The sequence below is a fragment of the Scomber scombrus genome, chromosome 18, assembly GCF_963691925.1.
Source record: "Scomber scombrus chromosome 18, fScoSco1.1, whole genome shotgun sequence".
Lineage (NCBI taxonomy): Eukaryota > Metazoa > Chordata > Actinopteri > Scombriformes > Scombridae > Scomber > Scomber scombrus.
Window position 1 is genome coordinate 4906732 of NC_084987.1, and position 60948 is coordinate 4967679.

Genomic DNA, 60948 nt, shown 5'->3' on the forward strand with positions numbered 1-60948 from the left:
TTCAGGAGAGATTATTAAGAGTCCTAAAATAATACGAGGTCAGTAAAATACATTTATTTGGAGGTATTCAGTTATGCAAAGTTGGTAGTGATACATTACTTGTTAGTAACCTTACTTTGTTATTCATTTATCAGCAAGATTACTGAGCATTTTGCTTGATCGTGATATTTAGCACTATTTCTCCACGAGTAATTCCCAGAAACATGTAAATATGAACTTTATGAATATGATTAACATCAGACTGAGGTTTTTTCAATTGAAGAAATCTGAAGAAGATCTTCGGCTCGAAACGTCACTACTGCAAAAAAAAAAAAAAAAAAAAGCTCCTACATTTTAGCTGCAAAGTCCCCATCCCGGCACTTCGGGCAGCTGGGCTCCAGGGCCACCCACTGCTTAATGCAGACCCTGCAACCAACTAGGCTCCGGCAGCATGAGCAGGCCACAGGGTGCCTCATTGGTTCTGCAAGATTCATGAAAATTGTATATCAGAACTACTATTTGTTCATTGCATTTTCATGTCAATATTCACTTAAATCTTGTTATTGCATAATAGAACTTATTACATAGTCCATATAGAAAATACCAAATTGCAGACATGGCTCAAAACGTTGTCAAATTCACCTATTAACATAATCCCTACAGTCATATGAGGACTTACATTACCTTTAATTATCAGTGCCTGTTTTATTGAGATCCGTGGGGTACACACGTGAGCTGCTCAGTGAACACCACAACAGACACTGATAATTTAAAGGTATTTAACCTACTCATATGACTATAGAGATTGTTTCTAAAGGATAATTAGTCAAAATGTTGAACTATCCCTTTTATGTTTTATCTTACACACAGATTCTATCTATCTATCTCTATCTCTATCTATATCTATGTAAAAGGGGATTAATGTAAGTGCAGCCATTAAAAGCTACTGAGTACCTAAGTAAAAAAAGAAAGATTGATGTGAGAAATTATGAAATCAGTAGAAGAGAAAAGACATACTGCACATGCACTAATTGTCCTCTAACAGATGATAAATGGCTTCAGGAAAAACTTTTCTGACCCCAGAATCAAACATGAGCCTGTGTTTAGTGACACCTGGTGGACAGAAGTGGTAACACACCCATTATTTACTCTGCGGACCCTCAACTTTTAACTTTTCTTCTGCTTTTTGTTTTTTCTCTTTTTCTTTTACTGCTGTCTACCTCACACAAAGATCTTGTGTGTGTGGATCTGGTTCTTGTCGCCTGTCTCTTAATAAATCACTGCATGTTTGAAGGTCCCGTTCCCATGGTGACCTGTCAACAGAGTGATTCAAGGACTGCACAAGAGAGGAAACAAGAAACTTCTCAATAGGTTGAACTTCAAAAAGAGACGAGAGACGTTCAATAGAGAGACGGAGAGGTCCAGCCTGGATGAATACTGATGACATGTGAGTCATATTCACTTTATATATACTCACTGAACTTTTACAGGTCAAACATGATCCTGTCTGTGCCATCCACCTCTGCTGATGTCTCACTGATTCATAAGAAGTGATGTTTAAATTATTATCTAATGTTTCAGTGAATACTTATAGTGTCCTGATGATAGTTTAAAGTAAATCTATTATTTCTACTTTATTCCTCTTTATACTTCTACTTCACTACATCACAGAAGGAAAATATTCTACTTTTTACTATCTTACATGTACTTAAAAGCTATTTTTCAGATGATTTGTTGACAATATTTACATTTTTAACCTAAATCACAATGCATTTTAACCAGTTACAACTTTAAAATGCTGATTACACATTAATGAGATTGTCATGTTAATACTGTGCAACAGTTAAATTCAGGTTTCATTTTAATTGTCATTATACAATAAAGGATAGCACAATGACATGCAGTTGCAGCCCCGTCCACACTACACACATAAGTAATGTACAAAATATTATAATATTTTAAAATTACAATAGAATTAAATAACCAAGTTGGGAATGCATTAGAAAAATTCTACAAGTACCATTAAAGAAGAAATTAAAAATATAAACTATATTATCTATACCAGGGGTGGTGAACCATGTGCCATGGAGAGTTTTGCTTCCAACCAAACACTTCAACAGGTGATTTCACTGATTAACACACCTCTGTGGCTGAAGCTGTGTTAATCAGTGAAATCACCTGTTGAAGTGTTTGATTGGAAGGAAAACCTGCATACACATGGCTCTCCATGGCACATGATTCGCCACCCCTGATCTATACAATGAATATAAAGTTACATATATATATGCAAAAAGTATATATACAGTATATAATCAAGTTTTTACTTCTTCCATCATTGTCTAAAAAACTGCTCAAAGTTCAGACATTTGGTAGAAAATACATAAATATGGGTCGATATTTGATTTAATTTTAAGTACTGCATGTTTTTATTGAATTTGACTTTTTGGAGAAATAAAAAAACAGCAATGAAACAGCACTACAGTCAAAAGCTTGTCCACTAATGGACCTTTTTTTTTTATCTGATTAGTTTAATGATTCATCTTTATGTTTGAGAGCTGAGAGTACTGACCTTTTAAATATTCTGGGAACACGATATAATAAGAGAGCGAGACATGCGTAACTGCAGTCATGCATTATTGAAACATGATTCATGATTGAATGATGATTTTAAGGCATTAATTAACTATGAATTCATGTTTGGCACAGTTAAAAAATGATTAAATCACTGTGCATTTGTGATTATAGATAGTAAAGGAAAGTACCTTAGAACATTTATACAAGTACTGTATTTAAAACAAGTTTGAGGTAGTTGTACTTTACTGTAGTATTTCCTTTAATGCTACTTTCCACTCCGCTTCATTTCAGAGGGAAATATTGTACTTTCTACTCCACTTCATTTATTTGACTGCTTTAGTTACTTTTCAGATGAAGATTTGACACAATGGATAATATAACAAGCTTTTAAAATACAACACATTGTTAAAGATGAAACCAAAAAGCAGTGTGTAGTCGGCTCACATTTCAGATGTCTATGAGTTGTTAACAGCTCCACCAAGTAGTGATTTTTCCCTGGAAACTTCTCACATGCTTTCATTTCAATAAATGTTCAAATGATCCAATATTTCAGCAGAAATCAAAGATTAGAGAAAAAATCCAAAAACTGAAAACACATTTGTGAATCAGAACTTAGTTTTTTCTTCTTTCCTCTCCCATTAATCATCTCACCACCCCTCACATTTATCTGCTGACCCTTTGGAGGGGCCCCACCCCTAGGTTGGGAACCACTGGACTAAACTAGCTAACTGTATATAAAGTAGTGTAAACTAGCTCCACCTCCAGCAGCTCCAACAGTAACATGCTGCTCTAACACTGATGCTTCACTATTAATAATCTAATGATGTCATATATAATAAAATATCAGTCAGAGGGACCAAACCACTACTTTACTGTAATACTGCATACTACATCACTCATAATACTGCAGTACTTTTACTGTAATACTGCATACTACATCACTCATAATACTGCAGTACTTTTACTGTAATACTGCATACTACATCACTCATAATACTGCAGTACTTTTACTGTAATACTGCATACTACATCACTCATAATACTGCAGTACTTTTACTGTAATACTGCATACTACATCACTCATAATACTGCAGTACTTTTACTGTAATACTGCATACTACATCACTCATAATACTGCAGTACTTTTACTGTAATACTACATACTACATCGCTCATAATACTGCAGTACTTTTACTGTAATACTGCATACTACATCACTCATAATACTGCAGTACTTTTACTGTAATACTGCATACTACATCACTCATAATAAACTGAAGTAAAGGGTCTAAATACTTCTACCACCACTAGATTTGTTATTTATAAAAACAAACCTGGGGGATCCTCCGGTGGTGCTCAGCTCTTTTGTGAACCAACAGAGGGCGCTGTAACCAAACTTAATGAGCTCAACTGTAGCACAGCTCTGAGAGACTACAGGAAGTCTTAAACTCACTGTGATCTGTGCAGATGAGACAAACCAGCTGATTTATTATTCTGGCAGCTTAAAGATAAAGAAACGCTCAGCTGAGGAGCTAATACTGCAGATATGACCTTCCTGATAGAGCTGCTGTCCACATAAGCAGGGATTATACTCACCTCATGTTGAGCATGAAACATGTCATCCCCTTCAAGCCTCAGAGCTCTCTGCGCTGTCGCATTAATTGACAGGCAGTTGAGGAAAGTAAAGTCCATTTACTCAAATAAAGAACTCACTCTGAGCATCAACTTAAAGGCTATTCAGAGGTTGATATTGTTTTTACATTTATCAGACAATTATAGTCACTAGTTATGTTAAAGATTAAGATTTTACATACAAAACATGAATATATAGTAACATAGATACATAGAATAGTTATAATTAGCACCACTGCTCCTTAAAAATTAACTCATTACTAGTAATAATATAATGCATGAAGTATAGTGACATAGCGAATGTGACTTAAGTGACATTTTGAGTGCAGGACTTTTGTGATTTATCATTTTTTATATTGCAGTTGTGAAACTTCTACTCAAGGAAGACTTCCACCGTTGCTTCCTGAGATCTGTAACAATTTTGACGATCATTTAAGTAAATTATGGACAAAAATATCATTCAACAGTATGCAAAATAGTTCAAATTAGCATCTCAATCAGTTATAACAGTGAATTTATACTTAGACCGTCATGCCTCAGGAATAATAGTTGATTATATAACACCCACAAGAGCCTTTTGAACTGAAATATGAGTATTTTTTACTTGTGATACTTAAAAAAACATTCAGCTTATCATATTTTTAGTGACATTTTCAATGCAGGACTTTAACTTGTATTGCTTCATGCCAATTGTACTTAAGTAAAAGTAGCATTGAATACTTCTTCCACCTTGTTTAAAGTGTTAAACTTGTCAGATAAAAACTTTTGTGCCTCAAATGCATCATTTTCTCCAGATCTCCAAATGTTTGATAATAATATAAACCTGTAAAAGCAAGTATGAATGACAATGAATATTTGTATATTAGTGTTTTTTCATTGTGGTATTTCTACTTTTAATTAAGTGTATGAATACTTCTGTCACAGCTGCCTATAAATCAAACTGAAAGGCTATCCTGACAGGCTTTCCTCCCAGTCAAAGCGAGTCTTTCCCCGTACACCTTCGTCTCCAGACGGGATTTCCTGTCTTGTCTGAGGGAGGGGCTGGGATCTCAGGAACCAGCCCTCTGCCCCCTCCTCCTCCTCCCCGTCCCCTCAGCTCCCAGTAAATGTCCCAGTCACAAGGCTGGAAGGAAGCACACAGACAGCAGTGAACACCCTCGTCATGTTTAAACTGGTCACCATTGCTTTGTTTCCTGCTTTCATTGTTCAAGATGAGCAGGAAGGATGAGCCATCGCTAAACTATCGAGACTATTCTTCCCTTTTGTCACTCTTGGTGGTATCTGGGGGGTTTAAGCAGGACTAATCACTTAACGACACTGTGAATCAGGCCGCCTACACCTCTTTAACTATTTTACAGTGTGTGTCCAGTCACAGGTTAACACACATAACTGGTTTAGTAACTACATCCGATCGACTGTACAATAAAACATCCAGGCTCCATGTAGTCTAGACTTTACTTGTTTGGGGTTCGTGGAAAGATTGTGGAGAGGCTCAACTAATGTGAAAAAATAGAAATGACATGTTTGAATATCACATGTCATTTCACATTGAGTCAGCTGTAACACCTGAGCATCACATATCGAGAGTGTGTGAACACTTCTCGTAAATCGTATAGAAGTTGAAACAGTTCAGCTAAAAATGGTCAAATAAAGTGTAATGTGGCTAAAAAGTAAAAGGTAAATGGTTTTAAACAGCCAAAAGTGATGGATGAAATAAATGTGGTACATCTTGTGACAGCTGTGGTCCATCTGACACAATAAAAGTTAGAAACTGCTTTATTCATTTTTAACTTTCAGCTTTATAAAGTCAGTAATAGTCTTGTTTGCCGAATTGAAACTGACCTTTACATTCAGCTATAATTATTTATTAGTGTCAAACTGACACTTTGAACTGGAGGATTATGGAAAAACAAACCAACACCCTCCGGTAAATTCTTCTTCCAGCAAAGGAACGTCAGTATTTTATCTGTTGTTTGCACCATGAGCGAGAGCAACTTGACACCAGTGATCGACCTCATATCTCCTGTAAACACAGAGCTGAGTGCTGCTTCCTTCCTCCCTCGTCTTGGATGAGAGATTTCACACGCGGGCCATCATGAAGAAGAAAAAGCAGCGGCCTCCAAAACGCAAGAAAAACCATAAAAAGGTGTGTAAAGAAGGAGTCAGTCTTATGTAGAGGATACATATTTTAAATACTGGATCATTCAACCTTTTTGTCGTCCTCCCGGGTCAAATTGACCCCGTCTGCTTTGACTGTTCCTTCTTTCCCCCTTTCTTCCTTCCTTCTGTCTTTCCTTCCTCCCTCCCTCCTTGTCTTTCTTTCCTTCCTCTCTTTCCTCCCTTCCTTTCTTCCTTCCTCCTTTCCTTCCCTAACTCCTTCCTTCCTTCATTCCTTCTTTCCTTCCTCCATCCCCCTTTCTTCCTTCCTTCTGTCCTTCCTTCCTCCCTCCCTCCTTCTTTCCCTCCCTCCCTTCTTGTCTTTCTTTCCTTCCTCTCTCTTTCCTTTCTTCCTTCCCCCTTTCCTTCCCTCCCTCCTACCTTCCTTCCTTCCTCCCTCCCTCCTTTCCTTCCTTCTTCCTCCTTCCCTTCTTCCTCCCTTCCTCCCTCGTTTCTTCCCTTCCTTCCTCCTTCCTCCCTTCCTTCCTTCACTCGAGGACAACAGGAGGGTTAAACCTAAAAAAAATGTTGAAAAGTAAAAATGTATCCAACAAATTAACTGACATTGAAGGTTTTTGTAGTTTTTGAGGCTTCTTCTACTGACTTGTATTAATCATTTTTGAAGGTTTCCATGGATAAAACCTCTCAGACCTTTAGATCCAACATACCAGAGTTCGAGAGCTTCCTGGTCGAGATGATCAGGTGGTTTTCTGATCATCAGGAGCAGGTGGATCAGAATTTCAGCCGCAGTGACGCAAACAGAAATGGATCTGTCAACTTGAAGGATTTCGAGCTTGGTAAGAAGCTGTGGGAAATCACAATTGACCTCAATCCAGCTCCTTTCTGAATGTCAGATACGCGTGAAAGAGAGATTAAAAAGAGGGATATATGAGTCAGTGTTAAGCAAATGCCAACAGTGTGGTTGTGCTGAGGATTTTTAATGGAGAGTGCCGTGAATCAGACTTTTGATAATGCGAGCAGTGGGGCTCATTTCCTGGAGAGCTTTCATCCCCCCCTCGAAGATAAGAGCAAGCGGGACAATGTTCCTTTTGTCCGTCAAACTTCAGACGCACAGAGTAAACTATACTTGGATTGGCTCAGACCTGCAGGATAAAAGCTGTGAGGTGTAGACTGTGATTCAGAGGGAATTACCTCACCGAAAAAAAACAACAGTAGGTGGTATGAAACTAACTTTTTTTTTAGTTTAACCACCAAATTACACTGAAGTCCTCACTCGTAAATATCCACAAAGAAAAGAATCACATCAAAGGCAGTAAATCAAACCCATTTTCAGTTAGATACAATTTGTATCATGCATATGAGGATGGAAACCACATCACAAGCTTTAGACTTCTATTAGACGCATATACACATCTACTGCTATTTTTCTTCAGTATAGTTAAACGGGGACATAGTATGCACATTTCCAGATGTATATTTATAAAGTGGGAGGCTATTTGGATTTATTTACATGATTTACAGTTGAAAAAACTCCAAGAAAATGTTAAGAAGTCCTGTTTCAAAGACTTGGTAACCAAACATAAAGGGTTTCAGACTGCTTTTTTTTCAGTTTAACCACCAAACTACACTTACTGTAAGTCATCACACATAAATATGCAAAAGGTTGTAAATCAAACCCATCTTCAGTTAGATCACATTACATTACATTAGATTACATTTTTATTATGCATATGGGGATGGAAACCACATGACTAAATTTATAAACTGTGAGGCTGTTTGGATGCATTAACATGATTTACAGTTGAAAAAACTCCAAGAAAATGTTAATAAATCCTGTTTTTAAGACTAACTAACCAAATGAAAAAGGAATAAAGGAATCTAAACAAATGTGGGTTCCAAACAGAGTCCCATAATGATCTACAGAGCCCGTCCTCCCAAAAAACAACAACACAGTAGGTCGTAATGTCAGTCGCGAATAACGACCTATAGATGCATTTCAGTGACAGGCGCCATCTAGTGGCCATAGTGTCGTAATTACAACCCGCAGAAGTGGCGCAATTCAGACGGCGGCTGGTTAGATCCTAACTTGCAAAAAGTTAAATTAGTGGACTTTACTAGAGGAGGCTGCGGTTGTGTTTCCTGTTTCCAACTGCAACAGGGACGGCTTTTTAAATACCTTAACTACAATTGTCGTTGTGTTTACTGTTGCCATGACAATAAGAGTATCCTAAATAGTAACTATAAACCCACACCACATTACAAATGATCTTGTAACCCAAACCATGATCTTTCTTTATCACTGATTTTTTTTAGCCTAAATCTAACCAGACTTTAATCACAGCGTTCTCACATCATGAAACATCATTATTTTTAACAGTCGGCCTTCATTGACCCCCGTGTCTCTGGTTTTGTAGGTCTGATGGACTTGGGCGTCCCCTGTCAGCAGTTTCAGCTCCACATGCTGACTCAGCTGCTGAAGACCGCCGATAACATGATCAGTTACCAAAACTTGAGCGGACAAGTACAGAGATCAAAGTAAGACAAACTATTTTCTGTGTTTTGAGTGTCTATATCTTTTCTTTTTATATAACTATGGCTGTTTTATTGTTGTCATTAAAGACTGAAAGATGCTGCCGAGCTCGAGACACAAATATCAGAGGAAGACTTTATGAAAAGACGAGGAGCAGCTGTGACTGAGGACATTTCCTGTCTGGAACAAAGTGTTCACCGTCACCTGAGACTGTTAAACTCTGAAAAGGACAGGTACATTTATACATGAACACAAACAAAAGACAGAGATCAGCTGGGAAACCACTGAGGAGACGACTCCTCTCAAAAACAGTGGTGGAAAGTGGAAAGTATATTTAAGACGTGTAATTAAGTGCAATTTTTAGGTACTTTGAGATACTATTTTCATGCTTTTTTACTTCAACTCCACTAAATTTCACAGGAAAATATTGGACTTTTTACTTACACTCTATTTATCTGACAGCAGCAGTTTATAGTTACGTCTCAGATTAAGACTTTATGCTAACGCTTTAGATTATAAACAGGCAAATTACAGTTGAATTATTCTACAATTTACAGTGTTATTAGTTCCAGTACAGTACAAACCCATATATACATTTAGGCACAAGGCAACAAGATGTGGGGTTAAGGACTAAAAGGAACAATGTAGTTAATAAGAATTCATATAAGGCATTTTTAAGTAACTAACCTCACTATAGGCAATGCAAGTTTATTTGTATAGCTCATTTTAGCAACAAGGCAATTCAAAGTGCTTTACATAAAACATAACATGCATCCTTGAGTGCTTTGAAAGGCGCCTTTAAATAAAATGCATTATTATTATTATTATTATTATTATTATTATTATCAACATAAGATATAAAAGCAACACATGGCAATTTAAATACGATTAAAAGTGTTAAACTATATACCTAAAATACCAGGTACTTTTTCTAATTCAATACAACATGAGCAAGTAAAATATAAATATTCCCTCTAAATGCCAGATTGGGAATAAATAGGCTGTAAATTGTGGATCATAATCTAAAGAGTTAACAATTTTACATTTAAGAAGACATGATAAACTTATATATGACTCATGACACCTTAGAAAAAACCGTGTTCGGTCAAGTTTTCAGATGTCTGTGAGTTGTTATGAGTTCCACCAAAGAGACATTTCACCTTTAAACGTCTCAGTAACTGTTTGACATCCAGAGAAGGTAAAATGAGTCAAAATTTCACAAAAAACCCATTAAGATTAGAGACAAATCCAAAAAACTTAACTTTTCCCCCCTTTAATCATCTCATGACCCATCACTTTTATCTTGTGACCCTTTTAGAGGGGCTCGACCCTTAGGTTGGGAACCACTGTACTAAACCGTATATATAATTAGCTCCGCCAGTGATATTTCACTTAATTGTAAGCAGATACAAGTGTTTATTTATATATTTGTCAACACTATATAACTCCTACTGCAGGCTGCCATGAGAGGAGGCTGCCGTATAAACTTAATGACAAATACTGTACGTTAATAAACACTTAAAATTGCCTGTTTAGGATTTTAAACAGTTAATTAAATGTTTGCATACTGCCTATAAATGTTAAATTGTGGGATTTAAAGTATCAACATAATATCATAAAGTAATATTTCTGCAAAATGAGACTTTTAGTTAGTAATACTTGTGTACTTTTACTTTTAACCCTCCTGTTGTCCTCCAGTCAAGGAAGGAAGGATGGAAGGGATGAGGAAGGGAGGAAGGAAGGAAGGAAGGAAGGAAGGAAGGAAGGAAGGAAGGAAGGAAGGAAAGGAGTAAGGAGGGAGGGAGGGAAGGAGGAAATGAGTAAGGAGGGAGGGAGGGAGGAAGGAAGGAAGGAAGGAAGGAAGGAAGGAAGGAAGGAAAGGAGTAAGGAGGGAGGGAGGGAGGAAGGAAGGAAGGAAAGGAGGGAGGGAGGAAGGAAGGAAAGGAAGGGAAGGAGTAAGAAGGGAGGGTGGAAGGAAGGAAGGAAGGCAGAAAGGAATGAAGAAAGGAAGGAAGGAGGGAGGGAAGGAGGGAGGGAGGGAAGGAAGGAAGGAGGGAAGGAAGGAAGGAAGGAAGGAAGGAAAGGAGTAAGGAGGGAGGGAGGGAAGGAGGAAAGGAGTAAGGAGGGAGGGAGGGAGGGAGAAAGGAAGGAAGGAAGGAAGGGAGTAAGGAGGGAGGGAGGAAGGAAGGAAAAATAAAGAAAGAGGGAGGAAGGAAGGAAGGAAAGAAGGAACAGTCAAAACAGACGGGGTCAATTTGACCCGGGAGGACGACATGAGGGTTAAAGCAGTTCGAACGCAGTACCTCAGTGTTTTCTTCCACCAACTGCTCGACACAGACAACAACAACAGAACTCGTAGAATAAATAGAAAGAGCTGCACTTTGTTCCACCGTTACGTCAAATGAAGCCACATAATCACTAAATACGTCCCAGAAGCAGTTTCAACAGTCTCTGTGGCTCAACTGGAACAAACCGAGCTGCTCTTGACAAACTTTTCGGGGCAGCGTTGACAGACATAAACTGCTGCGACCGAACCTCGGTGTCTGAGGTTAACCAGGCCAGGAGTTATTTCGGACCCCTCGGCTATCAGCAGTAAATCACCCTCCACTCACCTCCCGGGAGTCGGACACTTAACGTTACAAATACTACTTCAGACCACATGTAGACCGAGCAGCTTCGTAAACAAAGACGACCTCACGTTGACCTTTTTAGATAGAAGTCGTTACCTTTTGTGACCTGGTTGGCATCACGTTTAGTTAGTACTGCCACACAAGATGATGATACTGAGTTTGCTGGAGTTTACTTTATTTAACTTTTTTAAGATTTAAATGGGTGACAATGATTTTATACAGTGGCCCCGAAGTGCAAATCACAGTGTTTCAGAAAACAAATGCGACAGTAGGATCAAATATAAGAAGTTTTGAAGATAAGAAAAATGTATTGAGCTTATCTTGTTGGGAAAGTTTCACAGATACACTATAACTCCAAAGAGCATTGTTGAAGCCTTTTTTTCTACGGTGGCCCCGAGGTGCCAAACACATTTAAACAAATCAGAAAACAACAAAACTGAAGAAAAAAAAACTAAAGAAAAAATGAATTAAGTAAAACTCAGAGTCTGATTGTGTGACTGTGAGCTAGAATTAGACTTAAATAAAACTTTATTGATCCCTTTGGGCAGGTTCCTTCAGGGAAATTGTGGATCCAGCAGCATTACAATACAATTGTCAAGGTAGAAAAGCAGCACACAAGAAAAATGAAATAAGAAGTAAAGGAAACATAAAAATAAGAAGTAAAAGAAACATATACATATATATATATATATACTGAGTGTGTAAAATAAATATTAAGTGTGTAGATTTAAATATTAAGTATTAAGTGTATTGCACTTGGACATAAACTGGGAGGCTAGCACAAATTTGAGTTTTACATTCTTCTATGATTAAAGTATTTCATGTTTTATAAGATGAATGTACGGTGGCCTAGAGGTGTAAAACAAAACATTTCGGAAAAGCTAGAAAACTGAAAACGCATCAAGTTTTTGGTTTTGTTGTGTTTGTCTGAAATTTTGCGCTAGCCTAGCAACAAACAACTACAAACAACCTATAATCTAACACTGTCTAGGCAGAAGCTAGAAGGCAGTATTGTGAATACATATTACAGTTTCATATTTACATATTCATTTTCAGGAGAAAAAATTTAATTCAGGCTGATATGGTAGGAAAAAAATACAAAAAATTGTTTCCTTTGTCGAAATACTGTGTTCAAGAAAAACTATTGATTTTCTAAAGTAATAACAATAATAATAATTCTAATAATACATTTAATTTACATGCCTTTTATGTAACCAAAGGACACTTTAAATACAGCAAAATAATAATAATGAAAAGATACTTTTTTTAAATTAAGTTTTGTTTTGCACTTTAAGGTCTTCTTGTAAAACATGTACAGTTGTAACTTCACTGCAGTGTACAGCTGTAATAATATGAGATGATTTATCAAACCTGTCAGGTTGAGTTCATTTGTAAAACCTTTAATTACAGCCACACTTTAAATAACTTCTCAGGTCTCTATTCTGATTCTTAAAACCCCAAAAACAGAAACACATGAACTGTTTGATGTAAAATCTGATTTTAACTTCAGGTTCATTCGTCTGAGCGTCAGACAGATTCCCTTCGACTTTGCTGCGGCTCATCCAGGGAACTTTGAGGTGGTTTTGTTGAGCAGCAGCAAAGTTTACAGTCTGATCCGGTTGATCCAGGATCGGGTCGGGATCCAGAGCTCCAGACTGGAGGTTTTCCGGAGCAGGACGCCCAAGGAGGAGGTGCGTCTGCCCCCAGCGAGATCACTGGAGGAGTCTGGCTTCAAAGGAGGAGCGGAGGAAACTCCTGCAGGGGCCGCCGTGTTCTACGACTACAGGCTGCCGTTTACTGACTGTCCCGTCCTCAACTGTGACCACTACTTCAGGGCCAAGCCAGACTCTGCTGGTCCTCAGATCACATGACTGACAGCAGCTCATCAATGATTTCTACTGTCACACTGAAGCATCACAATAATGAGACAAATATCTGAATAATCAATTTGTAACTTCTGTCACCTGTTGCAGGTTTTTGAGGACACTGATGTTGTATTTATACATTTATATATGGGACGTCTTCTAATATCTGCTGTGTATTCTGGTTAAATTGGGTCTTGTGGCATCATTTTGGTTCATTTGGATCATTTGAAATCCTTAAAAAACAACAACAAAAAATCATCTTTTGTGCAGAATAGATGGATACAGATGTTGTTTTATTGATATATTGTAAAGAACCTGGACGCAGACATAACCTTTGATAATGTGGTGACTGGCTGCTGTATGATTTCTGAATTTTTCATTTTGTAGTTCTTTTTTTTACTTTGTGTGCTGATGTTGATGTAAAGCACTTTGTATTTGTATGTGTGGTGCTGCATAAATAAAGTTTTACTTTCTTAGTAGATCTAGGGTGTCAAACATGCGGCCTGTGGCCCATCAAGGGGTCTTTATTAAGCACACTGGATAACTTTGCAAAGTATAATGCCAGATTAAATTATTAAACTGTGAGGAGTTGACTTAATGCAAAATGCTGCTTCAGATGTTTGTTTTTTTCCACCCTGACCATGAATCTGAGAAAAAAAGTGAATACATATTGTGATATTTAAAACATTCATTTGTGCAGAATAGATAGATACAGATGTTGTTTTACTTTTATATTGTAAAGAACCTGGACGCTGCTGTATGATTTCTGTGTTTGTATGTATTCTTGTATGTATTTTTATTTTTGTAGTTCTCTTTTACTTTGTGTGCTGATGTTGATGTAAAGCATTTTGTATTATCTGTGTGGTGCTGCATAAATAGAGTTTTACTTTCTTACTAAATCTAGGGTGTCAAACATGTGGCCTGTGGGCCAGAACCGGTCCAACAAGGGGTCTTATCCAACACACTGGATAACTTTGCTTACTTTTATAAGTATAATGCCAGGTTAAACTGTGAGGAGCTGACTTCATGAAATCCTGCTTCAGATGTTTGTTTTTTTCCACCCTGACCATGAATACAACTGAATACATATTGTGGTCATATTTATTTATACTAACCCTAACCCAAAAATTCATATATTAGACATAAGGGACATAAGGATGTTTATTGTCATTGTAATTTCACAATGAAATTCAGTTTGGCAAGCAAAAAGGAACATGACTAAAAGAAATAAAAATCAACATAACACAAAAACTGGAAACATATCAAACATAAATCCTCAACTTCTCTGTAAAACTAATCTGTAAAAGACAAAATATTGTTGAAATTGCATTCATTTTTCTTAAGTCATCTCAGGCTGTTTATCTGTTTTGTAAATAGATGGTTTATTATTGTAAAGTTACGATATATTATTCATTATTTGTAGGTAATTACACAATAGTTTTATTATTCCGGCCGACTTGAGATCATATTAGGTTGCGTATATGTGGCCCTTAAATGAGTATAGATGTTGATTTTGAATTATGTTCTCGTGCCCTCAAATAGGAAATAAAAATAAAAAAGTTGTCAGTTGATGCACAGTGGCAGGATGAGCATTTGTTCAGCTGCAGCAGAGCACATGAACATACATAGAAACATACTGTATGTCTTAAATGAGGAAGCTACAACCTCAAAAATCACTTCACAACATTGTTAGCGAGTCGTGTTTTCCTGGTTCAGGTGTGACTGATCGTCTCCGTACAGTAACTCTTAGTTTGGGGACAGCGTGTGGGCGGCTGTTTCGCTTTGGTTTTAACCACTCCGACTATTTAGGGTTTCAAATGAGTGTTTGTGTTTGTGCAACTGTCACCGACTCTCAGCCGTCTGCAGACTTGAGTGTTGTGACTGAAATAAAAAAAGACAATGAGAAAGATAAACAGCTTTAAAACAAAATCATGCTCATATTTCATTGCTTTTAAACCTCAACAACTTGTTTAGATCCGTACTATTACATTAAATGCATAAATCTAGATGTTTAGTGCATCATTTCAAACGTTTCCCTGTAATTAAACATGAAATAATTTTCTTTTTTGGAAACTTAATGAGCTAGACGACTGCTTAAAATACACTTCTGTGTGTCTGAACTATTTTAAACTGTGTAACTAGACTAGTTCTAATAATACGCTGCAGTTAAAGGACACTAAAAGGTTAAGAAAACAACAAGTGCAGCTCAACAGAAATGTTGTTTATGTCTTCTGTGTGGATGAAGAGCTTTGAAAACCTCAAAATAGTTCATTGAGAGCAGTAGATTCATTTTCTGGCATCTCATTTTTGCAGTTTTACTTATAAATGTAAATCTGGGATTACACTTTTACTACTTGTTGTAACTGTAAACTGTCTCATTAAAGGACAAGTTCACAGTTTTTCTAAGTGTGTCTTTAAACAGCAGTCAGGTGTCTTTATGAACACACGCTGTAATCATTCCTCCTGTTTATTACTCAGTATTAAAAGATCCCAAAAGAGTAGATGTGAAGCTTAAATGAGGCTTCAGCAGCAGAATTAGTCATATAAAGTGGATATCTGACACATTTACAGTCTTTTTAGCATCAAATTCCCTTTTTGTGTTTCCTCTGTTGAGCTGTGGTGGAAGTATAGTAACAAAAAAAGGGACTTTGGCACTAAAAAGACTGTAATGCTGAACGATATCTACTTGATTTGACTCATTTGGATGATTAAAGCTTCATATTAGCTTCAGATTAACTTTTAAATACTCGCACAGAAGAAGGACTGTGGGTTTAGTCCTCCATCAGTTACATTATAAGTGCATAATGACGAGAACTTCTAATGGTCAGCATGAACAGGAGGAATAATTACAGCAAGAAAAAAAAACAGGTTTCAGTGTTAATTTGGGCTCCTGACTGTTGATTTAAGACGGCAAAACATCTGTAAGTAGGGAACATTTAGCGTGATTAGATGTGTGTTTGTGTGCTGAGTGAGTTCATATGTTAGCAAGCAGCTCAGCATGAAAGCCTGCAGTGTAAAGCTGAAGAACAAATCAGCAAAGTTTGGATGTGTGTCAGAAAGCTGCAGGGGTGAGGCTCACACTCAGCACCTTGTGGCATGTTTACACTTTAATTACACACTCAGGCTCGTGCTCACGGGGCGAATAAATCAAGTAAAAAGCGTGCAGCATGTTCTCAAGCTGCCTTTCTTTTTTTTTTTTTTTAAATACCAACACATAAAACAGTGTTTTAAATTCACTGCCTGAGGAGCAGAGCTGCGTTCGTGTTGGGAGTCGGTGGAAAATGCTCGGCTGGTGGAAACCACAGAGTAGCTATAAACAGCGGCTGGTGGCAGCAGACACACCCTGCAGCTTCCCAGCCGCTGCTCCACCCAGCCAGACGTTCGGATTCCAGCTGCAAATCCACTCTGAAGACACCAAAACATGCACACACACACACACACACACACACACACACACACACACACACACACTTACCTTATTATTAATACCCTTCACATACTGTTCAAATTTGACCCATTTTTACATTTAAGAGCTGTAAAAACACCATATTCACATTTCTTTTAGCCACATTTTTCCTAATGTGATCCACAGCATACGAAAATGGAAATAAAATGCATCATTTAAAAAAAAAAATTGTGCAGCTGATACACATTTTTATATACACGGTCGCCCATAAAGTTGGAATAATTTAGTTTTCAGACACATTCCTCTTTTTATTTTCTATTTATACACATCAGTAATCACCTTTGACCAGGTGCAATGAGACTGATCAATACAATTTTTATTTACACTTTATCTATTAAGAATAAATCACATTGTCACAATCATTTCATGGAAAGAGGTAAAAAATATTAGATTCCAACTTTATGGGCGACCGTGTATGTAAATGTTTACTAAACTGTTTGTTCAAAAAAATTCAAAAATCAGCATTAAAACATGTTGCTGTGTTCGTCATATTCTATAAAATGTTCTACTAAACCTTAAAGTAGTGATTCTGAATGTCTTTTTTTTCTCTTCACAAGATTAACCTTCGTGTTGTCCTCCCGGGTCAAATTGACCCCGTCTGTTTTGACTGTTCCTTCTTTCCTCCCTCCCTCCTTCTTTCCTTCCCTCTTTACTTCCTTTCCTTCCTCCCTTCCTTCCTCCCTCCCTCCTTTTCTTCCTTCCTCCCTCCTTTCCTTCCTTCCATCTTTCCTTGCTTCCTTCCTTCCTTCCATCCTTCCTTCTTTCCTCCCTTCCTTCCTCCCTCCCTCCTATTCTTCCTTCCTTCCTTCCATCCTTCCTTCTTACCTTTCCTCCCTTTCTTCCTTTCTTCCTTCCATCCTTCCAACTTTCCTTTATTCCTTCCAACTTTCCTTTCTTCCTTCCTTTCCTTCCTTCCTTCCATCATTCCTTCCTTCCTTTCTTCCATCTTTCTTTCCTTCCTTGACTCGAGTTGATGTAGAAACTAATTAAGAGTCAGAATATAAAAAGTATGTTGAGTATTCTTTAAACATTTTGATGCATGGAAACAGAATAAACAGGAAACAACCAGGGAGAAGTTTTTCAAAGTCAAAATAATAATATTTATTTTCATAGATTCAAAAATACTTGCGCAATATAAATATAACAAAACATGTGAAATACTTTGTGTGAGTCGATATACGTGAACTGTAACACTGTTTACATGGCGGAGGAAAATACACAAAAGAAAAGAGAAGGAGAGACTTGAGATGAGAGCTGCAGCAGGATGAAGATGATGATGATGAAGATGATGAAGATCTACAGTGTTAAATAAACATTAAACTAAACATCTTTTTATTGATTTTGTGGCCCAAACGTTTTGGCGGGAAAACAGCTTCAGTTGAATACGGACTATTTACACACATGTTGGTTTTATGTTGAAGATGAAGAGTTTGGCTCCACTGAACGGTCTCGAAAAATATGTGAACTTTTTACATTTTAACTCCAAAAACTGTAACAGAGCTGCAACGAACAAGTATTTTCAGAATCTATTAAATTATTAATTATTTCCCACATTAATTTCTTAGTTGTTTGATCCATAAATGTCATAATTTTAACATTTAAGAAGCTGAAATCAGAGAATTTGGCCTTTTTTTCCTTAAAAACTTAAAATGATCAATCGAACCTTAAAATAGTTGATTATTCATTTAATAGTTGGTGAAGAATCATTTCATTGCTGCTTTAAACTAAAATAACTGTTGTTTTAGTTGTGTAATATATAAATATTAACTTTGGCGTTACTTCGAAGAGCTTCTTAGAGGCTTAAAAGGAGAATATAATCCTTCATTTAATCAGATTACAGATTTTTTTATACAACTTTCTCCAGTTTACTATAATATTAATAATGGTCACTTGGTTTGCTGTCGTATTTTAGAGGCTGAAACTTACAATCAATTTCACTTATTCATCAATTAACCTGCCATTTATTTCCTAGTTATAATTTCCCAGAATCAAAGGTCAAAGAAAATAATTTAATCATTAGATTTCTTACGATTTTTCTGCATTTTTAATGTTTTATTTTCATATTTTTGGCATTTCGAGTTTTTTTTAATGTTTTATTTTAAGAGTGTATAATCCTTCAACTTGTTTATGTTATATTTTACCTGTTACTTTAGTGTTACTGTTGTACTTCAAGGCTGTAACTGAGTATTATTTTAATTTTCAATATTGAATACAAAGATATTTATTTGGAGTAAAATCCCACTTTTCTCTCAATATGCTGTATATTTACAGAAATATGTTGTGTTTATAAGTTTTTCTAACATTTAAAGTAAGATTGTATTCAGGTTTTGAGAAAAAAATTCCCTGAATGATCCATTATATCTTATTTATCTTGGATTTTAGGGCTGTTTCTAACGTTTCTTTTCATTATCAATTAATCTGCCAGTTATTTCCTTAATTCATTTTACTTATAATGTGAATATAATTGTGAAAAATGCTCGTTATAATTTCCCCAGAGTCATAGAAGACGTCTTGTTTTGTCCAAAAACCCCAAATATATTCAGTTTACTGTCATGGACGACAAAGAAAAGCATCAAATTATCACATTGGGGAACATTTTCGGCATTTTTGCTTTAAAAAAGCGACTAAAAGTGAATAATCTATCAAAATAAAGACTGTTTAATGTCCTGTCCATCTATTAATCTCTTCATAGTTGCAGCTCTGTTAAGTTTCATGTGATTAAAAAGGTGGAAAACACACAATGTGATGATGATGATGATGATGATGATGATGAAGGCCACAATAAAAACAACACAACTTAAATCATATTGTGTCTTAAATCCAGCCTCTAATTTCCCCCCTTTTGAGTTATAATGAGATACATCAGGTGGATTTTCCTTATTTTGGGAATGTTCCTTTAAATAAATGTAAAAGTGGACAGAATATTAACAAACACATTAAACTGACGGGGGGAAAAGAAAGATGGAGGACGCTGCAGTGCAGAATAAAATAGTGTTTTCACAGTGATTAAAAAACAGCCATAAAAGCCATAATTTGAATGTGACTCTGAGATTTATCCCAGACGTGTCGCAGCTCGGCCCGGCGGCTCTCTTCAGACGGAGAGAGAAGGAAAAAAAAAAAAAACTCCCAAAGACGTCCAAATAGATGTTGAGCAGCGGCTGCAAAAACTGTCGCAGACACCAGACGGTTATTTTCCTCACCGCCACCACACCCGACGTTTATGAGCGTGAAGAAGAAGAAGAAGGAGAAGAAGAAGAAGAAGAAGAAGAAGAAGAAGAAGAAGAAGAAGAAGAAGAAGAAGAAGAAGAAGAAGAAGAAGAAGAAGAAGAAGAAGAAGGGAAAAAAGCTCAAGTCTGTGGCAGCAGATCGAGCTCGACCACCTGTCTGCTAGAAATAAGAAAAACGCTCCGCAGTCTGTCTCTCTTTTTGTTTTTTTCTTCTTTTTTTCCTTTTTTGGTTTTGAGATGACACACAAAAAAAAAAAAGAGTCCCGGATGATTGTCTCGACGCTCTTTTTACGCTGAACTTTTACCTCCACAGTGAGTCTTGGAGAGAAGAAGAAGAAGAAGAAGAAGAAGAAGAAGAAGAAGAAGAAGAAGAAGAAGAAGAAGAAGAAGAAGAAGAAGAAGAAGAAGAAGAAGAAGAAGAAGAAGAAGAAGAAGAAGAAGGAAGTCTGTGTGTTGTTGTTTTTCTCCATCCTGTGAGAAATACTGACTTTGGATAAAACAGCAAGAAAAGAAAAGGATGAACGTCACTGTACAAGCCAAACGTCTCCTCCAGCGTTTTCCCAATTGCACTTTTTATATATTTTTTATTTTTTGTTATTGTCCATCCAGCGGCTCCGTCCTCCCTTTCAGCATTTAGTGGTAACCGAGCTGCTCGCTTTCGGGTCGATTTTGGCCACCAGCAGTTTGAGCGAGTCTCCTGACGTCCGGATCAGTTCTCTCCCGCTGCGTGAAAACACAGATAGAAAAGATGTTAGTATGCGGTGATGATTAGACGGGATCAGGCTAATACCTGGACACATTTCTTAATGAATAAACGTTATTCATAGAGCTTTTTTTTTATAGAAGAGGCGAAGCTCAAAGTGCTTTACAGAGGAAAAATAAAAATACAATTAATCCATACGTTTTCCATAAATTTGGAGCATATTAAAGGTGCAGTGTGTAGGATTCAGTGGCATCTAGTGGTTAAATTGAACATCTAAATACCCTTCCCCTCATCCTCCTTCTTCTTCAAAGGATTTGGGGGAACATGCAGTCGCTTTGAAACTTGCAAAAACGCGAAAGGCTTAGGTTGGTTTGTCCATTTTGGGCCACTGTAGAAACATGGCAGCCTCTACAGAAGGGGACCCGCTCCCTAAGTAGATATAAAAGGCTCATTCGAAGGTAACTAAAACACGACTTTTCTTAGTTTCAGGTGATTAAACACTAATTAAAACATACTTATGAATATAATATCCCATTTCTGCTAAGTCTGTTTCCACTAGATGCCACTAAATTCTACACACTGCACCTTTAAAGAAAGCTGCACTACCTATTTTCTTGTGTGTATTTAAAAACGCAGTCCCCAAAAACCATTTAGAGCTTTAAAAACAAGTAAAAGAAGCTTAAAATCTATTTGAAAAGCTACTGGGAGCCAATGAAGTGCAGATAAAACCTGAATAAATATGCTCACAGTGACAGTAAAACGTCACTGCAGTTGTCAAATCTTTTAGTATTTTGGCCGTATTTATACTCACATGATGTACTCCATGCCGACCAGGCTGATGCCGTTAACCGCCAGGATGCGATCGCCCATTTTCAGCTTCTGACACTGAGCGGCGGGCGAGTTGGGCACCACCGACTTCACGTAAATCCCGCTCATTCTCAACGGCGTCATCTAAAGAATAAGAGAAAAAAAAGGAGAACAAGTTCAGAGTCTTGTGATGAGTTTTTATTGTTTATGTTGTCACAGGATTATGTTTAAAGAATGTTATAGGTTTAAACCATAGACTGTATATAAAATGGACATAACATCCGTGACGTCACCCATTGGTTTGTGGACTGCTGCTTAGAAGCGAATAGTATCGGATCTGAGCAGCGCCATCTTGAAAATTTCAGGTGCATGCTGGGTAAAATAAAAACACGGATTCTACTTATATGGGCATCAGGAAGAGCATGAGGCGCCCTCCTGAACCTGTGAACCAATCAACCTGTCAATCACGATGGAGCCACGCCCTAATGCATACCCTGCTTTATCGTCAAATATAAAATCAGGGAGGCCAAAATGTCCCAAATGAACATCATACTGCATTGAAGAAGGCTTTAAACTAGCGATTGAGACCATAAACACATTTTGAAAACGTTTACTGAGGTTAGAAATCAAGTGAGAAGTTGGTGAATTCTCCATTGACTTGTATAGAGACGGAAGTCCTTTTGACACCAAAACGGTCGCCCCCTGGTGGCCTTTTGATAGAATGCAGTTTTAAGTTACTTCCGTGTTGGCATCATTTCAGAGGACCGGAACTCCCCGCCTGGTTTAAACTCATCAGATGATGTGATGATTGTTCAGTGGATGAGAGCTTCATTTGTGTAGCTTCTTAAAACTAATAAAAAACAATGCTAAGAGACTCCTGTAATCTCCATGTTGTACAATATATTAATTCTTATAACAACCTAACAAGTGTATTTATGTGCTTTGTTTGAGCTTCAGAAGGATTTAAGGCAGTTTTCTACAACATCTGAGAATTTGAGAATCTGCAAGTAGCTTTAAAAATGCTTAAAAACGATGAATCGTCCTTTTACAATCATGTAGAAGTTTTATAATTCCACGAATACGATAAAAAATCCACAAATATCTGAGTATATTGTGCGGTACAATGATTGTTTTAACTGTAAACTGTCTCATTAAGCTGTTGTAGTCGACTTCTTGATATAAAAATAGATATAAATGTCTCCTCTCCTCTGTTAACCTGCTTAGTTTCATTCACTTCCTGGATACCTGTGTGATCATTATCATGTTATTTGATCCAAGAAAGACTCAATAATTGAGCCAAGATGTTTGATTTTACTGTTTGACAAACTTCGGACTACATTAAATACATTTAAAAAGTCTGTCTGAAGGTTTTTATTAGTTTCTAACTCTGTGAAAACACATGTAAGCTACTCTGTATAATCTCCTTTTGATAATTAATGTAATAATTAAAGTAATATGTTTTCACTTCCATTCACTGAGCTTCCTCTGAACTTGGAGCTCGCCTCTTACTTTGTAAACCTCTCTTCTAAAAATATCCCAGTTTGGATTTAACGTACGATCGGACTGAAAGAACCTCTCGTCTGTCGGTAAGAACGTTTTGTGTGATTAGATGCGGAGTTGTGTGCGGAGTTGAAATCCCCGCAGTTTACAACAGTCTGATCTGATTACTCTTTAACATCTGAGAGATCCGAGCAGCTACACAAGAGTTTTTTTTTTTTTTTTGTGCTACTTGTCCGGATTAAATGGTGCGAGTGAAACGCTTAAAACAATCCAGATAAGATTCAGTCTTTCAAATTCTTTTTTCAACGCTACGAGAAACAAAAACTGTAGTTTGTCTCTTTTCTTTGATTAAGTCCGAGTTTTAATCCTCCTGTTGTCCTCGAGTCAAGGAAGGAAGGCAGGAAGAAGGAAGGAAGGAAAGGAGGAAAGAAGAAGGAAGGAAAGGAAGGACAGAAGGAAGGAAGGGAGGAAGAAGGAAGGAAAGGAGTAAGGAAGGAAAGAAGGAAGGGGGAGGAAAGAAAGAGAGAAGGAGGGAGGAAAGGAGGAAAGGAAGGGAAGAAGGAAAGGAAGGAAGGACGGAGGAAAGAAGGAAGGAAGGAAAGAAGGAAGGAAGAAAGGGGGATGGAGGAAGGGAGGAAAGAGAGAGGAAGGAAAGAAAGAGAGAAGGAGGGAGGGAGGAAGGACAGACAGAAAGAAGGAAGGAAGGAAGGAAGGAAGGAAGGAAGGAAGGAAGGAAGGAAGGAAGGAAGGAAGGAAGGAAGGAAGGAAGGAAGGAAGGAACAGTCAAAACAGACAGGGTCAATATGACCCGGGAGGACGACACAAAGGTTAAAGGAGAGAAGAAGAAGAGATGAAGGAGTGGATGCATGATGTAGAAAAGACGTCATCGTACCATCCCGTCTACGAGCGCCAGGCCGAGTCCGTGAGGCCCTCTGTGCAGCTCCACCGTGAACACTTCCTCTATGTCTTCTCCTTCTTCTTCTCCTCCTCCTCTTCTCCTTTCTTCCATGTTGGGTGTGTTTCTCTCAGCACATCCACTGGCTTCACAAACACACAAAGAAACACAAGATCAGTTAAAAATGGTTTTAAACATACTGAAGTGTAAAAAGAAAAACAGCCTAGAGACTAAATGAGTGTTTATTTATAGTCCAAATGACTTAAAATGAACTAAAAACGACCAGAACTGTGTTGATATTGTATTGATAGACTATTAAATCGACCTGTTAATGCTTTAAAATAAGGTGTTATTCTATAAATGAAGCATCCACTAAGATACTTCTACAGTTTCCTTTCATCTTCTCTGTCTCTTCTTCTTTTTTAAAGCTGTTAGAGTTTCCTACATGCAACCAATGATCTTTCCGCTTTGACTCTTTCACCCAATCAGAGTCTGGATGCTGTTCTTTAAATATGAATCTTTCACCACTTCCTCCTCGGCCGTCTCCACCAGAAAGATTCAACTGAGTTTTTGCATCATCCACCTGCAGGATTAGTAACATCTAGACTCTTAGATTCCTTCCTCCTGCCTTCATATCAGTGTAGGTTTACAGATGTGTAACATTAACAGTCTGTGGGACCAGATGTTGGTACCACTCAAGGAGGCAAAGGAAACATAATTCAGATTATTTTGATATTGAAAGCAGCTCTAAATGATTGAAAATAGTGACGAAACTTCCCAAAACATTTGTCTTAACTTCATTTTCTAAGGTTAGGTATAATTTTTTAAAGGATCCAGTTATCAGCTGTTGAAGTTAACCTCCCCCTTAGAAAAAATGCATTTTAGACGCTGGTGCATATCTTGGTTTAGGCTCATCTTCGGGATATTTGTCAATATTAAATAATATGTGTGTTTGGTATCATTTTAAAGGGAACACTCTAAGCTTTCATTCAGGCCCTTTATGACAAGTAAAGCGGTCACTGGAGCTCTTCAAACTTTTAATCACACACATTTTCCCACAATTTTCACCTAAATAATTTACTTTCTAATAGTCCTTTGACATCAAGGTGCTATAGAAATAAAGTTTATTATATAAATACTATTATTATTATTTAGCTCAAAGCACCTCTGTGCCTTAATTCAGCCTCATAGAGATGCTTACAAGGCTGCAGACTAAAAAAACTGCACCAGTGATGGAAGAACAATTATGCAAGCATATTCTTTCACTAAATATAAAGCTTTAGAGAACATCAGATGTGTTTAAACCCTTAAATGATCTGCTGAGCTGCCTGAAATCAGACCTGGGACCTGAGCACAGAGAGGCAGGTTAACTATCTGCGGTGCATCGGGGGACTTCCTGTCTTCCTCTCCTCATGTGAGTCGAGCTGTCACAACAACAAACGCAGCAACAGTAGCATTCGCAAAAAAGAAAAACCTGTTCCCACCCCTGCAGCTCCTGCTCTGCTGCCCTTCTGCCCCCTCCCCGCCCCCCAAATGCCCCCCCCCCCCTCCATCAGCTCCCTCCGCCTTTCCCAACATGCAAGCCCTGTCTGCCCCCCACGCAGGACCTGCCCCGAACAATGCCGCCCCCCGATTAAGATTCCACGCACCAACCCAACTGTAAATTCCCATGACGGATCGGCCACTGCTCTTTTCTCTCCTGACATCACCACCTCTCTGTAATTCTTGGGGCCAGATTAAAGGATTACCAAACTTTCAAAATAACATTACCAACGTTAGCCAAAAAGCACCGAGGTAGATACGCTGGAGGTACGACGACTCGGCAAAAAAAAAAAAAAAACCCTGCATTTCCTTAATTAATCCATCACATAAACATCTTCACCTACAGATCAATTTAGTTAAAAAGGTACAATATTAAAATGTTTTACACTAATTAGGCTGCAACTAATGATTATTTTCAATATTAATGAATTCATAGATTATTTTCTCAATTAATTAATTTGTATTTTGGTTTAAAAAATGTCAGAAAATGGTGAAAAATGTCAAATCACTGTTTCTCAAAGCTTAATATGACTTCTTTAAATGTCTTATTTTGTCCACAACCCAAATATATTCAGTTTGCTGTGATAGAAGAAGAAGAAAGCAGAACATTTACATATTTAAGAAGCTGAAAACAGCTAATTTAGACATTTTCTGCTTTAAAAAATGACCCAAAAATGACTAATTTATTATCAAAATCATTGCAGATTGATTAAACGGTTGGCAATTAAGAGAATAATCGACCAATTGTTGCAGATTTAGACACAACAACTGTAAAATTGGAAACCAAATCACTATAAATTGGACTTTGAGACTAATGAGAAATGTTCAAATGTTCTTGATAATCCAGAAGCTGTAGGACTTCTGGAGAATCTTTAATATAAACCAAATGCTGGAATAAAGTCATTAAAGGGCTGCAACTAACAATTATTCTCACTATATATTAATGTGTTGCTTATTTTGTGCTTAGTCTATGAACTGTTTACTCTATTAAACATCAGAAATTAGTGGAAAATTGCCAAGATGACGTCATCCGATGTCTGAAAAACTGCAAATTGTCACATTTAAGAAGCTGTGACTATTTAATATTTGGCATTTTTTGCTTTAAAAATGACTTTAATCAATTAATTGACTTTACTAATACTTACACGCCCTGTCAATGTACTAATCTAATTGGTGTTAAAGTGTTAAATATATATCCAATAAGGTCAGATATATACATACAGATGTAGTGCCAGATGGCTTCGGTTCAATCTAATCCCGAAAAACCCCTTTAAGCAAATTACCTTTGATAAAAGGCACCGATAGAGAACACAATGCAACAAGTGGCCAATGAGAGTAAAGACATCTGATTAAGATCAACAAAATCCTGCAGCTTAAACTCGTCTCTCACAGAGTCACAGCGGGGGGATCTGTTAGCGGGCGCATTAGCACAGGTCGGACCTCCTTAAGAACAAACACGATCACATGTTGATGAAAAGTGCTTTTGAAGGTCTGGTTGAGATCTGAGAGCTTTGGGTTAAGAGAGAGAGAGAGAGAGAGAGAGAGAGAGAGAGAGAGAGAGAGAGAGAGATAGAGCTTCTCCTCTCAAGCTGACACTGACTATCCTTAATGCTTTGACTTGTTCTTGAGTTCATTTTTGCATCCGATGTTGGTTGGAGTTCACTACTTGTGCATATTAAATAATGTAACAACCAGCTGAGGTTTGAGAGTTTTACTCAAAGACGCCATCAGACTGAGATTATTGTGGTTTTGCAATCATGAGGCGGTTTAACTGTCTGCTGAGGTATCAGGAGTTCCCCATTTGGTTATTTGCCAACTAGAGACATCCTCTTTTCTGTAATGAAGGTTCAACACAGCACTGAGAGGGTAAAAAAACTGCTGGGGTCTAGTAGGAATCAGGACTAAAGTTACCATCAAAGGAAAACAATGCTAAAATTCTACCGTTGCAGCTTCTTAAATATGAATATATCTAGGGTCTTATATGATACTATATTGAGCATTATTGTGTTGTGGACTGTTTAAATCAAAATATTGTCACCTGGAGTCCAAAAAGGTTAAAAATATTGTCCACCTTTTGTTGCATTAAAGCAGAAATTCATCATTACTTTTGCACGACATTTGATGCAACTAAGTAAAAAAAAGCATGGAATATGTTGCTTAAGAGATTAGTCATTTAAAGGCCAGTTTAAGAAGTAAAGTGCAAAGTACAAGGCTATGTTTGCATGTCCATTAATTACCAGTTTAACCGACGTCATTTGAGATATTTTTCTAGAAACAGGAAGTGATGATTCAGAAGATGGCACGAACCCTCCGACATTACTCATTTGTTCATCTGCTCTGTCATGATGATAAGATGAAGAGTTTGTTTACATCCTGATATTGGGCTGCCAAGTCAGACAAGAGCCTGGAGAGTTCGGCCTTTATTTTGAACCAGGACACTGTGATGAACGTAAAGACGCTTTCTATGAGGAGGTGAAGGAGCTCTATTGATCTGGAGAATAGAAACGATTTTTAAGTTGCATTATTGGCTTATTTTTCACCATTTTCTGACTTTTAAAAACCAAACTACTAATTCAGTTAATTGAGTAAATAACTGACAGATGAATCAGTAATGACAATCATTTATATTTGCATTACTGGTATTACTAACGTCATGGTATAACTACATTTTTAATGATAATCCACCACTCGTAATCACACTAGGGGTCAGCAATTAGACTCAACTATGGGCCTGATTTTTAAATCATTGTTCGATGGTGAGTGGTGGTGGTGTGGTCACTGTATTACTCAGTAGTATTAGTCACTGGCTCCTTATCCATTACAATCCAATTCAAAATTTTACCAATAACTTTCAGATCCATACATGGTCTGGCTCTATTTACATCTCTGAACTTCTCACACTCTATTACGCACCAAGATCCCTCAGATCTAAAAAAAAAAAAGAAAAATCAAGTTGTTGTTACAGGTTTCAAGGTCCAGATTTAAGACCAAAGGAAACCAAACTCTTACTGTTGTTGCCCCAACGCTGTGGAACAAACTCCCACTCAGTGTCAGACAGGCATTTTTTATAATATAATATAATATTATATAACTGCTGCTCCTTGTTGTTTTATTTATTGTTTAATGTTTCATCTATTTATGCTTGATTATGTTATTCTGTTAATATTGCTTTGCGTGAAGCACCTTGTAACTTCGGTTTTGAAAGATGCTATAGAAATAAAGTGTATTATTATTATTTATAATAATAATAATAATGCATTATATTTAAAGGCGCCTTTCAAAGCACTCAAGGACACCTTACAAGGCACATAAAACACGACAACAGTACATCAAACAATATAAATCAGGTAACATTTAGTGCAAAGATAAAGAAATAAATATGAATGTGACTATAAAGTGCATCAGTGCAACAAATAAAGAAGAACGTGATTGCATAGTTAGTGTGAGACAGAGTATGCCACTCTGAATAGGTGCGTTTTCAGGCGGGATTTAAAGGTGGAAACAGAGTCCGAAGTGCAAATGTCTGGTGGGAGAGAGTTCCAAAGGCAGGGGGCAGATCGGCCAATATTTTGTGTTTTTTATTGCTATTAATTACTTTAATAATATAATTAATAGACTAAACTGTGTCTTTAAGGAATTGTATCCAACAGCTAATATCTGTTTCCTCATTAGTAAGTGAGGAACAACAGAATTAAAGCAACTTATATTACTACAAAATTGGTAAAAAATGACTATTAATGTAAACAATGAAAGTGAGAAGTTCAGCTTTCTTCAGGGACCTAATGTTAGAGGCCCAGATTTGGCCCACGAGCCGCTATTTACCTCCCACAGCTGCAACCGAACACTGTGTCACACTTGTGTTCATAAAACACACTTTTTAATGTTTTCATCGTCTTTTTGAAAAACTGGAACAAATTATGTGTAATAGCTGCAGGGGTTAGGGTCAGATCATTTACACACATGAAAGTTTGGATAATTCAAGTTTCAGTTTGACTTTCACACCCGACACAGATGACCTCATGACGGAGGCCTCTAAAAACAATATGGGTGTAAGAGGAAACACTCTTTCCTCTGCACGGCGAACCCTCCCCGAGCTGCCTTCCACTTCAAATTCCTGACCTCCAGAAGTCAGTTAAAAGATGAAGGGGTGACGGCGAAGGAAGGCGTGCTCCACCTCTTTTATGTAGGGGGGGCGAAGGAGGAGGAGGGGGAAGAGGGGGGGCTTTATGCAGACCTGGAACTGCCAGGGACAAAAAATGCAGCAGGTCCGCGGGGTCAAGTCGCTAAATACTTTCCTTAATAGATTCAGTCAGGAACGAGTGGCGATGACCTCATTCCACATTTTAGTAACAGGGGCGACGAGGTTTAAGTCCGAGGTTGTGTGTCATTTGAATCAAACCCTGCTGTTTCTAAGTGAAGCCATGAACGGACCTTTTCTAAACGCTGTCGGTTTATCATGGTGTGTTGTTGGCAGCGTGGTTTAAATCTTTTGTTTTTAATGGTTTCTTTGTGACGGCGGACTCTTTACTCTCAATTATCATCTTCTAACTGTCAGGTTTCACTTAATGTCTTTCAGCTGTTAGTGTGGCTTTAAAAATAAAATGACCACATTAAAGAGTAAGAGGCCATGCTTAAGTGTTTTAAATAGTTTGCAAGTTATAGCTATTATATATTATTGATGAGTTTAGATTTTCTTCTTCTCAAAGCCCAAATGACACTTTCAGAACATTAAAATAAAACCAAATATATTCACTTTACAAAGATATAAAACTGAGAAAAGCTGCAAATTCTCACAATTGAGAAACTGGATTCAACAAATGTTTTTTTTTTGCCATTTTGGATCAAAACAGAAATACGTCAACAACTATTGTTTTTGGACATTTTCGGTCTCAATCTGACTGACTTTTTTTTTAGAGGCCATATTTAAACTGTGTTTTAAATAATATGCAAGTTACAGCTATTATATATTATTGATGAATTTTGATTTTCAGTTGTAGAAAAAAGTGACTTTAGATTTCAGACACTAACTAACTGTCATAATTTAGTATCGTCATCATCAGCTGTGACGATTTGTTTCATTGTGTTTTGATTTTTTTGTCTCTATATATATTGGAGATATTTACTCACTCTGCATTCAGACACTTAAATAACATGGTTGAGGGTAAATTTAGAGCACTATGTAGTAAATAGGGAGTGATTACAGACATAGTCTTTGTCTCATTCTGTATGATATCGGTTTGAAGCTGACGGATTGTGTCTTCAACGTGTGGTGAATCGTAGCGCTATGATGCGAATTAATTAACCTTCGTGTCGTCCTCCCGGGTCAAATTGACCCCGTCTGTTTTGACTGTTCCTTCTTTCCTCCCTTCCTTCCTTCCGTCTGTCCTTCCTTCCATCTGTCCTTCCTTCATTCCTTCCCTTCTTTCCTTCCTCCCTTCCTTCCATCCTTCCTCCCTTCCTTCTTTCCTTTCCTCCCTTCCTTCCTTCTTTCCTTCCTTCCTTCTTTCCTTCCTTTCCTTCCTTCCTTCCTTCCTTCCTTCCTTCCTTCCTTCCTTCCTTCCTTCCTTCCTTCCATCATTCCATCATTCCTTCCATCTTTCCTTCCTTCCTTGACTCGAGGACAACAGGAGGGTTAAAGTAGAAACTTCAATCTGCAACTTCTGATATTCTGAAAAATGCAGCAAAAGTCTCACAAACTTCTTCTTCATTTCACCTTTTGGTTTGTTTGTTTTTTTGTGCTACTATATTTTTTTTTAAAACTACACTTACAGTGAGTTTAGTCTGCATCAATTTGTCGTATTCTGATTGGTTGGTTTGTAGTCGAGGGTCGGAGCAGCAGTCACACTGTCACAATTCATCCTCAAGCTTCAAATTGGTCATCACAGTGAGATATAAGAGAACTGGTTTTGCTTGACAACCAAATATTTCAACCTTAGTTACAGACAACCCCCAACTGACTAACTCTTTAAGCATCAGTTCAGTCACAGTATCAGCAGGAAATAGTCTGTAGGAATCTCAATGAGCCAATTTCATCCAATACAGTCACATTTCATCATGTAGAATGATGACAGTAAAAAAAAACCTTTGACCTGATGGATGGAAACAGCTCATATTCTAAAAATAAAAAAGAGGATGTGATTCGTCGACTTCCGGTCAGTCTGCTGCTGGATGATTCACCTGAGAGGCTTTTCGAGTATTTCCCCCCTACCCCGCCCAAAACCCAAAACACCTTATCACACAAGATTCATGAATTTATATTGACTGTCTCTCCTGAAGATGTCCCTTTATTTTGTTTTAGTTCATTTGAGATAAAAAATGTGGTCTATTGCTAGGTTGCATTTTTACTTATTTAATACAATTTCATATGTCATATTTCCTACGATGATTATTTCTTTCTTGTATAATAATGTGATTTATATATTATATGTTAATGAATTTTTGTGATGTATTTTTATGTTTATGTATATATTTTTCTTACTCTTCTAATTTGGCGTGCTTTGTCCTCCATATAGCGAGGATCAGTATTAATCATGCATAGTGATTAATGCATTACTAATATACTTTAATAAGACACTGATGCACTACTGAACTTCTTCTAAAATGTTGTATTTTACTTGATTTCATGTATTGTACTTATTCTATTTTTTAAGCTACTTTTACTATTTTAAAATTATTGCTATTTTTATTTTCCATCTTATATTTCATTCATGTTTCTTTTTCTTTCCTCTTTCTTTTTTTAACATTGTTTTAATGTGAAGCACTTGTATGTATGTAGTGTTTCTTGTGTTAATGGTATCTTTTATCTGACTGGGGGTTTTTAGGATACCTTTCTTTTGCTGGCGGGCGCCCTCCTGCAGATCGGCCTCCAGCTCAGCCAGCTCCATACCTTGGGGAGTGTTGGGCGGCGTGAGCAGGCAGGACGGGTCCAGCGCCAGGCTTTTATGGTAACCCTGGTCCGCCTGTCCCGGTAGGTTGTTCTGCAGCTCCAGGCTCTTCAGCTTCTGGGTCAGCACCGCCTCGCAACTGCTCAGGTCACCGTGAGACCCTCGGGCCTGAGTGGGCTCCGCAGGGGAGGTGCAGTCCAGGTCTGCCTTGGGGAAGGGGCAGGTAACAGGGTCGGAGACCACCTGATGGGCCGGATCCTGGAAGACTCTGACGGAAGGCGAGGTCGTAGACTGGCTGTCTGTGGTCGTCCCATTGAGAGCCTGAGATGGAGGAATATAAAGTCGATCAATAACAGATGGAGACACATGAAAGTGTCTCATTTCCTGCCTGCTTCTCGTTATGGAGCTGTGGAGCTCCGGGGTCAGAGAGCTTGTTACCTGTTCCTCCACATCAGGTTCGGCTTGGGTTTCACTGCAGGGGAGGCGACGTATGAACTCCTGCAGATGACCGAGCTGTTCGAACAGAGCCGGCTCCACGATGGGTTTACCCAGCTCCAGGTGAAACGTGCTGCTGGGCAATATGAGCGGTGGGTGGTTATCGAAACTCTCCAGGATGTCGGCTGCAGGAAGAAAGGAAGAAAGAAAGAAAGGTCTGACATCATATTTCATCAATTACCCAACCTTCACTGCAGCTTCCTAATAAAAATTAAATCCTCTAACTTTAAGTAAAGCTGCTGGGTTAACACGGAATTAACGGCCGTAAATAAAGTGCAAGACTTGAGCTGCAGTCGCTGCTGTTAACTCAGCCGGATGGATAGAAGAGGAGGAAAAAGGTAAGAGGGAGAGAGAGGGAGGGGGCGGTGGTGGCGGCGGCTGCTGCTCTCCTGCTGAGAAAAGGTGGATTTGAAAGGCAAACTGAGGACTGAAGCTGATTGGTGGAGACAGACTGACAGGGCAGGATTACTGAAGAGGAACATTCAGGCCTCTACTTAAAAAAGCCTGTGAGTCTACTTCAGTTTATAGTGTTCTTTAGTATATACCAAAGGTTGAAAATATTGTTTTATTGACATATTTTCACTTAGATTTAAAAAACAACAACTCATTTTAACTGATTTTCACTCATGTTTCTATGTATCTTAAGGTTATTTTGATTGTAATAAACATGAAGAAACATTGTGCTTTCTTCTGAGCTCAGGTTATTATACTTAAATTCTCTTTTGTGTATTTAGTGTGGTTCCTTTCAGGTTTGAACATGCAGGCCACACAATAGATTGTTCTTATTGCTGCAGCAGGAGGAGTCTGGTTACCATAGTTTACATTAAACAAGAGACGAGGACAGCAGGGAGGGGGGAGAGGGAAGAGAAAATTGGGCTTTGAGGATCATTTCATTGTCTAAAGGTTCATAAAGAGATTTTGCATGTTGATTTTAAACATATCTGATTATCACCTGTCTTTTATGATACTCAATATAAATATTGATTAATTGACATTTGTTGTGTATTCAGTCCTGAACTTGTTACACCTATAAGTTCTCATCATTTATTTTCTATATAAAGTATAAAAGTATTCGAATGAGTGCAGATTCTTAGTCAGGATGGTCAAGGACAGTATCATTTCTTATTCATTAATAATTGTTTACTCTATAAAATCCCCAAAACTCCCCGTCATAAATTCCCAAAGCTCATTGTGACATCCCTTAAATTGCTTGTTTTGTACAATAAAACAACAATGATGTAAGGCTGCGAATCATCTCATATGAGAAGCTGCAACCAGAGTATTTTTGGCATTTTTTATTTGAAAATTGACAAAACATTTGCAGAATATTAAGAAAATGACTGATTATTTTTCTGTTGATGGACTAATCCATTCTGTGTCTCACCCGTCCTGACAGCGTCCTCCGCGTCATCCGATGACGGGCTCCATCCGGCTGGACAGACCTTCCCGGAGCCGTACTCCCTCAGCATGTGGTGCAGCTGTGCAGGGTTCAGCGCTGCGAACTCGGCCCTCAGAGACATCCAGGACGCCTGAGCGGACGAAAAGAAAAACACAAAACATTGAGAAACATGATTCTTAAAACCCCTTCTATAACATTAAATATAGGATTGTAAAAAGAAACTCCATTGATGGTTTAAGTTTGAAACCATAAAATCTCTTTGTAGTCACCATGAGAATGACAGGGTGGGAGAAACAAGAATCCTTCCCATCATGCTTTGTTTCCATATAAGGAAACGCAGTCTTTTGCTACTCTCTCATTAGCATGCATAGCATTCAAACCAATTATATGATGTAGTAAATACTCTCACCAGATGTGGTAACAAAGCCTCTTGGGAAAGTATTTCTCGGGCCTTAATGTGCGACTACAGTAGCACTTTAAGTTGTTTTGTTATCACTGCGGTGCTGGATTTCATTAGAGCGTCGCTAATTAACTCGTCATTCATGTTTCTGTGCAGCGTGAGAAGTTTAAACCTTTCTATTATCTCTTCTCTCAGGTTGCAGTTAGGTTCCTTATCAAGACAAAAGACAATATTTGATCTTTTAATGACTGTGAATGAAGTCGCTCACGGATAAGGAAACAGGTGAGTCACTCGCCAGCAGGCATTCATGTGATTATTACAAGTCAAACATTATAAACATTACATAGTTCATTCAGTCGGTTTTTCCATTTGAATTGGTGGAAGTGAGAGTTTGCCCAGGCATGTCGGGGCCCCACAATAGACAAACGTTTGGGGGGTTGATGTTGTCGTGTTCCTGCCCTCATTCTCTTATAACGCAGACGCCGCACTGAGCTCAGCAGAAGTTCAAGTTTAAATGCTGCTTATAAAACAGCAGAAACTTTTTCTTTTTTAAATGTCATGTTGTTATGTCTGAGATTTAGTGTTTGGCAATTACATAACTTAAAATAACCTTCTCAGATGTTGTATCCTCTATAAAACTGCTTCTGCTGCTGCTGGCAAAAACAAAAACAACCCCACAGCCCTCTGGTTGTAATTTATAGCTGTGCCAACGAGTGCCACTTCACTTCTTTAAAAAAAAAAAAAAAAAAAAAAACTCCACTCCAGATGGAAAACTTAAAAAATTCTGTTGAGGGTGTGTGCTCGGTTGCGGCAGCCACAAAAAGTGACCTCATGCCAGGGGAGGGAGGAGGAGAAAGAGGAGGAGGAGGGGGAGGGATGTACACAAAACCACCAGTATCCTAGCAACCATCCAATCCCCACGAAACAGATGAGACACAGTCTTCCACTGCTGGTGCTGCAGATGAATCACATCTAACTGGGAGTCATGCAGTGGAAGCAGGTGTCGACCTCACAGGGTTAAACTCACAGTTCCCCCCCCTGAATGTATGAGGGGGCTGATGCCTCCTGACTTATCAGCTTTATATTAGTAATGTGGTTTTTTAATAATACCATGCTGATGTGCCCACATGTGCGTGGAAATAGTTCTTGGTTGTTGTAACGACTCAGAGACAGTGTGGAGAGTAAAATGGCGACTGGGATACTCTCTAAAAGTTCAGCTAAAGCTAATACGAGGCTTCAGGAGTCTTAAGTTAGTCGCTGCATCTTCCGAAGTTTTCTGTTTCTTGTGATACAAAGTCCTTTTCTTACCTTTAATGGAGTCTGTCTTATTATGTATGTATATAAGTGGCGTAGTGATCAATTTCCTAATTCAAGCTTGCATCCTATGTTGTATTTTTGACCTCTGATTGGATATTTATAAATCATATTTATCAATCAAGTGACATTATGTCCTTAATTGTATTGCTCATCTATTGTATTTTACCATTTTTATATTTTTATATTATTTCTAAACCTCATTCTATTGTCTGACAGGTGACGCACATTATTTGTGTTAACCCTCCTGTCGTCCTCCCGGGTCAAATTGACCCCATCTCTTTTGACTGTTGCTTCTTTCCTTCCTTCCTTCCTCCCTCTTTCTTTAATTTTTTCCTTCGTTCTTCCCCTCCTTGCCTCTTTCTTTGCTCCCTCGTCCTTCCATACTTCTTTCCTCACTTCCTTCCTCCTTTCCTTCCTCCCTTCCTTCGTTCCTTACTTCTTTCCTCTTTTCCTCCTTACCTCCCTCCTTACTCTTTTCTTTTCCTTCCTTCCTTCCTTCCTTCCTTCCTTCCTTCCTTCCTTCCTTCCTTCCTTCCTTCCTTCCTTCGTTCCTCCTGTCCCTCCTTCCTCATTTCCTTCCTCCCTTCCTTCTCTCCTTACTTCCTTCCTCTTTTCCTCCCTCCCTCCCTCCTTACTCCTTTCCTTCCTCATTCCTTCCTTCCTTCCTTCCTTCCTTCCTTCCTTCCTTCCTCCTGTCCTTCCTTGACCTGAGGACAACAGGAGGGTTAACCCTAACCCTAACCCGGATGCTCATCAATTAGTCAGATTCATTTCCACTTTCCAGTCCTCTCGTTGGATGATTGAGGCAGCTCTTGTTTATATATATTAAAGTGTGGTAATGATGAAGGTCCGAGAGCGTTGAAACGTTGTTATTTATTTAAAAAAAACATAAGTGAGCGAGACAGAGAGCAGAGGCTATTTGCATTTTTGTGTTTAGTACAAAGCTGAAATCAATAAAGTGGTTCCTCTCCAAGCTGTGGAGGTTTTCTAGTCATTACCACCATTAATGGAAACTTCAAAGTGATGGAGGAGCATTTTGTTTTTTAAATACTCATATTTCATAACGTCATGCTCCAACTCTGTGTTTCTCGTTGTTGACCCTTCTTTGATTTAACACCACAGAATATGGTTTAAATTGGCTGCTTTCAAAAAAAAGGAACAAGGCATTAGCAGATGTGTTTAATAGCTTTCCTTTTCCCCTCGGAGATCCTGGATGGACTGTGTTGTGGCTAATAGTTGTCAAAATAGAAGTAAATAAAACTGTTTGTGAGGTTTTAAAAGACTTAAATGAACCCAAATTTCTCTTAGAGGAGGGACTGCGAGGAAAAGCCGTCATGCCATCACCAGCTGAATTCTAAATATTTCCTACCTAATAACTAAATAAATAAATAAAGTAGAAAAAATACATCCAAATCCCTCATCTCATATGTGAACAGCCAAATATAAGTAATCTTAAACCTACAATAACTGATTTTCTGTCCATTTATAGGCAGTCGAAACTTATTATGAAGATAAAATTGATGCTTCTCACGTTACAACCTTTTATTTAATCCATTAGTATTATGACAAATATTCATTTTAGCCAATTTAAGTCATTTAAAGTAAATTCAGTAATTCAGTGCCAATCAACCTGAGTCAGTTGTAGCACTTAACATCAAAGTATAAATGATCATGTTGCAGATGTTTCCTAGAAAATATTTTCTTTAAACTGCCTCTCTTGTTTTTAAGCTGGTTGGTTTTCAGCTCGGAAAGATCCCAAACCGAACCGAGTTATGTCCGACGTCAACATGCTGTTTTTAATAAATAACATTTTAGAAGCACTGAAACCCAACAAGTAATAAATCCCTCACTGCATTAGATGAGCTAATGTGAAAGGCTTGTTTTTAGGGTTTCACTGTATATGAGATACACTAGAGGAAGTACACAGTGAACAGTAGCACGTTATTACTTCACCACATCATCTTATTAACCAGGCACCATTAAAAGCAGCGAATCAGGAAGATGTTTGTATGATCTTGACCTTTTGTTCCTCACCTGTCACACCTGAGTACTTTCCCCTATGTGCTGGATCGGTTTCTCTTTAACCCTCCTGTTGTCCTCTAGTCAAGGAAGGAAGGGAGGAAGAAAGAAGGAAGGGAGGAAAGAAAGAAGGGAGGAAGGAAGGAAGGGAGGAAAGGAAAGAAGGGAGGGAGGCAGGAAAGAAAGGACGGAGGAAATAAGGAAAGAAGAAAGGAGGGAAGGACGGAGAAAGGAAAAGAGGAAGGAAGGAAAGAAAGACAGAGGAAAGAAGGAAGGGAAGAAGGTAGGGGGGAGGAAAGGAAGAGAAGGAGGGAGGGAGGAAAGAAGGAAGGGAGGAAGGAAAGGAAAGAAGGAAGGAGGGAAGGAAAGAAGGAGGGAGGGAAGGAGGAAGGACAGAAGGAAGGAAGAAAGGGGGATGGAGGAAGGAAATAAGGAAGGGAGGAAAGAAAGAGAGAAGGAGGGAAGGAAGGATAGATGGAAGGAAGGAAGGAAGGAAGGAAGGAAGGAAAGAAGGAAGGAACAGTCAAAACAGACGGGGTCAATTTGACCCGGGAGGACGACACAAAGGTTAAGAGTCTGAATAACGTCAGTGTTCAATCCACCGAGCCAAGTGAGAACTGTAGCTTCCTTCTGTGGTGCAGTGTAAACAAGATCTGAATGGGTCACTAAGAAAACATGTACTTAAGGAGGGATTAAGTTTCAAGTTGGCAAGGTAGCCGCTGCACAGAAAAAGGTACAGCACATGTTTGTTTAAGCGGTGCAGTAACTTATTCCTGAACATACACTAAAGCAGAGGTTAAAAAGGGCTTTAAAATGTCTTTACTCTGGTTTATTTGTCTGCCTTTTAACATGAAAAGGCCATTTGAGCCTCTTGGCTACATGTTTCTATTCAGTAAGTGAAGTTTAACGCTGATAATATATCACATACATACATACGCTGGCTTGGTTTAACAGGATCTGTATAGTTTAAAGTGAGATGATGACTACACCCTCTTCATTACCACAATCATGACAGTTTTTTTTTTAGTGTATTTATTTAGTGCCACTCTGTTCCCGCAGGCTATTTCCTCCTTTATATCTGATCGAGGTGTTTGGTTGCATGGGAGTTTTTAGTGCCTCTCTTTCTTTTTCTCAGTAATGCTATAACCATAAACCAATGACGGGCTTCCTAAGACAATCCTCCGCAGCTTTTATGGCATTATTACTCCGTGTTATCACTAAGTTTGGCAACAATAAGAAGCTGCAGTGGGAAGAGTTACAGTAAGTGAGGCTCAGATTCTCTGATGATGGATGTATTTTTCCAGTGAATACATAAACAAACATAACTAATTTCGCACTTTTAAGACAATGAAACCATTCAAGGCTGACGCAAACACGTCTGGGCTTCTCGAGGGCAACACCTCGCCCCTGGAAAGACAAACAGGAAAGGAGAAAACGGATGTCCTCTGACCTGCATGAGTGTTTCTTTGGGTGTGGCCAGAAGATTGACAGCGGCTGAGAGCTTCTGGAAGAATTCGGTGGCCAGATCGCCCAGACTGATGCTCTGGATCCAGTCCATCAGCAGGTCCAGGTTGGCCCGGATCTGAACACCTCGGGACCACTGGTAGAACCCAGCGACTGATCCTGAACAACAAAGCAGACTTCGGTTAAGAGGACTGAGGCTTGATTGACATATCAGACCAACTGGACTCTGATTTTACATTTAGTAACATAACAGACATGAAATAGAAGAGGAAATAAACTGAAATGTCTAATCTGTAATGCTTATTTGGAGAAAAACTCAATAAATGGATGTTTTTATGGAAAAAAAATTGTCAAATTTAAAGAAGCATGATAGCAAGATAGAATGTACTACACAGTAATCCCTCACCAATGAGAGAGAAAGTAAGTTTGATAAGTCTATAAATTACAATTCAGGAGAAAGTTTATCATTTTTTATTCACTTAACATTATTTTTTGGCATTTTTTGCCTTTATTGGACAGAGAAACACAAAAAAATCGGGCATTTGGAGAAAAACTAAATCAATTTATGTTTTTATTGTGTAAATAGTCAAATTAGAACATAGGAAAAAAATCTCTCTCCATTATTAATCTCAGTCTGACGCTAGTTTGAAAATAATAGCACAATAATACTGCACAGTAATTCCTCACCAATGAAATATTTACTTTTTTTTTTTAGATGAGAAGATTGAAACCAAAACTGTTTTATTTAGTTCGTCCAAAAATCAAAGTCTACAAATTAAAATTTAGCAGAAAGTTTAACATTATTTTTTTACATTTCTTGCTTTTAATTGAAAGTCAAAATCCCAGAGAAACAGGAAACATGGGTAGATAAAGTGATATGATGCCTGCAGTAGGCTAACCACTAGGCTACCATGGCAACCCAGCAATCTCATTATTTAACAGATAGACACAAGAGTGCTATCAGTCTTATTATCTACTTCTCGGCAAGAAAGCAAACTGCTGTATTCTGCAAAATATTGAACTACTCCTTTAATGTGTTAAAGTCAGATGGGGGGGTTGTACCTCTCTCCATGAGGGCGTTGAACAGCGATGCGTTGATGAAGAAGAACAGGTAGGCACACAGTTGTAAAGAAATATCCGGGTGAACCTGGAAGGCCGTGAGGAGCTTCAGCGCCTCCTTCAGCACCTCCAAGATGCCGCTGAGTCCGTCGGGCATCCGCAGCTGGCCGCTCTCGGAGAACGGGTTCCCATCCAGCAGACCCGGCAAGGCTGAGTACATGCTCTGTGGAGAGAGAGACGGGGATATTTTTGATCTGTCGGATGTCGTACAATGTGCTGCATGTTTTACAAAGTGCTGCATGATATGAGCCTCTGGACTGGGAAATACCCACTTAAACCATCGCTGCTGCTAAAGCCCTACTTGAATCCAGTAGTGATAAGGCTGATACGGGCCGTCATAAAAGCATAAAAAACATGTTAAACATACACTTTCCTTTGCCTTCAAATGATTCCTGTTATTATGATTTTTAAGTACAGTGCAATAAAGTTATAAAAGGTAAGCCATGTTATGATTTGTCTCGTCTTGTTTAGCGCTGCCACAGTATGTACAGGACACAATGACGTAATGTCTCAAAGAGAGGAAGGCATTCATAGAGCGTACAGGAAACCTTTACAGGAAAAGCTTATGTTTCCCATTACAAAGGGCAGCTGCAGGTAAATGAAAAGTGTGATCTACAGTTACACTGCAATTTCTGTCATTTTAGATGCATCAAATTCCCCAAAAGTTTGGGTTTTAACATTATGACGTGTCAATAAAGGCATTCACATTACATTTAGTCATTTAGCAGACGCTTTTATCCAAAGCGACTTACAAGAGAGAATAACATTCAAGCTACATTGCAACAGAGACATTAGTGTAACAGTAAATAAATACTGCTAAGTAGTGCTAAGTAATTGTAAGTTAAGAGAGGAGGTACTCTCTGAAGAGCTGGGTCTTCAAGTGCTTCTTAAAGACAGAGAGGGAGGCCCCTGCTCTGGTGGTTTTCGGCAGCTCGTTCCACCAACGTGGAACTACAAATGAGAATAACCTGGATTGCCGTGGTTGTACGGCCAGCGTAGCATCCGGGGGGTAACGTGCTCTTACAAGAGCATTTAAGTAGGTGGGAGCATTCCCAACAATCACTCTGTAGGCAAGCATAAGAGACTTGAACTTGAATTCTGCATGAAACTATTGCAGATAAAGTCACAGACATTCCTGGAAATGTGTAAATGAGGTTTTCTGGCAGCTGGTAGAGAAAACTTCTACCTGTAAAAATGTTAAGTTTAGTTTATTTCAGTCACTAAATGTATGCAACTCAAACATGTATAAATAAAGAAAATATGTCCTTGTTTTCTAATCTCTCATCGCTCTCTTTCTGACCCAAAAGCTGTAATTTTACACCTTAAGAAAGAAAATCCCATTTATTCTGCATCAGGTCTTTGTGGAATTCATTGGTGTGTGTGAACAATTTCGTCTCTTAGTGTTTCCACCTGGTGAATTGTGTGTTAATTGGATTCCAGCTGTGCTGACTCGAGTTAATGATATCGAATGCCACACATGAGTGAAAACAGGTGACTGGTGTTTATAGTTTTTGGGAAATGGGTCTGTGTCTTCTGGTTAGATGGCGTCATGCTTTGGGGTGTTTGGTTAACAGGCTCAGTTATAGTGTGCAAGCGATCTAGAGATCTGTAAATAGTTTTCAATTCAGCAAATTCTGATTTTTATGAACGCACCATTACTGTAAAATCCAACTTGGCGTTAACTAATAAATGCCTTAAGTGCCTGAAGACCTAGTGAACAAAAGTCTGTCTTTCAAGGTGACTCAATTTGATGAATCTAATGTTTTGCTCTATTGTAAAAAGCATGAAAGACGACCCCAGTATGATGCCCATGCTGCTCTCTTTCTCCTGGATGTATGAGCAATCATTTGCCAGAAATGAACATAAGACCATGATAAACCAACTGTTACCTGCTTTAATTTATTGTTTGGCCACTTTTTTTTCAAAGGAAACAAGTAGTGATCTCAATACTGACATATCATCACCTTTTAAGCTGATTTGTTGAATATGTTTGCAGTCAGTTGCTTATTTCCACATCCGGCAGTTATGGAGCAACATTATCATTCATTTAGAGGCATGTTTCTGTCCATCTGGTGAATATAAGCTCTATCAACTCCTGAGGGAAATATCTGGCTCTTTAGCTGCTAAATGCTCCTTTATAATCACCAGCTAGTCTACAGCTAACTGTGTCTGTTTGCTGTTTGGTGCTGAGCAGGTAGTGCACAGTGATTTTTTACAGCTTTTTCTCTGAAAACAGCTGCCTGCCATGCCTGAAAGTGCCGCTATAAGAGCGCTGAGAATGAACCAGAACAGTAAAGTTGCAGCTGGACAGTTAAACAATGAACTGAAACTCACTATAAAACCGGAAATTAAAGCCACTTCAAAGCTGTGAAGAGTTAGAGTGTATTAAACTCTACTCTAGTCTCTCTGTAGTGGTTAAAAAAAATCACATAATGCAGCTTTTAAAAAATGCTAAATGTAGGATTTTAAACAGAGATTCACAGATTTCTGCAAACACAGCAGAATCAAAGCTGAACTCCTTGTCAGTTCTCACACAGATCCTGCTCTTATCACTCGTCCTCCCTCTGACACAGTTCTGCCATTGTTTCAGAAGCATGACATCAGCCAGTAGGTACAGGCACACACACACACACACACACACACACACACACCAACTCACCATGACTAAGATAATGACCTCAGACAAACTGAAAGAGGCCATAAAGACGACAATAACCCTGCGTGCCTGAAGCAACAGGTCAGCTGATAATTTACAGTGAAGCTCAGCAGATGTACAGGTGCTGATCTGTTATGCATGAAGAGTATGATGGAAACTATGAGCCCATAAAAAAACAAACAATAAAACAGATCTTTTGTCACATTTTTCTTCCTGTTTGTTCCACTCTGCACTCCCTATTGCGTTGTATTGAAACGCTGCTTTCACGCCTTCGAATGCAGTTTTATTCATATTCTAATTTTAACGAACTTAGCCTGAAGAAAAAGCAGAAGTGAAGAAAAAAAAAGAAGGTGGCTGCACAATTATGAACAGTTAGTCAGTCAGTCAGTCAGTCAGTCAGTCAGTCAGTCAGTCATATTTCACAGGAAATCAACAGAAAGTCCATTTTCTCTCCTCCTCCTCCTCCTCCTCCTCCTCCTCCTCCTCCTCCCTTGCCTTCCTCTGTGTTGGGTGTTTCTCTGACAACAGTTTAACTTCCTCTGCAGGAAACAGACTGCTCATTGCTGCTAATCCTCCTCCTTTCTCTCTAATAGTTTCCAATAAACACGTAATACTTTGTAAAATATTAAAGAGAGGAACTAAAGCATAAGACACTCCTGCAACTGGGTGATTAACAAGAAAGCTGAAAGCTGAAAAGCTGCCTTATAAAAAGAGAAACTCTACAGCTGTGCAAACTGTGCTGTTAAATTGCCATTTTTCTCACTTTTATGCAGCATAAGCAACAACAGCACAGATTATTCCTACTTCCTTCCAGATTGGGAAATGTACTTCTTTAAATAAAATGTTCAAATTCACCAGACGATCTATAATAAATCATTACTTCCTGTCTGAAATCTAACAGCTGCCTTCATATTTTACCATTCTGGCGTTCGTCTGGTGCTAAACTTCCCACTCTGCTCCTCCTTTCCTCCTTTCCCTTCCTTTAATAGTCACTGTGCAGAGTGGTTGTGTGTTTTTTTTTGCTGCTGTGAAGTTTTTTGTGTCGTGTGATGTCGGCTAAATTCTGCAAAAAAAAACAGACAGCCTTTAATAAGAAAACTTTTAACATGGGAAAGTCACATAAATCCAGCCTGGGAGTGTCCGGTCGGGTTGTAAAAAAGGAGAATCCAGAAGATGCATTTTACTTGTCGACAGCATGTATTCATCCAACTTCTGAGAATTGCATTTTAATTTAGGACAAAAAAGTCATGAGTGTGAAGAATAAGATTACCTAACCTCAAGGAGAAGTTCTCAAGTAATCACATGATTGATCACATGTATCATTAGAGCAGGATTGGCCAATCAGAGTCAAGGAATTACCCAATTTTTGGTTTTAATCCTATATTTCATTGTTATTTCATGGTTTTGTGTATTGCTGGTTTTACTGTTTTATGATATGTTCTATAATCTACTTCATTTTATAGAAAGCACTTCATAATGTCTTGAAAAGAGCTATATAAATAGTTATTATTATGATTATGATGCCATATTGTTCAGTCTTTTAAAACAACATTCTTACATTTTACTCCGTTTTTTGCTTTTCTGCTTATTTCAATTGTTTTTCAAAAGTCCATTTCAATGTTTCCAGATGTAATAATAGTGTGAAATTAACAATTGAGTCAGAAGAGAATGGCACATTGGGGAAAAAACCTCTACCACACTGTTGCATTTGACAGTGAGGATGTTTTTTTTTGTTTTTTGCAGCCGTAAAGGGAAATGAAAGTTGTATAACATCTTGTCAAATGTATGGAAGCCAATGTAAATAATAGGCCAACACTACCCGATTCCAAATCGTCCATTCTCATATTTCTAATTGGATTAAGGCTCTAACATGTGTGAATGTGTGTGAGAAGTTTATATTTTGAGTAAAGAACCAGAAAAGGAAGTGAAATCCTAATGTTACTGTTTGCTTGCATAATCTTCGGAGCCTGGGGAAGCTTCGAGGATGGGGGGGCCTTACAGAGACAGGTGCTAAAACGGCCTGTTTCTGACAGAGGCTGAACTGAGGAGCTGCATAAAGGACCAGTATAAGATAAATAAGGAGTTTTTTTTAACTGTAAAGCATGCAAATCTATTCCTGTTGAGCCCCTGAATAATAATATAAAGCTGGAAATGCTTCTGGAGCTGTCTTACATTTGAAAGCACTCAAAGTAATAATAAATAGCTTTTATTCTTAATTCGTCCAGTTCATTTTTCTTTAAGAAGTTTGATGAATATGGGACCAGCTGTAAAGGTTTGGTCCTTTTTGACAGATGTTCCTGTTCACCTAGTGGTTCTCACTAAATCAGGCACTCTGGTTTTGGTTTCCAGAAACATCGCTGTAACCTCGGGAGACAAGATTGTCTCTGTTTATATTCCAGTCAGTGGAAAAGACACCTCGCTCACTATCTCACAGGCTCTTCCTGAGTGAGTAGTGCCAGACAAACGTCGGTGTTTCCATTCTGTTATTGTGCTTTTCTGTGTGGAATATACTCAATGAAAACAAGATGTGGTGTTTATACAGTTCGATTTCCTGCTTCACATGTGACCAACACTCAGATTTTACAGGTCAAAAGGATGTGAAAGCACCATACGAGTGCTTTATTCTGTATGTTAAAGAGCACGTACTGTGTGTGTGTGTGTGTGTGTGTGTGTGTGTGTGTGTGTGTGTGTGTGTGTGTGTGTGTGTGTGTGTGTGTGTGTGTGTGTGTGTGTGTGTGTGTGTGGCAGCCGACCTTTGTTAGATAGTAGACAGACTGCTGGAAGGTGAACATGATGACTTCCTCCAGGACTGTCATGGCTTCTTCACACGCTGTCCGAGTGGATATTATCTCAGAGTCCGGCAGACCTGCCATGAATAAATATTGAATCATACATAACTGCCCTCCAACAGCTGTGGCCATGATGACAGATGCTATAAAGCAACGTGTTTGTTTTCGCTCACCTTCGTCCTCCTGGTCCTGCCTCCAGGGCAGCAGCTGAGGGACTTCATGCTGGATGAAGTGCAGCAGTTCGATGGAGTTGGCCATCCACAGCACCAGCGGCTGCAGACCTGGGATCAGCTCGTCCATGCTCAGCATCTGCAGCTGCTCGTTCTGCCCGTCGTTGGAGCTCCTGATGTGAAAACACAGCGAGTTAATAGTTTTACTTTACACTATAAAAAATAAGGGAGTAATTTGTTAAGAAACTGGTGACTTACTATTTACACAATATCTGATGATACTGTAAATTAAACTGTCATCAACTTGTAGTGTCTTGTGACATTTAAATAACAGCATAGCCGTCATTATATCTAAAAAATAATAAAATATAAGGCTGCAGCAATGAATCGATGAGTTGTTTGGACTATAAAATGTCCGAAAATGTAGATTAATGCTTCCAAAAGCCCAAAATACAACCTGAAATGTCTTGTTTAGTCCTGACCAACAGTCGTTAAACCAAATATATGCAGTTTTCTTATCATAGAGGACTAAAGAAACCAGAAAATATTCACATTTATGAAGCTAAAACCATTAAAAAAATGACTCAAAATGAATCATATCAGTGCTCCTGTGTATTATTTAAATATAACATTCTCCATGGTATTTCTTGTAACAACAGTATTCAGTAAATATGAATTGAGTAATATTAGTTTTATAAGAAACATAATGGAAAGGAGAAGCGAACATGCTTAGCTTCCTCTTACATTTCTGCATGTCAGCCAAAATTTCACTGCAGTTCCACATAATTCCTGACTCCTCGTGAAAAAAAACAGTTTATTCAACTTTGACAACTTTGCTCACCTCCTGAAATAGATAAATGTAAATCGAGTGCTACCTACGTGATGATAAAGCCGGCATCACTGGAAAACTCTGCTTTTAGTTTCTTAAAGAAGAAGACAGTGTGGGGGATGCTCTCATTGCACAACCTATATTTAAGAAACCTCACTGGTTTACTGAAGAGCACATAGTATTAAAATCCCTTTAAACTCTTCAAGGATGCCGGCGTCTGTCTGCGCTGTCTTTCAGAGGCGGAGGAGGACTCAGTCTTAAAGCTACAGTAAAGATACTGGTGTCATATGAAACTAGAAGACATCAACCTCAACCTCTCATCTTATTATCTCTGACTGGAAATGTGTTCTATGGTTACCCACGAGTCTCCCTTTTATCCACTTTATGCTAATCCCATGCTATTTTCACCTATTCTAAAAATGGTGTTTTTCAATATTTCTGCATACTAGGGTCCCTTAGGTGTCTTGGAATTGCGTAAATTGGGAATGACTGGAAAGCTGGAGCCTCTTGAGGATTCAATGAGCCCAACTGTATTCTAGTGTCTCCACAGTAGTCATTTCATTGTACTGAAACTTGGCCTCACTGTATAAAATGACCTATTGTGATCTCTGGGATAATCACAGCCTGATGAAACTTTACAACCACAAACTACAGACCGGTTGCTTTCAGAGGAAGTATGGCTTCACTAGATATATATAATAAGGGGGGTATATACAGTAGATACACAGAAGTACTTGCTATCCAATCATCCAATGCAATTCTAACAGAAATCTCCAAATGTTAAAAGATACTGATACCAAATCACAACATGACTTTTTCTATGGAGTTCTTCAAGGTCTTGGTGTCTTACAGTAAAACCTCATAAATGGTTACAAAATCTGTGTAACAAATAGTATCAACCCAAAAATCACTGACTAAGACATAACTGAGCGTGGGAATGACCGTCATATACTTGTTCCTAGCCCTTATACACTAGAAACCTTCAATTACAAACCAAAACACAATGCTTATTACAGATCTATGACTAGAAACACTTGACACACAGTGCTGAGCTGTATCTCAAAGTTAACCTCCAGGTCCTAAGCTTTCAGATGATGTACACCACTATATATGGCATGTGCAGTTGATCTGCTATCTCCCCCTTAAAGATCATAAAGTGAACTCCTCTTTTATTCTGACAGTCAGACTTGAGGTGTCAGGTGTCATATATAATTACAGGCAGCAGCTGCATCTCTTCTCTCTGTGTGTGGCAACCTCATTGTTGTTTATTTCTGGGCCATTCTCAAAACACTTGGTGGTATTTGTCTACTCACGTTTCTGGCTGGATTGCTGCAAGTTCCTTTGTCTTCTCCTGAGAGGGAGAAAACCATAAAGAAAATATTCATTTCATGCACAAACATCAATCATCTTCTGCAACCCTGATGGCACATTTGATTACTTTATATTCTTCGTCACTCTCTGGGGAATGTGGCGTTGAATGCACAGAGATTTATAAACTGACTGGCACAAAAGCTTGATTATCTGATGGCAGAGTTTCATCCTTACCCACATAACCAGCTGGATCTGACTGGCTATCCGGAGCAGCAGCTGTCTGAAGTGTGTCAGCTCAAACGTGGAGGCCGAGTGTTGGATGCAGAGGCTGAGCAGGAAAGCAGGTGTCAGTTTTGGTTCGTTCCCACTCGGGTCCAACATGTCCAAAATCTCCTGCAGGACTCTTTCCTCCTGCTCCAGCTCGTAGCTTAGCAGAGCCGCCGTGCCTTCCAGGTCCCTCCAGCGAGGAGGTAAAGCTTTCCTCTGAAACCTTTTAAGGGCGATAGAGGAGCCGCACGATGAACAAGAGGACGACAGCTTTGTGTCAGAGTTCGGGCAGAGTCTGGTCATCCAAGGAGGAGATTGGAGGGATCCGGATGTGCTCGTAGGATCCTTAAACATGAACAAGTAGTGTTTCCCCAAGCCCACCAAGTCCCCTGGATTCAGTTCGACCTCCTCCTTCAGGAGAAAACCATTCCTGGTGACCGGAGCACCGTGGAGGGGCTTCAGCATTGTCAATGTCTTTCTGGGCTCCCCTGTGGAGGTTGGGCCGTTAGAGTCCAGGCGTCTGACGCAGCAGTGCTGAGGCAACACATCAGGAGCAAAGAGGAGGATGTCCACCTTTAATCTCTCCTCATCTTCTCCGTTACAGTGTTCCCTGCAGCAGCCGAAGATGGTGGTGGTCCCACTCATCAGATAGATAACGAAATCCTGCAAAGAAAACATCACATGGAATTAATGATTTCTTATTTCTACTTTATCTATCTATCTCTACCTCCTAAACTATTTCTAAATGACATTTGATGTGTGATTTCTTTCTTATACAACGTTCTGGAAATCATCCAGCAGAGTGCGTGTGAACGGCAGCAGGATCAGCTGGTTAAGCAGAGTCTGCGTTGTCAGTATGACGAGACAGGAATGGAAAAGCTTATGAGAGAGTCGTCGGTGATGTCCATGAACTCAGGGTCACCACATTAAGACTATTAGCCAGGTGATGATACCGTATCATCTGTGCTGCTAAGAGGGAGTCAGACTGAGAGGCCTGTGACAGGTAATGTAATGGAAGCACAAGTATGAAGATAGTGCTGCTATTATCCTACATTATCCTACATGGTAACAGATATTGGCTGCAAAAAATGGAGTTCATCTCATTTTAAGTATCATATTTATTTTTCTTTCATAAAATGAAGCTCACATCTTGGAGCACTTTGGTAGCCAAGTGGTTAGCAAACATGCCGCATAATCACAGCGTCCTTGGCCCGAATCTAGCAACGGACTTTTGATGCATGTCATTCCCCTCTCTCTCTCTCTCTCTCCCTCTCTCTGTTTCCTGTCAGCCTCTTTGCCGGCTACTATCAAATAAAGGCAAAAAATCCCAAAAAACTATTATTTTAAATATAAATAAATGCATAAATAAAGCTCACATCTCTTATGGTTTCAAAGCCTAATCAACAAGTTTCCAGAAATCGTCTTAAATATGGTAGTATGATCTGTGATATTTTGTTAAAGCAACAAAAATAAGTTGATTATTTCATTGCATTTTAAAAGACAAAAAGTTAATCATTAGCTGCAGCTACACCGGTTAATCTGTGAAGATCCGAAGAAACAAACATTGGAGGTTTAATCTCGTTACATGACCGTTGATAAACCGCAGACCTGCCTCGTTCCTTTGCTTTGGCTTTGGCTTGACCTGCTGTATTGTTGCAGAGTAAGATTAGAGCTTGCTGCTGCTGCTGCTGCTGCTGCTGCGGTGCTACGAGCGTCCCGCACAGTCAGCAATCTCCACCAGCGGGGGATAAACACCATTGCGAGAGAAAGAGAGCTTCCTGTTCCTGGGAATGGGCGGGGGCCGAAATGAAAAAGCTGCAGCCTGACGCTCTGATTTACAGTGAAAAATGAGCCATGTAAACAAGACTTCAACTCCCAAACAGAGACATGCTTTAGAGGTGATATTTTTGAAGCTGTTTTTGAAATGGAGGGGCAGTTTAAAAGCATGGATCAGATATAATTGTAGGTAGATTACAGCACAACAGTTTAAGTGTTCCCATCCGACTGAGTGATTTTGTTTACACGCTCTAAGAATAGCTCCTGTGTAGTTTATCCTCCTCTGCACTCTATCTACAGTGCGTCTTTAATCAGGGTTATCTGCTTGTTTGGCCAAATGTCCTGAGCAGGTTTCCCACTGACTAGCTGTTCCTTGTCCTGTCACAGGGACACGCTGACAGAAAAGCTCGTCCTGTGCTGAACTGTTCCAAGCAGAGAGTCACTTCTGTTTCCGATTCGGGACTCTCTGAGCCTGGGAAATCCACACAGCGAAGCACAGAGCGTTTCCTTAACTTCCTCTCTGGCCTCCCTGTTATAACACAGGTGACCAAAGCCTCCTCTGCTTTACTCTCTGACTCTCTGGATTTTCTTCTTAGCTATAATCCAGCATTCATGTATGTGTTGTCTTTCATAAGCGTGTGTATAAGCGTGTCTGCTGCTGCCAGGCGACGCTTTAAGGACCTCGAGAGGCCTTTAATGAGACAATTACAGCGGCTGTTTGACTGCAGGCTCCCCCTCTTACTTACAGGCAGTTTTATCAATGATGGATAAGAGGAGCCATTCATGTAATTACAGTCATTATGATGCAACCTAAATTACTTCCCATGCTGCCAGTGTTAAATGATATTTTGCTCCTCTCACGCGGTCTGAATGCACTTATTGTTATTTACTTTGTACTACAGCTGTTTTGTCTATAAAATGTCAGAAAATAGTAATAAATGCATTTTTTAAGTTCTTATATCTCATGGTGACATCTCTCTAAGGATGTCAAAATTGTGTTTAGTATCATGTACGGCACAGATAAGTTTCAAAGCCTCCTTTCTGGAGATTGTCTGAATGATTAATCGACTAATTGATGCAGCTCTCCAAATGTACTGAATGTAATCTAGATACTCAGGCAATGCTGTGCCACCTATCTGCTGTATTTAACTATATTTACTTGTATTTGTATAGCACCTTTCATGCCATAAATGCAGCTAAAAGTGCTTTACAACAAGAGAAATGACATACACTGAGTGCTTCACATTAAAAGGAACATAAAAGGAGTATAAAGGGACAAATGGAGTGTTACATCTCGAGTTTTCAGAATTTCTGATAAAGATAAATTCAGTAAAACATAAAGAGAGAAAGTAAAGAAGAGACAAATAATGTTTTACTAGCTAGTTAGCTGGCTAGTCTTAATTTTGAGTAACTTTTCTGATATGAAAACATGCTGCTGCTCATGATGACAAAAGTTAAAATGTCTATCTATGTCAAAAATGATCATCTAGAAGATAAAAAGAAAATTTTATGTCAATATTTGCAAATTTTCTTAATCTTGTATCATAATAAACTGAATATTGTTCAATTTTGGACTTCTGTGTCACACATTTCATCAAAATTATGTGTATTTTTGACCAAATGAGTCATTGATTTATGGAGAAGCTAATCATCAGATTAACTGACAGGAAAATGATGATTAGACACAGCCCTACTTATCTGTTTAAAGTCATTATAACGAGGTTTTACAATTAATCTGACAATTATACATCAATGATAATGTTCATTATCTTATCACTGACCTGTCTGTGGTTGTAGCCCTGCAACAGGAGGAAGTAAGGGAAGTCGAAGGGCGGGTGAATGGAGTACTGGGTGGTGTTGTCGTCACTACTTTCCGTCTCCTCCTTCTCCATGCCGAGCCGCAGGACCTCCTTGTCGGCCTCGGCCTCGGGATCCTCCCTGAGTGCGCTCTGCTGGGCCCGGCTGGCCTCCTTCCCCATCGCCGACAGATCCATCTCACTCAGGCTTCTCCAGATCCCGAGCCCTTCCACGTCCTCCACGCTGCCGTCCACGAACAGCGAGGTCACTCTGGAGCGGCCCTTCTGCAGCTTACGGGCCTGAGCGTTGATGCCTGGATTGAAGATGACAGGGTGTTAAAGCAACGCAACAAGAACTGCCTGAAGCCAATCTGTTCTGTACATTAGAGCTGTAACGATTAGTCCAAAGATAAGTGATTGGCAACTATTTAAAAAGAAATTGAATGCTAATTTAAGGAGATGATACCAAAGATTTTGCTGTCTCCAGCTTCTAAACTTTGATGATTTTATGCTTTTCTTTCTTATACAGTATGTAACAAGCATCTTCAGGTTTTGGAAAGTTGGTCGGACAAAGCGAGACATCTGAAGAAGTAACCTTTGACTCTTGGAAATTGCAGAGATCATTATAATTTCTTAGAGTCAATGGTGACATCTTCAAATGTCTTGTTTTGTCCAAACCAAGCAGCAAATCCTCACCTTCAAGAAGCTAAAAGCAGCAAGTTTTTTCTCATTTTTGCTTAAAAAATTATGAAAATAGTTGCAGATGAATTCCCTGTTGTTTAATTAATGAAGAGCTGCAACAAATAATCAATTATCTGCCAACTATTAAATTAATTGACAACTATTTTTGATCATTTTGAAGAGAAAAAATATTTAATTGCAGCTTCTTTGCAGTTTCTTTAGTCCTCTGTAACAGTAACATAAACGTCTTTGGGTTGATGACAGTTGGTCAGGACTAATAAAGACATTTGATGGAGGCCATCTTGGGCTTCAAGAAAACTTTTTCACCATTTTATAGACCAAATAACTAATTCATTCATCGAGAAAGTAACCAGCAGATGAATCAATATTAAGAATAACTGTTAGTTGCAGCTCTAAACGAATCAATTAAATGACTGATCCTTGCAGCTTTACTCATGATAAGCCGTCTGTGATCACAATGTTTGGTAAAAGAAAAGCCACCCAAACATGTAGACGAAATAAAAAATAAAGATTTCTATAGATTATTGTTGAAATTCAGCTTTTAAAGTGAAATATATTTAGCTCAACGCTCAATGCATAACCCAAAAAAAATAATCAACAATGACCTAAAACTCCCCCTGATAAATCACTCCGATCAATCAAACTCCAACATAACGGCTCGCTGCGCTGGCACCGACTCAAACGAAACATAACCGGAGGAAAGAGAGGAAATGTGCAGGGGGGGGGGGAAAGTGAGATGTGGCCACCTCTGTCTGATAGCAGCAGCCGCTCTGTCGGCCCCTGACGTAACACAAACACTATTCAGCTCATTTGAACCCATTAAGCACCATGGAATGTCCAGAGAGCCCGGCTTCACACCCGCCGCTCCGCCGCTCTTATCAGCTGTGGAAATGGGTGTTTTCCACATTGTTCACCCCCAGTGTGACAGACTGGGCTCTGTGCCTAAAACACCCAAGGAGGTAGAGTGGGGCAGCCCTCCCACCCCACCCCCCCCCCCACCTCCCCCCAACCTGGGTCAGAGAGGGGAGAAGGGAGGGAAAACATGATGACAACTGAGGCTTTTAAAGATGTTTTTCAGATGAGAAATATTGATTACTGCATTAAAATGCTCAAATGTGATCGTATCCGTGCAACGAAATGTAAACTGTTTCTAAAAAATCAACACCAAGACCTTCGTGGGACTTTATGGGACCATTAACCTTAGTTACTCTCTATTGTTCTCTTTCTGGACGAGAGTGAAATGAGAACATTGATACCACTCGGTTAGTGTGTGTGTGGGACTATTTTTTTGGCCAAGACCATTAACTTTATGGAGTCTCCACTGGTTGCAAAAAAGAAATCAAACAGCGTTTATAAAGGAGCTGCAAAAATTAGATGATTAAGTTAAGATAGAAAATTAATCTGCAACTTTTTTGATAAACAAATAATCATTTTTGTATTTTTTTAAACAAATATGCAAAGCAGTTTCTGCTTTCAGCTGCTCAAATGTGAAGAATGTATGTGTTTTTTTGTCATACATGACAGTAAAGTTTATATATTTGGGTTTTAGACTGTAGGTCAGACAAAAAAAGACATATGAAGGCGTCACCTTTGACTCTGAGAAATTAAAACAGGTCTTTTCACTATTTTCAGAGTTTAATGGAATAAATGACTCATCCAGTAATTGGCTGATTCCTGGTTTAGACACTTCAGTTTTTGTAGGGATTAAAATAAAAGAGTCCAGTCTTTGTGCTAAGCTAAGATAAGCAGCTTCATATTTCCAGTAACAAACATGAGAATAGCATCAATACTCTCATCTATGTTTAACCAATATGTCATTTTTCTTTTTAAACTCACACATCTAAACTCAAACTTTTGGTTTTGGTTGAGCTACAGAAGCTGCTGTGCCAAAATTAGACTTTGCATATCAACAACATTTTAGACACTTAAAACATCTGCTGATAGTTGCATACTCTGCAAAAGGAGAACATGACTGCATAATGTGTTTTGGAGAGAGCCTCTGCTAAATTGGACTGCTTTATACTGGATGTATAAAAAGCAGCAGATAAATCATATAAAACTGATGGATTAGTGTATGTAGAATACCTGCTGATACGTCTTAGTCATTCAATACTCACTTTATCTCTAGGTTAAACACAGGTACCTCTCAAAAACAACTAAACAGACGTCAGATTTTATGGTTTTATGTTACTTTTAAGTGGCTGCGGTCCGGAGGAATGTCTAACATGTCAGCAGCACAAGACACAAACAGAGCAAGGTTAATTAAAAAGCCGCTATCAGCAGAGCAATAAACTGGTTTAATGCAGATGAGAACCACAACAACACTTGTGCCAAAGTCAACAGGGCTGCGGGGTCTCTACAGCGTGCAGGAAGTGAGCTCTGATAGAAAGAATAACACAGCAGCCAGCGGCCACATTCTGGCAGCTACAGGCCCGCTGGGAAGAGCTGCCCAGTGCCTCGAAGCTTCACGGGGCCCTGATGGGCCCTTGCAATAAAACAAAGATAAGAGAGGGGGCCGCTCTGACCTCCTCTATCCCTCACTGCAGCTTTTTGTTTCCTCTTGACCTCTCTCACATGCCCGCCGTCTCCCCTGTTCTAGCTGGTGATAAGCCGGACAATGAAGGCTGTTAGGCTGCAATAAGAGGCAAGGATAAAGGCTCCACATGCCACCACAAGAGAGACTGAGTGATTGATTACCCAGGCGTACGGATGTTAGGGTCACTGAGTTATGTCTACGTCACTGAATATGGTTAGATGTGTGATTTTGAAGGAGTCTTGGATCCTTTTTTTTCCACCTGTGTACCTGCTGTGACTGTGTCTCTGTCCTTTAAACTTTGCTCCTCGATGCTCGCTCGCATCTGGATTTCGAAGCGTCTGGAGAAGCCTTCCTTGGGTTTCCAAAGAGACTGCAGCATGAGGGGTTTCTCGTTGTCTCCCACCACGCGGAAACACTCCCTCTTCCATTGGTTGTCCGAGCCCGTCTGACCGATCACGTCACACAACACGTAGTCCCTGGGGTCTTCTTTTTCCAGGCAGTACCTAAACAATAAAAAGTAGAAAGTAAGACTGTGAAACTACTGATGCAAGAAGCTGGAGGTCAAATGTTACTTCTTTTATCCTCGCCAGCAGCACTTTGGCAGTGTTAGACTAGACTGAAATATCTACTGGATGTTGAACAATTCACATTAAATTTCCTACAGATATTCATGTTTCTCAGAGGATGAATCCTGCTGATTTTGGGGATCCCCTGATTTTTCCTCTAATGTCACCAGCAGGTCAAAGTTTTCATTTATCCTGCATTTATAGTTTGGACTATAAAATGTCAAAGAATACAAATGGCTGTCAAATTTCCTGAAGTCCTCAAATGGCTCTTTTTCTTTTCATTATCTCATGAGACGAAAAAAAAAAAAAATCCACACGTGTAAGAAGCTGGAACAAGGAAGTGTTTGACTCTTTTGCTGGAAAAAAATACTTAAACTATTAATTATTTATCAAATAGTTCTATTTTTAATAATAATCATTTGTTGATTAGTTAATTGATTAATAGTTGCAGCTCTATTGCTTAACTTCAGCAATCGAGCATTGTTAATGAACATGAGAGCATGCTGATATTTGCTTTGAGCACAAAACCCTCACAAAGCTGCTAGCATGGCTGCAAAAAATATCAAATCTTTTTTTTTTTAAAACAAGGTCTGAATGCAGCCGAGGGAATGTAAGACATGTGTTGTGCAGTTTATTTAATATGCAAGACACATTTTAGGAGTTGTGAGAGGCGATGAGGCACATCATCAGAGCTGATCAATCCTCAGTACAGTTTTTCCAGATGTACATCCTGCAGCAGAAACTGAGGCTGAAAGGTCTCTTCTGACTTTGAGAAGCAAACATATTTCAGCTTCATCATAAATCTAAAATACAACACACATATAAGTCTCATAAGCCCCGCACCTGTCCAACGCTTCCTTCACCAGCTCCTTTGCATTGGACTGCGTGGTGGCCAGCACGCTCTTGTAGTTGGTCCCATGGCAGATGTCGCTGCCAAAGATCTTCAGGATGCCTGGGACAGACATTTGGCTGGACAGCTCGGCCGGGTCGTCTGCAGCCTGGAGGTCTCCGGCCAACGTCCCGCTGCCCAGCGTCTGGCCACGCCGTCCGCTGTCCCGCAGGTTGGGGCTGTAGTTGAAAACAGTTGAAAGTCTGTTGTTGTGCCGGCGGATTTTGCTCTTGGCTGGCTGCCGGACACCCGTGCTCTCTGCGGAGCGGACTGTGCTGTCCGAGTTGTTGGACCTGAGAGGGATCAGAGGGGAAAGATGGTGAGATAATGTCACACGTTGCAACGCTACACAATAAAAGAATCAGCCGTTCTGCTTATGTGGTAATCATCTGTGTGGATCCTGAACACTCAGAGGTCAAACTGTCAATCACAGTTATCTGACTGTATAAACTGATTCATGTAAGATCAGTGTAAGCTAGGACCTCGACACTGATCATCATAAAGCATCACAGCCACTTTACACCATGATAATCTTTTCAGAAGAGCCTGCAACTAACTTATTTTCCTTATCAATTCATCTGCTTATTATTGTTTCTTCCACGATACATAGATTAATTTATCTACACAACATCAGAAAACTGTCAAAAATGTCCATTACAGTTTCCTGCAGCCTGAGGTGACGTTATCAAATGTTTTGATTTGTCAAAAAACTGTCTAAAATCCAAATATATTCAGTGAAGTCATTTTAAACTATTAGAAACAGATTGAAGCATGTATTCGATTGTCAAAATAGTCAATTTGTTGGTCGATCGACTGCCTAATCAACTCATAGTCACAGCTCTACTTCTCACTCATTTATATATAATAGCTCTCTCCTATAACATTTGTAATCTCAACTTGTTTTCATACTTCATAAAAATGTGAATTTAAGCACTAAATATTTATATTATACATAGTTTTCCTGGTGGATGGACTGTGTTTAGTTAGGTTTTCCCTTCGGGAAGTGGTTACAGACACACAAGCAGTGAAACACAAAATAAAGGATGTGACTGCAACAGTAGTGAGTTAGCAGGAATGTGGTTGAAGATAAACAATATATTTTTTCTCTAAATACTTCTCCATTTGTTGCATTTATGGTGCACATCCAGACAGCTACTTACTATCATCAAGTTACATGAATCAATGCAACGCTTTATTTTAAAACCCCACAACTAAGCATTAATTAGCAGTATATAAACATCTATTAACTGGTTTATAACACACTATAATGTCGTTTTTAAGTGTTTATTGATTGTATTTTTCAACTAGTGTAACTCCTGTTGTGAGGAAGCCTTACTACAAGTGGAAGTAGGTATATAAACTTCCACTTATAGCAATGGTAAATGACAATATAGTAAAATACAGTTATAATGCAAAGTGTGTCTTCAAATACTGGACATTAATCAACACCTAAAATGTCTTTATGTCTGCATGCAACAACATTACAGTGTGTTTCCCTGTTAAGCTGCAGTGGAAAAGAGGGACTTTGACACTCAAAACACTTTAATATTGAAATATATCTACTTGATTTGACTCATTTGGACAGGCTGAAGCTTCATATTAGCTTCAGATTAACTTTTAAGTACATTTTATGGATTTTATCCCCCATCACTTACATTATAAGTGCATTATGAAGGGATCTTGAATGATTACAGCAATAAACAAACGTGCTTCAGTATCTTTATAGGCTCTTGATTGTTATTTTAAGGTTGGAAAAATGGTGAAGCAGTCCTTTAAAAAGTGAATTTTTACAGACTTACTGGACAGATCCATTGCTGGGTTTCCTTCCCAGCTTGGCCAGGCGCTTCTTTGGAGAGCGGATCAGTAAACCCACAGGGAAGCTCAGGGCTTGTTTATTTACGTGGCTGCTTCTCTCCTCCGAAATCATATTTAAAAGTTTTCAGTTCACGTAAAACACGACAAAACTACTGAAACAGTCGCGACGACAAGAAAATTGCATTATCCACCAACTTAAAACAAAACAAAACAAACAAACACAACAAATAACTTGTGTTCCACCTCAAGAGAAAAAGTGAGGAATTAAAAAATATATATTCCAACAGTGTACTGCATTTGCATCCATTAGATATAAGCTGTTATTATATGTTAGTAGATGAGATAACGTTATATTCCCAACATAACTTTAGCAGGAAAAACCAAAAAGAGCGCCGGTAACTTCAAAATTCCAACTTTTCCTGAAGGTAAAATCCAAACCGGGAAAAATAAGCAGAATATGAAGAAGGAGAAGAAGAAAACGTGGAGATATTTTCACACACAGTTTGTCCGTGTTTGGCTGGAGGTGGTTGGAAAAAGGTCCGGTCCATAGTGACAGTGTGAAGCTCCGTTAACTCCGCCGGGGAACGAGCAGCGGACTGAATGAAGAGCAACCTGCTGCAGGGCTCCACACATACTACAGGATACGTCACCACGCAGAGGCGGGACACACATGATTCACGGGCGCGCGGGCACACACACACACACGCACGTTCTAGATCTTTGTGAGGACATTCTATTATTAACATTCACAACTTAATGTCACACTTATCGACGCCCATTTCCGCCAATGTGATGTTGTATCTCAAATTAATGACTTAGTATCTCATACTATAACTTCAAAATAATGAGATACTAATAAGTCGTAAGATAAGTCATTATTTTGAGATAGTTTCTCATTATTTTGAAATACTAAGTCATTATTTTTTTGAAATGTTTTCATTATTTTGAGACACTAATTCAGTATTTTGAGATATTAAGTCATTATTTGAGTTACTGTCATTATTTTGAGTTACTAAGTCAATATTTTGATAGTTTTTCATTATTTTTAGATACTAAGTCAGTATTTTCAGTTACTAAGTCATTATTTTGAGATACTAATTCAGTATTTAGAGTTACTAAGTCATTATTTTGAGATACTTGAGGACAAACCACAATGTCCCCACAATCCCAAAAAATCAAGTAGTCCTCACAAAATAGATGTACAGGTACGCACACACACACAGTATTTTCTCCTTAAAATATTGAGTGAAATAAGGTATGGTTCTCTGTGTTTTTGGGCCGCAGCTGCAAAATGTGTTGTATACTCTGGCCAGTGACGTAGTTGGAGGGGTAAAGAAGGAGGTGAAGGTGAATTAAGGTGCTTTTACAGATGGACTTAAATGTCTTACAAGTAGAATAAACTCATTAAGCACCTAGTACGTAGGATAAATCTATTTTCAACCAGTGTGAGACAAAGAGATTGCCAACGCACACATCCATCAGATGCAGAACAGTGGCATCATCCCACTTGCTGAGTTTAAGTTCACCTGATGAGTGTGACTGCAATATTTACTGAGCTTTGTTTGGGTCTCCTGCAACTTCTGAGAAAAAAAGACTAATTTGCTGCTAATTGTACGTTTGCTTGCAAGATATTATATGTGAAAACAAGGTTGATGAGGATGCTAAGACTCATAAAGATAATAAATGTGCAGTAAAACAAACACAACGAGTTAAGGTGGACCCAAATATAGAACACAGACAGCACAAGGGACTGAAGAACACTTCCTGTTTCCAGTTACCTGTTGGGGAAAAGTTTGGAGTGAGTTTGTGTGTTTTGGTGCTTGGTTTTGGACAATTTCTGTGTTTATTGGCTACTGATTTTGGATTACAGACACCGGGCAATCTGCTGACACCCTTGGCTTGAATACTGACTGGTTTAACAACGCTGATTTTAGGAATACGGACTGAAAGAACGGAGCTAGGCGGCTAGTTGACAAACTGGTAATTATTCAGTGTTTACTTGAGCACTCGATTCCAATAAGAGTCAATGTGGAAAACTTCAGTTTCTCAAGTGATCCGTTAAAGACACAAACCAAATCATATATGAACCAACAAAACCACATGGCCATAAAGACTGAAAACAGAATTGCAACACAGGAAACCAAAAGAGCAAAAACACAGAGTCCAAAAACCATAAGTACATGACAGAAAAAAGCACCAAGGAATTGGTGACAATTTGCTTTGTGTTTGTCCCTATAACCAAAATGAAAGACATTGTGGTCAGACATTAATTTCAGTGCTA

The 60948-nt window shown here is 38.8% G+C and overlaps 1 protein-coding gene across 1 annotated transcript; it reads right to left on the reverse strand.

The window, feature by feature from the left end:
- Positions 1–20479: 20479 nt before the first annotated feature.
- radil2a (Ras association and DIL domains 2a) lies at positions 20480–59229 on the reverse strand. Its single transcript, XM_062438632.1, has 16 exons — positions 58652–59229; positions 56807–57145; positions 55665–55900; positions 52145–52473; positions 48555–49250; positions 48323–48360; positions 46184–46353; positions 45975–46087; positions 40509–40728; positions 39433–39605; positions 34232–34376; positions 32791–32972; positions 32295–32673; positions 23924–24072; positions 21536–21675; positions 20480–20744 (listed from the first exon to the last, which is right to left on the reverse strand). Exons 1-16 carry the CDS (start codon positions 58777–58779, stop codon positions 20648–20650), a joined length of 3534 nt encoding a protein of 1177 aa, XP_062294616.1. The 5' UTR covers positions 58780–59229; the 3' UTR covers positions 20480–20647.
- Between the last annotated feature and the right edge of the window lie 1719 nt (positions 59230–60948).

Coding starts and splice junctions, on each gene's coding strand:
- radil2a (XM_062438632.1), bottom strand. CDS start 58,779: ATGATTTCGGAGGAGAGAAGCAGCCACGTAAATAAACAAGCCCTGAGC. Junction 49,251..52,144: donor AGGGCTACAACCACAGACAG/GTCAGTGATAAG, acceptor TTTTCTTTGCAG/GATTTCGTTATCTATCTGAT. Junction 24,073..32,294: donor CGCCCGCCAGCAAAAGAAAG/GTATCCTAAAAA, acceptor GTGTTTGTGAAG/CCAGTGGATGTGCTGAGAGA.